This window comes from Budorcas taxicolor, chromosome 16 (genome assembly GCF_023091745.1).
Source record: "Budorcas taxicolor isolate Tak-1 chromosome 16, Takin1.1, whole genome shotgun sequence".
Lineage (NCBI taxonomy): Eukaryota > Metazoa > Chordata > Mammalia > Artiodactyla > Bovidae > Budorcas > Budorcas taxicolor.
In genome coordinates, this window is record NC_068925.1 from 48,116,540 (window position 1) to 48,187,175 (window position 70,636).

The following is a 70,636-nucleotide window of genomic DNA, read 5'->3' on the forward strand; positions in this document are numbered from 1 at the left end:
GGACCATGGGGGCTGGGCCTTCTGGCTGAGGGCCCCTCCCCTCCTCTACCCCTGTAGCCCCAGGCTTGGCTGTAAAGGGGCTGACCCTTCTGAAGGTCCTGCCTTCTGTCCCTGTCCCCAGCCTGTTCCAGGCTGGGGTGTGGGGTGTGGAAAGGAATGATGAACCCCAGACATCCCTCCCTCTTCAGAGGCTGTGTGAGGGTGTCCTAGGGGTAGAACTGCTGCCTAGCTGCCCTGGCAACAAGCTCTGACCACCCCACCTGACCTGGTCTGAGCCCTTGTTGGGGATACTGCTCCAGGGAGAGGCTACGGGGGTCTTCTCCTGGACTGTGGGGGTTGCTGCCCAGGCCCTGGGCATGAAGCACAGAACACCCCAGGGACCTTCCCTCACTGAAGGGTCCCAGAATGTCCTCTCTGCAGACCCCAAGGCCACCACCCTGGGCAGAGCAGAGGCTGGCCACCCCATGTGTGGTCAGCAGCCACAGTCCAGCTAAGCAAGCACGACCTTGGGGCCTTCCAGGGCAAGGACAAAGGGGCAATGGACTGGGCACCAGGTGGGGAGGGACCTGGGCTGGAGTCTGGGCACTGGGGCTCATCAGTTGTGTACGAGGAGGAAGTCAGTGGAGCGATGAGCTTGAAGTCAGACCCCTGACTTCCTGTGGGTCCCCCCTGGAGCAATCGAACCCCCTTGGATCCTTGCCTCTGCCAGCAAGGGTAGGGGTGGGGGTCAGAGGACAGCTCGGAAGGCCCCTCGGAGACCCAGTGGGGCAGGTGGTGTGGAGAACGGGGTGTAGGAGAATCTGATGTCAGGCCCAATGACAGTACCAGGAGCCCTTGGCAAGAGGGGGGATGAGGGAGACCCCAGTGGGAGGCCCACCCCAACCAGGGCCCAGCCGAGGGGCCACAGGAAGAGCCAGACCTGGCTTCCTCTTCCCCTCCCCAGTACCAGGCGGGCTTCTTGGCAGAGGAGAGGCCAGCTCTGCCTGCTCCCAGGCCTCAATGGGTCTCAGCCCGGCCTGGACTTGAATTTCTGAGATGGGGCGTGGCTGGGAGAAACGTCGTTTCTTGGTGGAAGATGAGCAGAGGCGCAGGCTTGGGCGGGACGGCTCGAATGCCTTTGAATTGATGCCAACCCTCTGGCATGAATGTGACGTTAGTCCTGTGAAGCAGCAGGTGCTGCGTGGCAGCGACTTTTGAGATCTTCTCCTGATGACATGTTGGTGCGTTGTTTTGTTTTTGATGCAAACCACACTCTTGGCTTCAAAATAGCTTAAGCGAGCAAACAAAGAGGCTAGGAGGGAGATGAAACTGTCCAGGCAAATGGGTGGGGGCTTCTTAGGATCTGTAGTCCTTTTTGCTGTAGGGTTTATTGCCCAAAATACTATCGATCTCGTGGATGATGGAAGACGACAGTTTTGGAAGGACCTATGTGAAAGATGGGAGCTAGTCAGAATCAACCTGCAGACGAGGTGATGTGTAATGGAGCAGGACCTTATGGGGCCTTCCTGGTACAGACCCCACCCCTCCCATGTCCTCCATACCTGCCTCTTGTCTGTAGAAAGACTTTAACCAAAGAATAAATTCAACTGGAGAAGTGAGAAAATGCAAAAACAAAGAAAAGCAGTGAAAGAAGGCAAAATAATAATAGTGTAGCCATTAAGCAAAGTCAGGGACCTTTTAGTTCCTCAAGGGCTGTAGATTGTATTTTGAACCATGTACTTTGAGCTCTTCTGTAGATACTGAAACTCCCATCATGTGGAAGAAGTTAACAACATTATTACCAGACTCTAGCCATGACATGAACTGCTCCATCATGCACAATTCTGAGAACCAGCCTCAGGGAAATGGGAACAAACTGACCCTAGAACTGAAGATGGTGTGTATGTGTGTGTGAGTCGCTCAGTCATGTTCAACTCTTTGCGATCCCATCGACTGTGGGTCAGGGGATCAGGAAGATCCCCTGGAGAAGGAAATGGCTACCCACTCCAGTATTCTTGCCTGGAGAATCTCATGGACAGAACTAAAGATTAATTGTGCTTAAAACAAGATGACCCTGATCAATTCATGTTGATGTATGGCAGAAACTAACAATATTGAAAAGCAATTATCCTCCAATTAAAAAAAAAGATGACCCTGATCAGATGATCGCATGATCAATTTCAAGATGACTGTTGGAGCTGACTGCTGTTCTAGCCACTCCTCAACCTGTGTACCCCTGAAACTCCCCTTTGAAATCTCTTGCTCCCTGATTGACAAGGGGAAGTCTGTTTGGGGACAGGAGTCCACCTTCTCCCCGGGACTGCTGGCTTCCTCAATAAAGATGTCTTTCCTTTTACCCAACACTTATCTCTCAGTATTGATTCTTGAATGATGAGCAGTCAAACCTCACTTCGGTAACAGGGAGACATTCTTCCAGCTGTCCGCTGGCCCTGGCCTGTCCCACCCTCATTGCATGCAGCTTGTGGAGCAGAGGGGGCCTTGCTGCTTCTGTATTCCAGGTTTGGGCAGCTCTGTCCCTTGAATGGATGGACAGTGGCGGCATAAGATGCAGACTTCAGGACCATAACATCTGATAATCCACACCCCCAAACTGCTTTTTCCAGCCCTCCTAACTGCAACACCCCCCTTCCAGGTGACAAACCCATGGTTTGTCCCCAGGATCTGGCGCACTGTCCCACACCCTTACATCCAGTCTTCAGCCAGTCCTGTTGGTCTACCTTCCAGAAATCCAGGACCCAACCAGCTGTCCATCTGTACCAAGGCCATCCCTCACCCCCAGACAGTCGTCAGTTCCCAGCGATCTCCCTGCTCCCCTTCCTGCTCCCCAGCTCTTTCCTCCACTCATCAGCCAGAGAGTGAGAGGCAGCCTTTTAAAATCTAAGTCAGACTGCTCCTCCTCTGCGCCCATCTCACTTGACCGTTGCCGAAGTCCTTAGAGGGCGTGCGGTGCCCGGGGGACCTTTCCCTGCCCTTCTGCTCTGGGCCTCTGGCCTTACTGCTGTCCTGGGCTTGTGCCTACCTTGCACCTTCGCGTCAGCCTGGATTGTATTTGCACCGCCCACTCCTCATCCTTCAAGCCTTTGCTCACAAGTCACTCTATCAACAAGGCTACCCTGTAGCCCCCTTTAACTTGGGTCCATGGCTCCCCCCTTCCATGCCCCTACTGGATACCCCTGACCTTGCTCTAGGTTTCCTTTTCCAGAGTGCTTATCACCCTCCGACACACATCCTAATCTTACTCCTTGCATTTTCTATTTTTTTAAAATCCAGATAAAAAGCCAGCCCTTCAAGAGCAAGGCTTTTATTGGTTCACTGCTGTAGCCCAGGTGCCTCAAACAGTGCCTGGTATGTAGTAGGTGCTCAATAAGTACATGCTGGACAGATGCCTGGCTGAGACCCTGAACTCTGTCCACAAGAGAACTCAGGGCCCGCAAGGCTGGCAGGTGCCACTCACCTGTATTGCTCCAATGTTCTCCATCAGCTGGTCTGCGCTGGAAGCACCCAGGAGCACGGAGCTGACCCCTTCGTTCCTCAGGCACCAGGCTGGGGGTGGGCAGCAAGAGCAGAGGTGAGGAAGGCACCCCCACCCAGGGCCCTCCCTGGTTCTACCCTACCCATGATGGGGCCAGAGACCCAGCCTCTCGGGCATAGGACTGAGGGTATCCCAGGAGGGCCCTGGCAAGCCAGGGGCTCAGCAGCGCTGGCACCAGCTGCCCCCAGTGGAGAGATGGCCCAAGTGCTCAGGGACCCCCTCATCCCCTCCCCATGAATATGGGAGCCTATTGCCCATGGCTGGCTGATGAAAGGGGGTGGCCCAGGCACTCAGGGACTCTTGATTTCTTTCTGGGGACTCTTGGTCCCTCCCTGCGCCTCAGCCCTCTTACCGATGGCCAGCTGGGGGAGTGTGCAGCCCAGGCGCTCGGCGATGGCCTGCAGTTCCTTCAGCTTGGCCTGCTGGCGCCGGCCCTCCTCACTCAGGATCTTGTCCTTCAGCCACTGGTAGCCCTGGTTGTGGGATGTGGGGAGAGCACAGCCCATGCGTGAGGGCAGGTCACCTGGGCCACTGCATGCATGACACAAATGACGATCTGTGCCAGGGCGGCACCCCGACCCTGATGCTGTGGTCCAGACCCAGGCAGGTGGAAGGATGGGAACCACTGCATTTGAAGGCTGTGGGAAGCTGACGCTGGGCCCATGAGCTTGGACAAGGAGGTGGACAAACCGACCTTCCCTTCTTCTGGGAGGCTGGGTGGCCCAGGAGGTGTGCCCACAGCAAGGTCAGGGAACCCTCTGGGAGGCTTCTGTGGTTTGGGGAGAAATGGGGGAGGCAGGCCATCCTGATCCCTAGGGCTGGGGGGCTCCAGTGTTCGCTCTGTCCTGGCCTGGTCAGGCCTTTCTCTGCCTGCTCCTTGTCCCCCAAACCCTTCAGTCTGGGACCCTCTGAGTCCCCACTCTGAAGTGTATGTGTTGGGTGTTCACTTGTCCCAGGGGCACCTCTGAGGGATACTGAAGAAATTACGCAGCCCTCCACCCAGAGGTTCAGTGATGGGCCAGAGAGAGTGTAGGCGTGTCTATACGGGAGGAGGCACCTAAAACGGAAACACGTAGTTCCCCGGGTTGTGAGTGTTGAACTTGGAGCGAGGGCATGGGGGCGGGGGAGTGAGGGGCTTCTTCAGCTGGCGGACGTCCCACAGATGGGCAGCCTTTCTAGACATGGGGTCAGGCCAGCGGGGGTTCCAAGTTCCCACGCCTGGAACCGCCCCGCAGACAGTGGCCCAGGGAAAGTGTCCAGCACCAAGGTGTCCACCCAAAAGCTCCATCCCTCCAAAATGCCTGTCCCTGCATATCCCCTCCCCCAGCCCCCCGCCGCCGCTTCACCTTCAAAGAGGCTCTAGAGTAGGGCGGGATGCCACTGTCGTACTTTCCGGAAACGATGCCGCAGGCCAGAGGGGACCAGGTCATGGCGCCCACTCCTGGGAGAGGAGAGCAGGGAGAGGTCAAGCCCAGGGCCCGGAGAAGGAGCAGGGAGACGGGAAAGGGGCGTGGCAGAAGAGAGTGGTGAAGGCCGAGCAGCAGGGCGTGAGAGGGGCGGGGCCGGGGCGGAAGCGGGAGGGGCTGGGGAGGGAGAGGGGGAATCTGGGGATAAGATTGGGACAGGGCTGGGGAGGGGCGGGGAACCCACCTATCTTGTGGAAGAGCTCCGGCAGCTGCACCTCTACCTTCTCCCGCTGGAACATGTGGTACTCCGCCTGCTCGCAGATGGGCGGGATCAGGTTGAACTGCCTGGCCACGGAGTAGGCCTCCTGTGGAAGCAAAGAGAGGCACCGATGGTTCCTGCGGGCCAGCGATCTGGGGGCCCTCTTGAGCAGCAGGGAGAAGACACAAAGGCATCTCCAGGAAGCTGGCTGGCCCAACTGCCCCCTGCCCGCTCCTCTCAGCTTCCTTGGAAGACTGTTAGGCTCCCCCTCCATGAGCTAACACCGGGTGGGCTGTGGAACCCCAAGAACAAAGGCATTTGGGGGGAAAGCATGACTCTGTAGTGAGGCTTAGGTTCTGGCACTTACTGGTGGGTGGCCTTGGGCAAGGGGCTCACCCCTCTGTGACTCAGCTTCCCCATCTGTCATGTGTTGCCCGTCCTCAGGACAGTACCTGCTTGTTACTGATCTTATCATTATTGTCAGTCTAGGGCCTGGACCCAGAATGACAGCAGGGGCAGGAAACACGAGGTCAGGACAGGGGAGTGGCTGGCATCAGCGCATTTCTGGGACTCGGCAGACTGGATGGGCATGAGCTCCTGGGGAAGCCCGTCTGTCAGCCTGAGAGGCCCTTTCCCCTTTAGCTTGAGACTCAGCTTTCACATCTGTAAAGTGGGGACGAGATCCTGGCACCTCAGTGAGTTCTGCGCTGCGTCCAGGCAGCTTCAGAAAAATGCCAAATGATACGAAAGTCACAGAGGCCAAAGGCTGATTGATACCACAGGATTCTTGAGTTGTATTCAAGTTGAAGATCCTGCTTAATTTTTTTTTTTAATGAACCAGAAATTTGGTACTCACTAGAGGAGAAACCGCCCTCTGAGGCATGCCAAGATGGGGGAAATTCTGGGAGGTGGGGCATGGAAAGGGCTGGGATGGGGAGGAGGCCTGGAGCTGAGGGTAAGGGAGTCAGCCTGAGAGCTAGTCTGAGCAGACGCAGTCCCCAGGCCTCTGCCCTTCCCCCACCAACCAGCTGTCTGCCTCTGGGGAGCTGTTCTGCCAACCATCCTGGGATACCCCAGGAATATTATAAAACGTCTTTCACCCTCAGCTTCTGATGGCTCCTGTGGAGGGAAACAAGGAAGGGGATGCCCTCCTGAAAGTGCAGGTGAGGGAGAAACCTCATGGATTATGAGATGGAAGCTCAGGCTCTGCGCTGCACGGCCTGGGGAAGCCATCATTTGGCGTGAGCCTGGGTGTGTTACTTCAGCTCTCTGTGTCTCAGTGGCCACATCTGAGAAGCAGGGTGCCAGCAGCGCTTGCCTCATAGGCTGTGAGGATGAATGGGAGTCAGTCCACACGAAGCCCTCAAATCCAATGGCACCTGGAACTCTGCGGGAGCTACCACTTCTGGGCGCTGGCTGAGGCTCCAGGATCCCTGCTAAGAGCTTCACCTCTGATTTCTCAGATAATCCTCACATAGCTTCATGACAGTAGGTCGTCCTAGCAGTCTTGTTCTACAGGTGGGGAAACTGAGGCTCAGAGAGCCGAAGCCATCGGTCCAGGGCCACACAGTGCTGGGATTCAAGCCCAGAGCCCTGTCTGCAAAGTCTGCAGACGTTACTGCCACAAGTCACCATACTGTCCCTCCCCTTAGTACCCAGCAGTCTATGCGTTAGGGACCAACAGCACCGAACCTGCCAGAGCCTCAGGGTTGTCACCCATGGAGCGGGGCCGGGAGCCCAGCCCCTAGACGCACACACACCAAGAGGTCACATTACCATGATCTCCATGGAGCTCCAGCGCGATGTGCCCCAGTACATGGCCATCCCCTGGTTAATGACGTGAGTCATGGCACGCACAGTCTCTGTCACGAGAGAAGGGGACACCACAGGTTGGGGGGATGGCCAAGGGCACAGGGCCCCGCCTGGGGACATTCTGCAAAAAAAAAAAAAAAGGCCAGGAGCAGGGAGAGGATGCTGCCAGGACAGCTTGTAAGCAGTGTGCTTCCTGGCTCCAGAGGTGTGGGTGGCCGGGGTTTTCTGGGATGACAGAAAAAAGTGAGCTGCTGTCCAAGAAGCTGATCTTGAAAACAGTGTCCCCAGATAGTTACAGGCCTTATGGAATGTTTGAAAATATGGGTTATGGATGGATTGAGATGTTTCTATGGCAGATTAGAGGGATGAAGGAAAAGTGAGGTCAAAGAATGTGACTCTAGACTCTAGAATGGGGGGCATTCTCTAGTTTGGGAAAGATTTGGGGACCCTTATTGCTCAGGAAGAACCAGATAAACAGACTAAGGTTATGATCAGATTGACAGGCGGCAACAGGAAATAAACTCATTTTTTGCCTTCTCTAGTATTCTGAAAGCGTTAGTCGCTCAGTCATGTCCAACGCTTTGCGACTCTATTCACTGTAGCCTGCCAAGCTCCTCCATCCATGGGATTCTCCAGGCAAGAATACTGGAGTATGTTGCCATTCCCTTCTCCAGGGGATCTTCCCAGCTCAGGGATCGAAGCTGGGTCTCCTGCATTGCAGGCAGATTCTTTACTGTCTGAGGCACCTATTGCGGCTACTCCAGACTATCACTGGGATCTGGAGAACTGAATGTAGAGGTAACAACAGTGTCTGTCCCAACCAAGGTCAGGGTGCGGGCCCTGGCTGGCCCCAGAGGGTGGGGCAGTAGGGCGGAATTCCTCTCATGTCCAGGACAGCCAGCAGGAAACATGGAAAGCCCCCTGTGGACCATGCCCCGGACTCTCAAACCAGTCAGTATCCAGCAAGGGACCCTCTCCCCATCTCCACTGCGACAGATTTTTTCTTCGGTTCAAAAGAAGTTTTTCTGAGAAATAAAAATCTGCCACAGTCGCCCCTAGGCTGCTTCAGCCTCAGGGGGATACTGTGGTCCTTACAACTGAACTTGGCCTCAAATTTTAAAATTTCAGATGTCTCTCAGCTTTGCTAAGGGTGGCAGGCTACCCCATCAGGCTTTTCTCAGATCCCACACAGTGCTTGCATGTAAGATTGCCCAGGGCAGCCCTAGAAGTTCAGCTGAAGAATGAATGTTTCCCAAAACGGACACTGCTCCTTGAAAATCCCACCTCTCCTGAAGTGGCCACTGATGTCGGGAAGCACAGGCCCCTCAAGACGGCACGGGTGGAAGGAAGGAAGACAGGATGATACAGGTCCTTTCTGAGCTCCACCTTGGAAGGCCCCAGGCCATGGGGACAGTCTCTGGCAGAGTAGTACCTCTCTTTTGGGGTGTCTCTTTCACCCATTCTCAGTCCCTGAGTGCCTTTTGCCAAGGTCCCCTTTTTCAGTAGAAAACTAATGTAGCTGGGACTTCTGGAGTGGTGGTCTTGGTGGCCTCGCCAGGACCCCTGAAAAATTATACCTCAGCTTCCAGGTCTGTACGTCAAGTCCTGCCCTCCCCTTCCTTCCAAGGTCGGGGGCTGGGTTCCTCTCCACCCATCCCAGGGAGGGAGTCTGGCAGGGAAGCCCCGTACCCGTGGGCTATGAGCAGGCCACCACTTTAATGGCCAACACTATTCGACATGAAGAGCAGCACTTGGTTGTAAGGTTGAGGGTCCCAGGAAGGCACCTGCCCACATTTGAGCCCTGCACCCAGGCTGCCAGCCCGGCCGTCCTCATTGGATTCTTTAGAAACAGCCTTGGGGGGACCTGTGACCATGCAGCGTGACCACCCGAGTCTTCAGCCAAGGCTCAGGCCCACATGCTGGAGTAGGGGAAGCAGACGATACCCCGTTTGCCAGCCTGGCTTCCTCGAGCACAGCTCTCTCCCTTCCATGCAGAGAGGAGGGTCCAGCGGGAGCCTGGGGGCCAGGTGGTGTGCGAGCCTGCGGCTGGCCTGGGAGGGAAGGGGTCCTGGGCAAACGCTGCTGGGTACCTTGAGGGTCCAGGGCCTTGGCACGCTGGGCATGGAGCCCGTGCACAGGAGCATCGCCCTTGTGCTTCTACCAAAGCTGGGTGTCATGACACCAGAAACAGGGACAATTAGGGATGACTCTCTACCTCAATATTTAATGCTGTTGAATAAAAGCGGGAGGACCAAATCCTTCCAGCTGCTGCCAAAACCCAGGGCATCTCCCGCTGTGTCACAAATAATACATGGGAGGGGTCAGGTGGCAGTGCCAGCTGGCAGGCAGGAGCCCTTCCATCGTGGAATGCAGCCCAGCTTCCAGCGAGACCAAGATCCGCCCTTGGTGTGGGGGCACCCAGGGTCCTTTAGTTTAGGGCAGGGCAGAGACCACCGCCTGGCCAGAGGCTGCCCCAGGTCTCAGAGTTTCCCCAGCTCATGTAGGAATTCTTCAAGAGAAAAATGATCGCATTTCAATGGCGAGCTCTGACCGCATAGCATGGGGTGAGAGTGACAGGTGGCCCAGCCTGCCCAGGGTGGAAATGGGGCAGCTGGTGGCTGGTCCTTTTGCTTTTGATTGAGGTGGGGGCTTAGCAAAGTAGACTATGGAGAAGATACAGCCTGCTGGGGGCCAATGGTCTGGGGTCCCCGATGTGTTCACTCCTGTGGAAACCCAGTCTCCCCAGCCCTCTCCCAGACCATCCGGGGTCACGGTGTCAGGCACTGATCACAGCATCCCCAAATCAAGAGGAAGCCCCCTTGGGTCATGGATCATGGCGATGCAAGGCGGGGCGAGGAGGGGGCGTGCATGCATGGGAGGGAGGACAGGAGGAAAGAGGTGACAGCATGGGGGGATAGGGGGGTGGCGGGGGTCTGCTCTGCTTTGCTTTTCTTCACTTGCAAGATGTTCCCATAAGGCACTTATTTCTCCTTTGTGCATTTTATGGAGAAGTTTTATCATGGGGGCGGGAAGAGAGTTGTGTAAATAAAAACACTGTCTCATAAAATGCAACTCGGACACAGAGGTCAGTGGTCAGGCCGAGGGTACTGTGTACCTTCTATGATGAAAGTCCTTGACTTGGAGGAACTAAATGGATCCCCTGGTGATAAAAGAAAGATCGAAAGAGACCAGAGTTCACAGCTGTGGGAATGCTGAGGGGCGCAGTCTGACAAAGGGCATGGGGACACAGGCTCAAATCACTTTTTGCAGACTACTGGTTTGGATAACACATACACACACACACACATATATATACACATGCATGGTTGCATGGTATATATACAAACAAATGAAGAAAAAGTAACTTGAATGTAACTGAATTTTCCAAGACCCTGAAGCAGCAAAGCACAAATGAGAAGATGCCCAAAGCAGAGAGTTGGAGGAGATAGGAGGGGCTGAGACTACACGAGTCAAAGAATAAATGAGCGTCAGAGAAACCAAAACTGCTTTTCAAAGCATTGCACGTTTCTTTTCCTCCTCTAAGTAATGGTTTATTTCCCAGAGCAAAAGGCCCCTAAAACCTCCCAACAGAATGGGGATGGTGACTGAAAGAATTGAAAAGAATGCAGCAAGGAGTCATGGGATCATGACTTTAGCTAACACAGCATGCGTTCAAGCCCAGGACGGGGCGGGGACCTGGAGCAAGGATGGGACTCAGCTCGGAGGTGCGGAGGGCACCTGAGGGAATGATCAAAGGCTGAGTTCCCCACACTGGGTAGGCCCCACCTGCCACCCCACTAGGCTTGGGTGCCCAGCGGGCCCTGGGATGGTGCCATCAGAGCCTCAGGTTCAGAACCTTCTGCCCTTTTTGGAACCACGATGTCTGGCCAAGTGCTTCGAAGGAGAACATACCTTCCATGGGTGTGTTGGGGTCTGGGCGGTTGGCAAATACCACATCCACATACTCCAATTGCAGCCGCTCCAAGGAAGCTTTCAGACCTGGGTGGGGGAGGGGTAGGGGGTGGGAAGGGGTGCATTACAATCTTCACAGACATTCCTGGGCCCTCACCCATGAGCAAGAGATGAAAGGGACAAGGCACCTGGCCCCAGGAGCTGCAGATAGCAGGGCACACGTGTGGGCACAGGCCATTGAGATTGCAAACAGCCATGAGAGAAGAGGTGGCACACCCCAAAAAGAGGGGGTGGGGTCCACAGGCCATGTCCTGTGACTGAATGGAGGGGACCCCCCCCAGAGCGGCCTGGGAGGGACCTGGGAGGAGCTAGGCCACCCAACATGGAGTGGATCGTCCACGGCATGGAAGGCCAGTGGGGCCTGATGAGCACTGGCAGCAGCTCAGAACGGAGCTGCAGAGCTGGAGTGCAGGGCCGGGCGCCGGGCAGGGCAGGGCAGGCAGCAAGGCCTCCTAATCACTTTATTTTTAATGGAGTGACTGTATTACTTTGACAAAATGAACATGGGCAAAAAGGCACTGAGACAATAACAACTGGGACATGCAAGGCATTCCAGCCCACTCCCACCCCCGTGCGGGACTCCTATGTGCAGAGCCCCAGGCTGAGTCCAACACGCAGGACCTCGTTGGGGTCCTTCCAGATTCCTGTAACCCCAGAGGTGGGCGTTATTCCCCAGCATATAACAGATGCTGCCACAGATGCCTGGGGAAATAATGTCCCTTGCTCAAGGTTGCCCAGTGGGCACAGGGCCCAGCCTGGGTCGAAACCCAGGCCTGTCTGTATCTTCCCAGGGTCACGTGAGCCCCACCCACTCATACCCCTGCCCCTCTCTCGTGACCCAGAGGGACCACCCCGTGTGAGCCTGGGGGGACCAGGGTTCAGGCTGTCCCTAGAGCTCCAGGCCTGTAGCATGGATGGGGCCGGGGCACAGTGGTTTCTTCACTTTTGCATCCACAGCAGGATGCCGAGGGTTTGGGGGCATCCTAAGGCCTGCCCCGTCCTCACCTTCTATTATGTGCTTCCTGGAAAGGCCCCTCTCCGTCTCGGCTCTGAAAAACAGGCGACAGTGTGTGCAATGTTTCAAGCGGTTTTCGGGGAAAATGTTTATGACGCAATGTTAGGTGAAAAAAGTAGGTCAGTGCGTGCCACTTGTAGTCTGATTCCACTTTGGGGATAAAACCACAAGGCTATGAGGATCTGCTTGTGTGGAGAAGCTGTGGCAGAGCCAGGCTGCCCTCTACCCCAGCTGCCCTGGGTGTGGTGGGGCTCAGTGGGGGGTGGGGGTGTCTGCTTTTCAATTTGCCCTCTCTCTGACTTGGATTTTTCAAAGCTTAAAATGAATCATATTTCTAATTCCTATGAAGCCCATTTTGTCCAGTCTTGGAGAAGCTATGGGGCCAGATTCCCGGAAGACAGCAAGGGTGGTCTGTGGCCCAGGGTAAGTGGAGCGAACAGGACAGTTCAGGAATTTTCTGCTTTTATCACAATTTTTAGGATGTTACCTCGGGAATCACAAACAAACAAAACCACAAAAGTAAAAATAAAAGGGAAGCAAGGATTGAGCACCAGGCAACTCAGCCACAGCTGCTTTTCTGGAACTTGGGGTCCCTCAACAGGGAGGGCACGAGCCAGGGAAGGTGGCCACACACACACCACCCTGTCCCCTGCTTCCTGCCCCAGGAGATAGGAAAGCGTGCTGCCCCGGTGCTGAGGCTGGTGTGTCCAGGATGGACCCCAGGCAGCCTCCGTTCCTCCAGGATGACTGCCCCCTGCCCACCCACAGGGGTCTCTGCAGACCTGGCCCCCCACCAGGGGGTCGCTTGTGGCTGTACCTACTTTCCTCCCCAGAAGATCTTGGTGGTGATGACGAGGCTGGATCGTCTGCGGAACAAGAGAAGGAGGGCTGTTCCTGGGTGCGACCCCTTGGGGTCTTCCCTCCCCGACCCTCCCCACTGTCTTCAGCCCTTACCCAGGAGTCCTAAACCCTCTCACCTGGGGGCACAGGGTGTGAAACAGGGTGCTTCTCTATCACTCAATGTTTGGGGTGTTCCTAGCCCAGGGCCCTGGATCGAGCCAGGAGAAAACCTACAGACATAATTAACTATGGGGATGCAACTAACTAACCGTGGAACTAGGGCTGGACAGTGAGGGCCCAGGTGGAGATGGAGTCCAGTGTGACTGGAGCCTGGAGCCTAGAGGAGGGGGCACATTTGGGAGTGGGGGACGTGGTCCAGGGAACAGAAGGCTGCCACTTTGTGGGGACTCGGAGGAGGTCAAGTGTCAGGACTGGCCGGGGGTTGGAGGGCTCTGGTGAGGATGGAGTGAAATAAGGGACCACCCGGTATGGCTGTTTTCTACTAGCTGAGGCAGCATTTCAGAAAAGCTGTGTGGGACAGCCTTGGGGAGCATCCTGGGTACCAGGTTGGGGGAAAGGCTGGGGTGGGACTGATCCGAGAGACAGGCAGGTGACGCTCCTGGGGGCTCAGACTTGGGTGGCTGAAAGCCTGGGGGAAAGGAATGGATTCATGTCTCCCGCCGCAAATCCACAGGAGGCAATGCTGACATCTGTGACTTTGTCTTGGAGGGACAGGTGGGTGGGGTGATGATGGCTCCTCCTGTCCACATTTGACCTTGACCATTCCCAGGGGATGGGGGGCAATGCCCCTGTGGTTGTGCTTTCTTCTCATGAGGGTGGAGGCGGGTGGTTTACTGCTCAGGAAACAGCTCCTCAAAGCCAGGGGCTCTGGCTGCTGTCAGTATCACCTTCGGGCAGGTGGGATGACCTGGTAGGCATCTCCTCGTGTGTTTACCTAAGATACCATCGGGACTCACTCATACCTGCAGTTTCTTTTACTTACAGAGTGAGCAGGTATTTATTTGGGGATCAGTTAGAGCCATGAAGAAACAACCTGGGTTGGGTCAAGAGGAGGGTGTCAGTCATCCAGGCCCCAGGGGCTGGGGGAGACTCTGAGTGTGTGTACTAGGGGAGGGCGTGGGGGACACTTGAGTGTGTGCACCAGGGGAGGGCGTGGGGGAGACTCTGAGTGTGTGCACCAGGGGAGGGCGTGGGGGACACCTGAGTGTGTGTACCAGGGGAGGGCGCTGGGGGAGACTCTGAGTGTGTGCACCAGGGGAGGGCGTGGGGGACACCTGAGTGTGTGCACCAGGGGAGGGCGTGGGGGACACCTGAGTGTGTGCACCAGGGGAGGGCGTGGGGGACACCTGAGTGTGTGCACCAGGGGAGGGCGTGGGGGACACCTGAGTGTGTGTACCAGGGGAGGGCGCTGGGGGAGACTCTGAGTGTGTGCACCAGGGGAGGGCGTGGAGGACACCTGAGTGTGTGCACCAGGGGATGGGATAGGGGACACTTGAGTGTGTGTACCAGGGGAGGGCGCTGGGGGAGACTCTGAGTGTGTGCACAAGGGGAGGGCGTGGGGGACACCTGAGTGTGTGTACCAGGGGAGGGCGTGGGGGACACCTGAGTGTGTGCACCAAGGGAGGGGATGGGGGAGACTGAGTGTGTGCTCCAGGGGAGGGGATGGGGGGTTTGGTGGAGGTAGGGGAGCCTCTAACTGCTCTGACTTTGCTGAAAATGAAGACACACAGGTCACAAGTGGCCCCAAAGTGCAGTCAAGTGCTTAGCCTGGCCTGACCCCAGGTGGGCGGGAAACTCTGCATCAAGCCAGATGGAGGCTCCTGACCCCTGGGCTCAGGCCCTGGCTCCCTGGGGGTGGCCACCCATACTGTGAACGCTGGCTCCCCTTGCAGGAGGGGACACAGGGACTGCCTCTATTCTGGGACATTCTCCTCATCCCAGGAAGAACAATTCTGGGACCACCAGGTCTTAGAAAGCCAGGCTGGCTGCACAGGGCCATGAGGCCAACAGTGGGCACTCTGTCAGCAAACAGGAAGAAACAGCCATGGGATCCAAGCCTGCCCACCCCACCCGGGGCCCCAGAGCAGGCCTCTTCCCTTCCTGCAGCCTTCTCCAACCTTCTCCCTGTGCATGTGTGCAAGTATGTGCCCTGGAGCTGGAGCATGTGAGCAGTGGAATTAATTACCTCCATCCCTTCTTCTTGATGATGTTTCCTAACACCACTTCAGCTCTGCAGAAAAGACCGAGACGTGGGGACTTCATTACTGGGCAACAGAAACCCCAAGCCGCACCCCACCTTGCTCATCAGCCACAGGGTCCCCTGGGTGAAAACACCACGCGGCCCAGGCTGCTCATTCCAGAGCTAGGAGAGCACCTGGGAGCAGCGGGGGCCGCTCCCCGTGGAGGTGACCACGGCTGTGTGCCACTGTCCCAGCACAGCGGCTCCAGCTCCCACAGAGGAGGGAGGAGTGACGTCCTGCTCGGAAAGACCAGCAGCGCCGCTTCCCTGGCCCCTCAGAAATTCACCGGGGAAGATGCTTGGCAACGTTACACGGGCGAAGTTTCCAGACAAGTGTGTTTTTTAAAAAAATAAAAAAAGATTATTCACCAAGCACATTCTCTGTTTGCGGAGACAATCAACAAGTACTCAGGGCTGACTTTTCAGTGGAGTGTGTTCGTGTTTGTGTGTGTCCATGAGTGTGTGTGCGTGTCCATGAGTGTGTTTGTGTGCATCCACAAGTGTGGATGTGTCCACAAGTGTGGGTGTGTGTGCCCACGAATGTGAGTGTGTTGAGTGTGGGCGTGTGTCCATGTGTGCACTGAGTGTGGGTGTGTGTGTCCCTCTTGTTTCTTGCTTTTTTAACAATAGAGAGATGGATGCCATGCTGACCGCTGTCTGGTCTGCTTGGTGTCACTCTGGGCCCTGCACCAAATTCGTGTCAGCCAGGGTCATGCACTGACCATTCCAGCCGTGTTTGGCACTGCAGCACTGGATTAACTTTGAAGAACTTTCTGCTCGTGGCAAAATGTTTCTGAGCAAAAAACAACAGACGGAGAATGATCTATACCCAGTGCTCCATTCCAATTATAACAGCGCCTGAGTCATCTACTCAGAAATCATGGGCTCTAATTTGCAAGCTGTTTAGCATCCATTCTGAAGGCTCTTCATTTATGGTCAAGATGCACAGAAAGTCACTCAGCCCCGAGACTCTTTCCTTTCATTACTGGGTCTCTCCTTGATGGGACAAAAGATTAGGAAAGAAGGAAGGAGATGGGGAGCAGGCAGCGGTCCTGGGGCTATAGGAGCTTTAGGCAGTGACAACTGAAGCCTGTTGCTTTCAGCTTTGAATTCTGCTGGCCGTGAATTTGGTAAGGCTGGCCTCTGTCCAGCGGGGGTGCAGAAATCCTGCAGCTCTCTGGGAAACACCCAGAGCATGAGAAACAGGAGGACTCAGTAAGATGGGCGCTTGGCACTCTGGTTAGAAGAGGGACTCAGTGTGCTGGCCTGCGATGCCACCCTGGGTGTCCAGTCAGGCTGAGGGGAGTGAAGGCAATGCCTCGAGGAGTGTGGCTGCCATGAAAGGGGGTGTGCGGAACTTGGACACAGGGCCATCTGGAGCTGGGGGAGGCTGTGGGGAGCTGTCGCTCGCACGCTCTCGTGGGCAGCAAAGCCAAGGCAGGCGCAGGGCCAGGGAGCAAGCTGGGGTGCTTGGGATGGGGGACGCCTCTGGGCTTGGCATCTGCATCTGGCTTTTCCACTCTGACCCTTCGGCTTAGCTCATCTGTCTGGAAAGCGTTTCACTCTGATCGAAAGCAGTTGCCAGTGCAGAGGGATTGGGGGGTGGCGGCAACAGGGGACAGAAGGCCACTGATAGGGACTGGAGGAGACTCAGGAAGGGGGTCCCAGCAGAGGCCCTTGGGGACGTGAGACCCTCGGCCCCTGCGCTAGGACTTGAGCAAAGGCCGAGCTGGGGTCCTGATTCTTGGTCCTCTGGACTCTATCCTGGGCTGCAGGTAATAACCCGGAGCCCAGGAGACAGGTGCTGGCCCCGAGGCCATGGCACACGGTGGGCCAGGCTGAGTGGCTCAGCTGATGGGAACTTGGCTCACCCTAGGCAGCAGGGGGCCAGAGAGAGGACGGAGAGCTAGCCAACAAATGATTTCACAAACAAAAGCTGACTTTTGGAAACCCAATGCAGGAGAGTGGATGATTTGATTACAGGCCAGTCTTTAAAACTGAAGCCAGCGGCCTTGGCTGAAGAGCGCTTTTACATAATTGAGTAGGAAAGTTCATTGCCAAGATGGAAAAGCGCTTCCTACAGCGCTGGGCTCGGCTCAGCAGACCCCGCTCTCCCTGGTTCCTGAGGGGCCCTGTGTTCCCTGCAGCCCTAATTGCACCATTAAGATGTGAGAGTGCCAGGCATGCGGGGCTGGCTCCAGGTTGCGGGCGCAGCAGGAGAGCCGGAACTACAGCTTAATCATGCTCTCGCCCAGTGTGGCATCTTGGGCACCAGAGGGGCTGCGGTCAGATCGCTGCTTGAACACATGTGAGTTTGGCAAGTCACTGAGTGCTCTGTGATTCCGACCCCATAAAAACAACACCTCCTCCAGCCATTCAGAGTTTGGAAGAGCACGCGGGGAGTGGGAAGTGCAAACCGTCTTGGGAACGAACGAGAGCCCGGGAGCAACAGAAGCTCCAGCTCTTCCCCAGGAAGCCATGGTTGGCCTGCACCACTTTTTCCCATGAGAAAAGGAACGTACTTGCCCGCCGCATAGACTTCTGCGGTATCGAAGAGGTTGATGCCATTGTCGTAGGCCAAGGTCATTAGCTGCTCTGCCATCTGAAATGAGAAACTCTGGGTTACTCACAGGCAGCACTGTCTTGCCAACCCAGGCGGAGTGGGGCCTGGAGGCTCAGAGCTCAACCCTGGGGTCTGGGGAGGTCCTCTGAGTGCCCAGGCCCTGTCCCTGTGTTACTACGTCCTCTCCTGCCGCAGGGCGAATGTGGAAGCAGCTCAGCCACAGACCCATAGAGAAGACAGAAGCCAGGATGCGTGAAGAAACAGCCTCTGGACTGTGAATTTCTTTTTCTTTTTTTTCAGCTGCACTAGTAGGCTTCCCACAGAGAAGGCAATGGCAACCCACTCCAGTACTCTTGCCTGGAAAATCTCATGGACGGAGGAGCCTGGTAGGCTGCAGTCTATGGGGTCACTAAGAGTTGGACACGACTGAGCGACTTCACTTTCACTTTTCACTTTTATGCATTGGAGGAGGAAATGGCAACCCACTCCAGTGTTCTTGCCTGGAGAATCCCAGGGACGGGGGAGCCTGGTGGGCTGCCGTCTGTGGGGTCGCACAGAGTCGGACATGACTGAAGCGACTTAGCAGCAGCAGCAGGCTTCCCAGGTGGCACTAGCGGTAAAGAAACCATCTGCCTATGCAGGAGACATAGAGATGCGGGTTCGATTCCTGGGTAGGGAAGGTCCCCCGGAGGAGGGCATGCCAACCTACTCCAGTATTCTTGCTTGGAGAATCCCATGGACAGAGGAGCCTGGAGGGCTGCAGTCCATAGGGTTGCAAACAGCTGGACACGCCTGAAACAACTTGGCAAGCACATGACAAGTGAGATCTCAGTTCCTTGACCAGGAATTGAACCCGTGCTCTTTGCAGTGGAAGTGTGGAGTCTTAACTACTGGACCACCAGGGAAATCCCATGGGTTGTGAATTTCTTGTGAGCAGGGACCCTGCCTGTTGGGTTATCACAGGGCTTAGCACCTGTACTGAGTTGAATCCTGTCCCCCAAATTCACATCCACATGGACTCTCAGAATGTGACTTTGTTTGCCTGTGGGGTTTTTGCACATGTGATCAGTTCGGATGAGGTCACACTGCATTACGGTGAGTCCTACATCCAACATGAGTGGTGTCTTTATATGAACAGATGCAGACACACAGGGAAGAGGCCGTGTGAAGATGGAGGCAGAGGTTAGGGTAAAGGGTCTACAGTTCAAGGAACGCCAAGAATGGCCAACCTCCAGCAGGTCTGGGGGACATGAATGGAATTCCTTCACAGCCTTGGAGGCAGTGCGGCCCTGCGGACACCTTGACTTTGGACTTCTGGCCTCCAGAACTGTGAAGAAATTTCTGCTGTTTTACACCACCCAGTCTGTGGGACTTTGTTCTGACTGTCCTGGGAAATGAACACAGACCACAACAGGGGCATGATAAAACTTGGCAGGATCAACTCAGTTCAGTTGCTCAGTCGTATCTGACTCTTTATGACCCCAGGGACTACAGCATGCCAGGCTTACCTGGCATCACCAACTCCCGGAGCTTGCTCGAACTCATGCCCACTGAGTCAGTGATGCCATCCAACCATCTCATCCTCTGTTGTCCCCTTCTCCTCCCACCTTCAATCTTCCCCAGCATCAGGGTCTTTCCTAAAGAGTCAGTTCTTTGCATCATGTGGCCAAAGTACTGGAGCTTCCGCTTCAGCATCAGTCCTTCCAATGAATATTCAGGGTTGATTTCCTTTAGGATTGACTGGTTTGATCTTTTTGTAGTCCAAGGGACTCTCAAGAGTCTTCTCCAACACCACAGTTCAAAAGCATCAGTTCTCCAGTGCTCAGCTTTCTTTATGGTCCAACTCTCCCATCCATACATGACCATGACTACTGGAAAAACCATAGCCCTGGTAGCTCAGCTGGTAAAGAATCTTCCTGCAATGTGGGAGACCCTGGTTCGATTCCTGGGTCAGGAAGATGCACTGGAGAAGGGACAGGCTACCCACTTCAGTATTCTTGGATTTCCCTGGCAGCTCAGCTGGTAAAGAATCTGCCTGCAATGCAGGAGACCTGGGTTAGATCCCTGGGTTGGGAAGATCCCCTGATGAAGGAAACAGCTATCCACTCCAATATTCTGGCCTGGAGAATTCCATGGACTGTACAAAACATGGGGTTGCAAAGAGTCGGACATGACTGAGTGGCTTTCATTTGATGAGACCGACCTTTGTCAGCAAATTAATGTCTCTGATTTTTAATATGCTGTCTAGGCTGGTCATAGCTTTTACTTCAAGATGCAAGCATCTTTTAATTTCATGGCTGCAGTCATCATCTGCAGTGATTTTGGAACCCAAGAAAATAAAGCCTGTTAACTGTTTACATTGTTTCCCCATCTATTTGCCATGAAGTGATGGGACCGGAAGCAAACTACAGCTAGAATGTTTCTGTGAGGTCAAATCCCTCGAATTCTTCCCAGCAACTGCAGCGGGTGAAGTGATTGTTTGCAGATGGAGAAACTGTCCTCCTCAGTTAACTCTCTGGCCTTGGCTTGTGCTTCTCCAGGCAAGGAGCCGAGGAAATCTGCCTGCAATTGACAGCTCCCTCCAAGATGCAGTGGAGAACTCTCTGGCTTTCTGGACAGAGCAGGCATCCTTCTGAGCGGGGGTCATGGATCCAAACTCCTCCACTAGCCATTTCTCAAAGCTCAACTCAGAGCGCCAATCTTCCCTCTCAGGCCAGCCCAGGGTACAGTGAGTAATACTGGGTGGGCCAAAAAGTTCATTTGAGTTTTTCCATAAGATCTTTTAAAAATAAATTTTGTTCTTGGCCATGCTGTACAGCATATGGGATCTTAGTTCCCCGACCAGGGATCAAACCCATGCGCCTTGCATTGGACGCATGGAGTCTTAACCACTGGACCACCAGGGAAGTCCCTAGATCCTATGGAAAAACCTGAATGAACTTTTTTGGCTAATCACATTTAGCCCTCAAAAACTGTAGGACAGAAAGTCAGCCAGTTGTGGTTTCTAGGAGCTTCTCGTAACACCAAATGCAGAAGCCCCACTGGCCAGGAAGGTATGGAGAGAGAGGCTGGTGCTCAGTGGGTATCAGTGGGGTGAAGGGAGGCTCAATCACTGCCTATGGGCAGGTGACTGGTGTGACCAAATCCCTTTATTTTTCAAGAGAAGCCAGAAATCCAGGATATTGGGGTTGTGTTCAGTTGCCAAGTCATGTTAGACTCTTTGGCGTCCCAATCTTTCACTATCTCCTGGAGTTTGCTCAAACTCATGTGCATTGAGTCGGTGATGCCATCCAACCATCTCATCCTCTGTTGTCCCCTTCTCCTCCTTCCCTCAATCTTTCCTAGAATCTGGGTCATTTCCAATGAGTTAGTTCTTCGCATCAGATAGCCAAAGTACTGGGGGTTCAGCTTCAGCCCCAGTCCTTCCAACGTATATTCAGGGTTGATTTCCTTTAGGATTGACTGGTTTGAACTCTTTGCTCTCCAAGGGACTCCCAAGAGTCTTCTCCAACACCAGCATTTGAAAGCATTGATTCTTCGGCACTTAGCCTTCTTTATGGTCCAACTTTCACATCCGTACATGACTACTGGAAAAACCATAGCTTTGACAATACGGACCTTTGTCGGCAAAGCGACGTCTCTGCTTTTTTAATACTCTGTCTAGGTTTGTCATAGCTTTTCTTCCAAGGAGCAAGCGTCTTTGAATTTCATGGCTGCAGTCACGGTCCACAGTGATTTTGGAGTCCAAGGGAAGAAAATCTGCCACTGTTTCCATTGTTTCTCCATCTATTTGCCATGAAGTGATGAGACCAGATGCCATGATCTTAGTTTTCTGAATGTTGAGTTTTAAGCCAGCTTTTTAACTTTCCTCTTTCACCTTCATCTAGCGGCTCGTTGGTTCCTCTTTGCTTTCTGCCAGGAAGGTGGTGTCATCTACCTATCTGAGGGTGTTGATATTGGGGAGAGGGTGTAAAATCTGTTTCAAATATTGGCAGCGAATCCCAAAGGTTTCAGAGGCTGAGCAGATCAAAGCTACCCCCATCAGTCAGCTGCTGTCATCAGAGTAGGAAGGCTCCTTGGTGGGGGAGTTTTCTGGATTCCCGCCCCCCACCAGAGTAGCCTGGCTCCTCTCCTCCCTCCTGGGGCTCAAGTGTAACAACATTTCCAAAACAATTGCCTTCTCCAGGAGCCCTCCCTTCCTCCTCCTCCTGTTTCACCTCCTTTCTTCCTCTCTGTCCCCTGGGCTGGAATGCTCTGGGTCATCAAGTGGCTTACTCTCTCATGTCTGCCTCCCAGTCCTCCTTTCTCTGTTTTCCTGTTCTCTGTAGTCGGCTAAATAATGGCTCCCAAAGATATCAGGTCCCAGAATCTGTGAATGTCACCTTAGGTAACATTCGTGTTACATTTACAGGTGTGATTAAATTGAGGGAGATTCTCCTGAATGAGTTATGTGTGCTTAGTCGCTCAGTTGTGTCTGTCACTCCGTCATGTCTGACTCTTCGCGACCTCCTGAATGAGTTATGTGTGCTTAGTCGCTCAGTTGTGTCTGTCACTCCGTCATGTCTGACTCTTCGCGACCCCATGGACTGTAGACCACCAGGCTCCTCTGTCCATGGGATTCTCCAGGCAAGAACACAGGAGTGTGTTGCCATTCCCTTCCTTCTCCAGGGGATCTTCCTGACCCAGGGATTGAACTCAAGTCTCTTGCATTGCCCGCACTGGCAGGTGGATTCTTAACCACTGTGCTACCTGGGAGGCACTGGAATGAGCTACGTGAGTCCTAAATGCCACCACAAGTGTCTTCATAAGAGGGAGGTTGCAGGAGACTTGACACAGACAGGAGAAGAGGATGTGACCACAGAGGCAGAGGCTGGGGTGGTGTGGCCATAAGCCGAGGACTGCAGGCAGCCCCCGGAGACTGCAAGAGTCAGGAAGGATTTTCCCCTGAAGCCTCCATTGGAAGCGTGGCCCTGCTGACCTTAATTTCAGCCTAGTGATACCAATTTTGGATTTTGGCCTCCAAAACCATGACAGAATAAATGTCTATTGTTCTAAACCATGCGGTTAGTGGTTAATTTCTTACAGCAGCCACAGGAAAAGAATGCATTCTTCATGGTTCATTTAACATATTCTTATCGGGACTAAGATGTGCTCATGAGGTTTCCCTGAGGGCTCAGTGGTAAGGAATCCGACTGCCAGTGCAGGAGACATGGCTTCGATGCCTGACAAGGGTTCGATCCCTGATCCAGGAAGACACCGCATGCTGCGGAGCACGAAGCCTGTGCTATACAGCCTGGGAGCTGCCACTGCTGAGACCACACGCTGCAACTACTGAAGTCTGCACACTCTAGAGCCCATGCTCCACAACAAGAAAAACCACCGCAATGAGGCGCCCGCGTGCACAGCAACCAAGAGCCAGCACAGCCAAAAACAAATATATAAATAAATACAATTAAAAAACAGATTACTCTGATTATTCAGTCTTTTTTTTTTTTTTTAAAGATATGCTTAGGATCTGTGATCTGTCCTATTCTCCAGACAGAGAGCAGCCCAAGCGCAGGGACCTGGCCCTTGGCAGGTGCTCAGACAGCATGAGCTGACAGAGGAAGAAAGAAAGACTTGAAGATAATCCTAATTACACCCAGGACAGTGCCTGGGTGACTGTGAACAGAAAGAGAATGGGGGAATCTGGGAATTTCCAGGGCTGATTTTTGGTCTGCTATGATTTTGCTGTAATTTCTTTTCCAGATTTTTCTAAGTAAATGCTTTCCAGTGGTATTGGAGAAGACTCTTCAGAGTCCCTTGGGTTGCAAGGAGATTAAACCAGTCAATCTTAAAGGAAATCAACCCTGAATATTCACTGGAAGGACTGATGCTGAAGCTGAAGCTCCGATACTTTGGCCACGTGATGCGAAGAGCCAATTCTTGGAAAAGACTGCGATGCTGGGAAAGATTGAGGGCAGGAGGAGAAGGGGGCGATAGAGGATGAGATGATTGGATGGCATCACTGACTCAATGGATATGAGTTTGAGCAAACTCTAGCAGATGGTGAACGACAGGGAAGCCTGGTGTGTGCAGTCCATGGGATTGCAAAGAGTCAGACATGACTTAGCGACTGAACAGCATCATATGGTTTTTCCCTGCAACACTGCAACTGTGGCATACAGACGGCTGTCTCTGCTGTCTTCTGTGCTGTTTCATCATGGTCCTGTCTCCATGTCAGTCATCAAAACGTGGCTTCTAAAGACTTTCTCTCCATGGGTGCATCCTGCTTTGTGTAATGGAGTTTCTGTTTTGTGACTTTTCAGTTATTTCCAATGTCAGAGTCTCAGAGGCTGGAGGCAGAAGGAACTTTGGAAGACACGTGGGCCACCTCCCTGTCACCCCTACTAGGGGACAGCGTCCTGCCCCAGATCTGGGAGGGGCTGCCGGTTCTGAGGCAAGGAGCCCAGGTGGGGTCCCCTTGCATCGCTCTCCAGGTGTGACCTCGGGCACCTGCTCAGTCTGGAGGTTCTGCTTCTTCAGGGATAACAGCACCCACCTCTCTGAGTTGATGGAGGATTGAGAGCCATAATAAATATAAAGTTCTCAGCCACTATTTGTGTTAAATTTTTATTGCCCAGGCTGCTTGGGACACGGGCCCGAGGGGGCATTTTCTACCTGAGCAGCTGTGTGAGATCACAGAAAGGGCACTGAACTAGAGTTTGGAAACCTGATTCTGTCCAGGGCAGTTCTGGCACTTTGCCATGTGATGTGAGGTCTACTAACACTGAGTGCTTCCTGCCTCCCTGCCTGACCCATGGAAGTCCCCTTCCCTGGGACAACAACCCACAGATATTTGCAGATGCTGCTGTGACCCCAAAGGATGGCTGACAGCAATCCTTTTCTGTAAAGAGGCTGAGGGTAAATATTTCAGGCTTTTCAGACCAGATGGTCTCTGCGGCAACTATTCCACTCTGCCCTCATAGCCTGAAAGCAGCCACAGATGATATGTAAATGAACTGACGTGGCTGCCTGCTGAAAAAACTTTATTTACAAAAATGACTGTGGAACCCATAGAGGTAGAGAGTGGATGAGAGGTGACCAGGGACTGGAGGCTTTTGGCTTACTGGGTACAGAGTTTCTGTTTGGGGTGATGAAAAATGCTGGAATAGAACATAGTGATGGTTGCGCGGCAAAGTGAATGTACTTAATACCTGTTTACTTCAAGACAACTGTATACTTCAAAAATGGTTAACAGGGCACATTTTACATTACGCTTATTTTAACTACAAGAAAAGTGATTAAAATGGCAAATTTTATGTTTCATATATTTAAGAAGAAAGAAAAAAAAATAAAAAGAATACAGGCTGGGGACCAGCTTTGGCCCTGGGGCCATCACTTACTGATATTTTCCAAGTCCAGCCAGGAAACACCCCTCTGCCACAGTAAATCCACTGGTTTCTCATTTCTGGGTCTCCCTGGCATCTGGGCACAGTGTCTTGTACACAGGAAGTAACTCTAAAAACAGAACTCTGTTTCTGAATTCCACAGCATGCTGAATGCCTTCCTTTGGACATGAACGTACTAAGGGACACAGTGTTCCAGGTGGGGTCACCCAGCTGGAGTGCTCAGTGGGCCTGGGGCCGCACATGTGTTTCTCTGCAGCCCAGATGGTCTTTGCTTTGCCTCCTTGCGGCACTGACCCCGCTGGCTCAGACCAGGCAGTCAGCTAACGAATAAAATCCAGGCATTCTTCATCTGAACCATAGCAAAATGGGCCCTTAGTCTTGATGGATTGATTTTTTGGGACACTAACTGTAGAACTTAATACAAAAATTCTGCTTGCTCTTTCGTTCAATCATTTTCACCTGTCAGGGCCTTTTAGAACCCTGAATCTGTCATCTGTTGTATTCACCGTCCTTCCAGCTTTGTGTCATTTGCAAATGACTTCCAATGTCTTCATACGTGTCACTATGTCCCTGATGGGGACACGGGGTAGGCCGGAGCCAGCTGTGGTTGTCATCAGATCATTAATCAATACTCTTTGGCTGCGATGGATCTGTTGCTGAAAAAGTCACCTAATTGGATGGTTACCATTCGACCACTTCTTTGTATCTTTCCCACAAGGACATCACACACAGTGTAGCTAATAATGCCATTCGGAAATGAAGCCACATCCTTGACGGAATTCTTCCACATCGAAAGGGAAGCAGGAGAATCAGACTCAATTTATTTGGGGTAAAGCACGTGGACTCCAGGGCTCCGACCTTCTAAGTACTTGGAACCAATCTGGTGGCTGAAGTGAAACAATTGCCTGGACCTTAAAAACTGCCAACTTTACTCTGAGATAGCTCAGACCTAGAACCTCAGAGCAGGGGCAAATATCAACAGTTCTGTAATAGCCACGGTCAGAAGGAACCAGAATGCAAATGAAATGATCTAGATGGTGACAGAAGCCAAGCTTTCCCTTCGAAAAGTAACTGAGCAATCATAGCTGAAGGTCTCAGATGAACTAATTTATATTTTTAAGGGCTTCTCAGGTGGCACAGTGGTAAAAAACCCGCCTGCCAATGCAGGAGACGCCAGAGACACGGGTTCGATCCCTGGGTTGGGAAGATCCCCTGGAGGAGGGCCTGGCAACCCACTCCAGTATTCCTGCCTGGAGAATTCCATGGACAGAGGAGAGTGGTGGGCTACAGTCTATGGGGTCTCAGAGAGTTGGACATGACTGAGTGCCCATTCATTTTTTAAATGCAACCTTCCCAACAGTAAGCAGGGCGGATGTGAAGGCAGACAGCATCTCATGCAGAGATTCTGAGCTCTCTGAGGAAATACCGCTGTTCTCACTTCCAAGATACTCACTTCTTGCCCAGAAGTGCATACCAGCCTGGGAATCATCATCCTCTTCAGGACAGGCACTGGCCAGGCTGCATCCCAGGGTGGGGAGAGAAGCCCCAGCAGGTCCATCCCATGGCAGTGGGCGCCACGGATGCTGACTCTGGGACATGCGCAGTTAGCAGCTCAGTCAAACATTCATCTGCTTGGTCTTCAGTTCGCAGCAAATTTGCAAATCTACATTCTAATTTTTTAAAATTTGGCTGTGCTGGGTCTTAGTTACAGCAGGCAGGACCTTGATCTTCATGGCAGCATGCAAGATCTTTAGTTGTGGTGTGTGGGGTCTAGTTTTCTGACCAGGGATCAAACCCAGGCCCTCTGCATTGGGAACAGGGAGTCTTAGCCATTGGACCACCAGGGAAGTCCCGCAATCTGCATTCTAAATGCTTTTGACAGACATTTACTGAAGTTTCAAAGCCACGTGGGCGTCCTCTGTAGCAGCAGCAGAGATTGCTTAGGGCTTGATGATTCGGAAAGTGAGCTCTCTTGGAATTCCCCTAACTGTGGGGCGGGTGTCACATAGATGAGAAACCTGAGTTTCTGGGACTTTAAAGGATCTGCTGAAGCCTCAAGGCACCCAGCTGCTAGGTGTTGGCACCACTGCCTGGCTCACCCTTTCTGCTGTCCCCCAGGGCACCCTGGAGAAACAGAAGGAGGGAGCCATGGAGGCCGCCCTGAGCGCAGGCCACCTGGTACATTTGGAAGACTTTACCACGTGCTCAGGGCGCTGGTGGCCCTCCCCAGGGCCTGGGGGAACGAGGGAGCCCCATCTCACCTCATCAGTGATCTGGCCTCCGAAGGTCACCCATGTTCCTGGAAGGAGAGACACAAGCTGAAGTCAGAGAATGCCCCCAGGGATGCTAGTTCTCCCAAGGGTGCTTAGATCTCAGGTAGCAGGACACGGCAGTTGGGGGAGAAGGCAGCCATGGGGCACCTTGCTGCTCTGCGAGAGCGTGTGCTGGGCACGTGTGGACATCTGGCCTTTGGGGCAAGTCTCTGACTCTTGGGGCCAAGGAACCAAGGGGACAGTAAGTGCCCAGAGCAGGCAGCTGGCTGGCGGGCTGTGACGGGTTTGTTGGGGCTCTTGCCACTGCAACTCCTATTCCAGGGACACCCTGTGGGCAGCGAGGCCAGGGCTGTCTCTTTGAAGATGCGCTGGTCTGACAGCCATGTCCTCACGCTTGCTGGGTGGTGTGTATGTGTATATATGTGTGTGTGTGTGTGTGTGGGTGTACGTGTGCACTGTGAGGTAGAGAGACAGCATGTTCTCGGAACAGAGATCATATCTGGCAAAAGGAAAAAAGGCAAAATCCAACTGCTCTTCATGAGAAACCCTGTTATGTAAGGAAAGAAGGTGCTGGCTTCAGGGACAGGGGGCTTTCTTGGTTCTCTGCTGCTGGGAAGGGGCTGTGTGTGCAGAGGCCCTGGTGTTCACAAAGGCTGCATCTCTGTCCCCTCCCTGTCCCAGGCCTCTGCACCATGGCCTCCTGGTTGCCATGGCAACCAAGCCTCGCCTTCTCCCCAATCCTGGCTCCAGATGTAGCTCCCTCCCCTCATCCCCAGAGGTGACCCCTTCAGCCTTCCCACCACCCCTGCTTCCGTGGGCACCATGGCACCAAGAGGCCTCCATACTCACCGAGCCCCAGGCAGGAGACCCGCAGGCCCGACTTGCCCAGGTTCCTGGAAGACAAACGTGGTATGAGTTCTCAGCAGCTCAGGGCAGGACCCATTGTTTCCATTGCCCAGTCTCCCGAACCCCCCATGCATGTCATTTAAGGCTCTGAAGGCCAGGGGTCCTTTGGAGAGAAGCTTGCTGCTCACCCACCCTGGGGTAAAGGGCCAACTGTCCCCCACCCCACATGCCAGGGCAGGGCCATATTGCTGGGCCAGGCCGTGCTGTGACCACTGCAGGGCCCTGGAAGCCACCGTGGGGAGAAAACATGGAATGGGCCCAGAGTTGTTTCATGGGCTGAAATAAGACTGGTTCAGGCCTTGTGGCCCCGCTCTCGTGAGAAGCTTCTCTTTGCATTTCTTTAGTGTCACGTCTGTGTTTTGTGTATCTTCACTTCCCCTCTTCGTGGAGTACAGGACAAGTTAGTCCCACATTCCTTGGGCCATGTGGCCCCCGGCCCTGTCTCTCTGCAGGAGGAATGGGGGGAGATGAGAGCTCCACTGAGGGGTGCCCATGCCCACAGCACGCCTGACCCCCAGCCAGAGACACAGAGGAGGGTGAGAGCTAGACTGACCCCTGGCGGCACACGTCCTGGTCAGGATCAGTGGCCACAGCTGCGCGGACTGCCCGGGGCCCCACCACAGGCCTACTTAGCACCTGCCAGGTGGGGCCTGTCCCAGGTCCATGGGGACCAGCTGCAGGCTGTCATTAATGCCCTCAGGGGGTCACGGAGGGCAGCAGCACCCTGCTGAAGCCTGGGCTTCCTGTCCAGCCTGGCCTGTCCCTCCTGCCAAGGCTGGCTGGGCTGGAGCCTGCCAGATAGCAGCGGGCAGGGTGGCCCTGTCACTGATTCCCCAAAAGCTCAGTGAGGCAGGCAATCCCCTTTTTCTGATATTCTGTTTTACAGAAGAGCACCCTGGGGAGAAAGTTGGATTCCACCCAGACTTTGAGAACACGCTCCCCACCCCAGTGGTGGCCCCCACTCGAGCCCTTTTTGGAAGTTGCCAGATGGTGAGGTTGACAAGTGGCAGGGTGTGAGTCCACCTCCCTCCTGAGACATCCCGGTCCTGGGACCAGCCCGAGCTGTGATACCCCAAGGGTGGGAAGCGAGAGAGCTGTGAGAGATGCACAGGGTGGACCCCAGCCTCCTTTCCCAGGGCCCTTGGATGTTTCTAACTTCAGTGGGTGCTATGTCCTGTTTTTCTACCCCACGTGGGTGGGCCCCTGGGAAGAAGGTATGGGTCTAGCCTGACCCTCCCCTCTCTGACCTTCTGCAGCCTCAGTTTCCCCGGTTACAAGATCCCTGGACCCTGCCCACATCACAGCTGGTTGTTGATCAGGGGTGGATAGAATAAACTCATAAGCAGTTTGATAACAGTTTGTCACCAAATTTAAGTAGTTCTAAATTGCCCAGCTTTCTCGTTACATTTCCATTAAAATCAGCCCAGCCACTGGCCCACTGTTTCTACAGGATATGCTGGTAGTTTTCCTAAATGAGGACATAATAGCAGCTGTTTTCTTTTCCAAAGAGGGGAGTGGATCGGCAGTGGCTACAGGCAGAGCCTCAGAAGCTGTAAGTCAAACCCTGCTTGGATCTTCCTGGCTGTATGCCTGCCCCTGGGTGTATCATGTAACCACCTGAAGCCTCAGTGAGCTCATCTACAGAATGGGCTTGAGATGCTGCCTCTCTCAGGGGGTTGCTGTGAGGATGAAATGGGATAACGTGCGCCTGGGTAAAGGGACACAGAACACTGACTGTGCAGGGGTCTCCTTTTTGAGAGAGCACAGAACTGGGGTAGGGAGGGGTTGGGGGTGGGGGTGGATGCAGCCTTTTCCTTATTCGAGAAATAATGTATAAGTCAAATAGGCTTTAAATGTTACTATGTTAAAAAGGGAACTCAAGTTTCCCCCATACCCTTTTTTTCCCCTATAAATCAATGAAATAATCTACTAATGCCCTCAGCATCGCTTGTGCATTCCAACCCAGAGCCACTTGGTTTATGACCCTAGAAAGAGGCGCGATTCATAACTCCGTGAGGTGACAGACGTTAATTAAACCGATGGTGGTGATCAGGTCACAACAGGTAAATGTATCAAATCATCACATTGTAACTTAAACTTATACAACCTTATGGGTCAATTATATCTCCAAAAACAGGGAAAAAATCCTTGGAATATTCTTGATTTAGCTTTAGACTTAGGAGAGATCTGAAATACAGTATGTATGAAATTCAAGAGCTGATGAGTCGAACACATTCTTTAAACGTTTTCTTATATAGTTTAAATCATGCTTGAATTGATGTAGAAAGTGAAGTTGTGTTTTGTTATGTATAAACAAATAGGAACTAAAAAGCAATTAAAGAAAGAAAAGCACAATGACATCACTTATAGACCCTGCATCAGGCCAGTTCTTTTTAGTAGGTTAGCTAGTTTATCTCACACAAGTGAGAAAATACTTGTGGTGAGAAATTAGAACACTGCTTAGGAGTGGTCTGATAACAAAGCATCAGGGACTAAAAGTTCTAATCAGCGGTCTTAACCATTTTGGGTCATAAACTCCTTTGAGAAGCCCCTCCCCTGGAAATGAGCACAGTCATGAAAACCTTTAGAACCTTGTTTGTGATGCCTGGGTGTTTGAAGACTTGGGTACCTGGTCTGGATAAATCCAGGTGCTGGGAGGGAGACTGAGCCCCCCGCCTCTCTAAAACCACCCCCAGGCATGATGGTGGAGGAGCAATTTCCCGGCCAGGCTCTGCAGAAGGTGAAGTTTTAGGCCTGTCCTCCTGCGACTGCCCTTCATCAGTGTGCAACTAGCTTGTTCAGGGGCTGGGCGGCTTTAGCAGCAGACAGGTGAGGACACAGGATAGCAGGCTGAGCCCACCTGTGTCTGTGGTTGAAGAGAGGCGACCGCCCTTGCCCATCAGAAGGGGCTCCGAGTTTCCTCGGACGGATGTAGGGTGCTCGGTGATGCAGCTGTGGCTCCACCCACCGCCCACAGGAATAATTTAGCAAAACTAGGACACCGCGCCATGCTGCAATTACCCCGCTCAAGTTGTTTCCCTGTTAAAATGATGGTATTAGTTCTGCCATCCGCTGCCAGGCCTCCAGAGGAGGAATGAGAAAGGACAGGGTATCTCCGGGCTGGAAGCTTTATAAATACGGCAGCTTGGTGGGGGTGGGGGCAGCCTAACAGAGCATAGCCTCGTGTGGACCTGGGCGGGAGACACGCTGCCACTCAAAACTTTCTACATGGGGAAATCATTTCCTACAGGTTTCCTTCCCCTAATTAAAACTCGCCACAGTGATAAAATAGTTGGCTAAATCCCTAAACCCCGATAATGTTAGTCTTTATTAATTTGTCTCCTGTCCCTCCTGTGGTCTGGAAAAATGGCTAATGAGGACTCAGGGATATAACCTTTGCTGGAGGAAAACTGATGTTTATCATGCAGCACCCCCGACCCCCACCCCGATGGGCCGCACCCTTAAACACTGCATTTCACTTCTAGGCAATTACACATCCTTTAAAAATAGCTGTTCAGGGCCTTTCACTTCAGCCATCTGGGTGGAGGACAAAAATGTGGTCAGGTGACGGAAAGCAACTTGGCCTTGGAGATGGTTTGATGGACAGGGATGCTGGGGTTTCCTGTCGGCTGTCACCCTGTGGAGCATTATCTGTTTACAGCTCTGCCCGCCCCCAGACTCCAAGCTCCCTATGAAGGACCTGGGCTACCAGACCTTTGCCATCAGATTGCATCTGGCAGCCACAGGTCCTGGGGGTGCTTGTTGGTGTAACGTGGGGCTGAGAAGCCCAGACCTTGGGGCCAGACCCTCAGGACCCAATGCAGGACCCTCTTTTTACTCACAGGTCTTGGTATCTCCTCTCCTCCACACTGAGCACCTCTATTGCTCAGTGCCAAAGGGGCCCTTTGGCAAGATTGTGGCACCCTGGTGGTACAGGCCACATCACCCTCAGTGCCACTGTGAACGGCCAGCTCCTTAAGGAGGTGGTCAGTAGAGGGTGGTCCTGGATCAGGCCCCCTGTAGCTCCCACCTGCATGTACCCTGGCTGTGATCCTGGGAGAGTCATCATGGAACAACCCCGTCAGGCAGGGACCCCATACTCAGCAGAAGTGTCTGGTGGTTTCGGTTCTGACTTCCATTTCAGCTCTGAGACTACACACCTACAAGGAAATGAGCCCACCTTCTTCCTCTTACTGCCAAGGCAAGCTCCCCAGGCCCTGCCACCTGTAAGGACAGGTGGGGTCCCACAGGGTGGAAAGCTGGGGCTGGGGTCTCAGATTCTGAACCCTCTGGCCCAGCGAGCACCTTCCTATGCTGCCTGTCTCGCCTTCAGTGCCTCCAGCATGTCACACACACATACACAGGCACGCACACACATAGATACCCATACACACAGGTACACACACACTGGTGCACACACACAGAGATGCATACACAGCTGCAGAAATACAGAGATCCACACACACAGATGCACACACACAGATTGACACACACAGGTGCACACATACAGATGCACACATATATGCACATACACCAATGTACACACAGATCCACATACACTGGTGCACATACACAGATGCACTTACATAGATGTACACACAAGTGCACACACACAAAGATCCACACACACAGATGCACATAAACAGATGCACACATAGGTGCACACACAGACAGACAGACAGACACACACGGATGTACACACAGAAGTGCATACAGCAATCTTAAGCATTCAGGCTCTTTGATGTCCAATCTTCAATGGATCTTAAGATCTTGGCAGGCAAATCCTGTCAATAGCCACACTTCCTGTGTACATTGTCCTTCGTACTTTTAGAAACGGTCTCACACTTTTGATCTTAGGGTTGACTTAAAAGTCTCGGCAGGTAACATGTATCTAAACTAAAAAATAGATTCTGTTTACTCTTAGTTTTCAGTTCTCACTTAACAAAAGATAAACCACCAGAGTTTCTAGAAAAGAATTCTGCTCTGGATTGTCCTTACTGAGTTGAGACGATGGGAACAAAAGCTCTGTGCCCCAGAGACCCATGAAAGCATGTCAAATGTCCCCAAAGATCCGGGGCAGGAGGGTCACAGATGGAGATGCAAAAGGCCTTGTTATCCCAGAATTCGTCTCGAGGAGGCCTGGGACTTACGACACGGGTCCTTCACATGAGGTCCATCTTCTGCGCATCGGTCTAAGGTTTAAGCTAGAGGTTTAAGCCACACAGCTCATTTCTTAGGATCCTCTCTTTAGTACTTTTCGAGTTGGTACCAACCAATACCAGCTAGAAACCCATTCTCCTCAAATACAACCAGATTCTTCTGCAGCTTTTTCTGAGGTTGGTGGCCCATGTGATTTGAGTCTCAGAGAGCAGAGTTGGGAACCAGGGACCTAACTTAGCTTTTCTGGTTCATGAAGATGGTTTGTGGTAAGAACTACCCTTCCCCTGGAACATCATTCTAAAAGTGCTCAAGGCTCTAAGTGCAGAAAACTCGTGAGTAAGAAAGGCCAGGTTCCACATGCACTAATACAAGATTGTTTTGGGCTTCCTGACTCACTTCACTCTGTGTGACACTCTCTAGGTCCATCCACGTCTCTATAAATGACCCAATTTCATTTGTTTTTATGGCTGAATAATATTCCATTGTTATTTGCAAAGCAGAAATAGAGACACAGATGTGGAGAACAAATGTATGGGTATCAAGGGAGAAAGAGGGGGTAGAGAATGGGATTGACATATATACACTATTGATACTATGTATAAAATAGATAACTAATGAGACCCGAACGTATAGCACAGAGAACTCTATTTAACGTGCTGCGGTGACCTAAATGGGAAGGACATCCAGAAAGGAGGGGACATATGTACATATAAACTTGATTCACTTTGCTGTAAACAGAAGAAACTAATACAGCATTGTAAAGCAACCAGCCTTCAATAAAAATTAATAAAACAATTAAAGGATGGCCAGATCTCTAGCCGGGTGACCCAGGGGTCCAGGGTTCAGACCCCGCCCTCCTTTTGCACCTGGGCACATCCCATTGGGCATCTGAGCAAGACCCTGGGTAGGGAAAGGGGGGATGCAAGGAATGTCAGCAAGGGCCGCCTCCCCTCCCCGACACTGGCCCTTTGCATGCTCTCTACATATAGAGTCAGGGCGAGTGCACCCAGAGCACGTCGGGGGCTGGGCCCAAGCAGAGGGACACACAGAAGCCAAGCCTGAGCCCTTAGCAGAGAACTCTAGCTGCTGCCTGTGCCCTGCAGAGCCTGAATCCTGCTGTAGAGGAACTTGGGTCTGGGGTTCGGCTCAGGTCAAGGAGTGGGGGAAGGTTAACTCTATCACGTGGTTCACCCTATATCCCTGACTCTTAAACTGAGGTTTGTCAAGGTGGCTTAGCTGCAAAGACATCAGACCACTCAGGGGGCATTCCTGAGGCCTGTGTGCCCTGGGGGAGGGCAGGGCACCTGTGGTCATTGCCCTGGGGCTGCCAGGAAGAGGAAGTATCACACAGCATCGGACATGGGGGGCTCAGCTCTAGTGACAAACCCCACCCCCCGCCCCCAGGAAGGGAAACAAACAGGCAGAAGGAGAGAAGAGGCATCATCATCCCCCCCCAATGATCGGGAGGAGATTGGGGCCTGACCCTGACTTCGATTTTATTTTTCCCCCACATCTGCCAAGCACCACCCCCCAACCCCCCAAGGATACCGTGGGGAGGGCACCCCTGCCCCGCACAGCCCCTCTCACTGCATACCTATACTTCATCCCGGGCTGCTTCACGCTGGCATCGCCCGCGCTCGGGAGGCTCTGCACCGACAGCTGTCCCAGACTCCGGGCCACCATGGCCACTGCACGGAAGCGGCCTCGGGTGCCCAGGCTGGGGCTGCTGGCTGCTGGCCGGCCCAGCCGCTCCTCGGGGCCCCGGCCCTTGAGGCCGTGCTCCGAGCATACGAAGGACACCTGCATGTCGCCGGTACTCAGCTCCTGACCACGTCCCCTCTCCTTCTGGGGTCCAAGGTCATCTGCGCCTGGAAGCCCCGCTCCGCCTGGGACAAGACTTTATCCCAGAAGCTGAAGGAGCTGCCAGGAGTGAAGATTTCCAAAGGCAATGATGTAGAAAAAGCCCGTGTGGTCTCAGACAGAAGGGAGTCAAATTTCCAGAAATGTGCTAGAAAAGATCTGATCAGATAGAACTCAGAAATCCAGGGGAGGGGGGCGATGCCATTTTCTCTCCCTTCTCTGCGGGTCCGTCCTCTGCCCCACCCTGGTCTGGCTCTGCCTGCCTGAGCCCCCAGCCCAGCTGTGTCCAGCAGGGCTGGGCTGCCAGTAACTCGCGACCAATGAGCGACACTGCCGGCCTCTGACAGCAGGAGGGGGAGGGAGTGTGCCTCCCATCAGGGTGGCAGCCTGGGGGTTCGGGGAGCAGCTGCTTCTCCAGGCTTCCCCGGGTCTCTCAGAGGGAGCCTGGCTCTGCGCGCCGTGGCTGTTGAGACTCCCACCAAGTCAATGAGGTGACTGGCGAGAGGCGCGGGAGGTACGGGAGGCGTCTGGCGATTCATTATTAATGAAGTGGATGCACAAGCCGCCCGACTGCCCTGGCTGATCCCCGGGAGGCCGGCACCGGTGTTCCAGTCTGACAGCCGCTCAGCCGGGTCTGGACGAGGCAGGCACTGCAGCCGGGTGGATGGCTGAGCATGCAGGCAGTCGGCCTGGCCAGCTCTGTCCTGTAGCGGTTCTCACCCAAGAAAACAAGGCTGCCATCAGGTTTTGGCACAGGAAGTCAAATCACCAGAGATCTGGAGGAGAGAGCGCCACTCTTTCTGGCTGGTAATGACCCAGGTGAAGTGAGGAAAGAACCCTGCGGTCTCAGAGACCTGAGATGCTCCAGCACTCTGCATAGTACTTAGCTTGCAGCTGATGCTCAATAAACACTTTGAGTGAATGAATGAATGAGCTAAGGAATGAATGAATGGATGGAAGGATGGATGGATGAATGGATGAGTGAATGGATGAATGAAGATTCTCTGCTTTACCCCAGCCTCTTTTCCCACATTAAGGGGATCAGGATGAAGATGGGAACAAGCTCTTCTGGAGCAAGGTTAAGGGGTTCCCTGAAACCCAGAGAGATGCCCCCATTGGCAGGAAGGGCTGGCTTTGCTTGCTGACCCCAAGCATGCCACTCTCACCCTGCAGGGTGGCCCTTGCCATAGCTGACTTTTAGGTCCCTTTCTGCCCTATGACTGAGAAGGAGAGGGTAGATGGGAGGCAGGTGGTCAGGCTCTGCTGCTAATTTGCTGTATGATCCCAGGCGAGTGTCCTGCTGTCTCTGAGCTTCTGAGCTTCCATTGACAGAATGAGGTGGCTGGCCCGAGGACCGCTCTGTCTCTCAGGACCTGGCTCTGCAGGAACCTTGCACGCCTTCTGGCTATCTATCCTGTGCTCTGACACAACTCAGAGAAGAAGCCACCCCAAGATGTTTACAGAGGATGGCTGCACTTGCTTTCAGATCTGGCCCTGCCTTTTTGAGAAGTTAATAATAAAACCTTGCTCCATCCAGTCCCAGCCTCCCTGCTCCTGAGCTGGGCAGCCAGGGGCAAGTGACTCCCTCTCCAAGCCTCAGTGATCTTGTGTCCAGCGCAGGTCACCAAGGTGTTCAGATAATAAAAGTGCTCATACTGGGGTCCGGTCCTCAGGAATCACTCCCACTATCCCTCAGCAGAGAGGAAGGGCTTTCTGGCCATGGAGTTAGGAGAGGCCCTTATGAGAGACTCTCCCTACCCCCACTGGTAAGTGCATCCTGTTTGTCCTCCCCATGGCCTGACTTGGCAGCAGGAACCACTCCCCAGGGGGGGAACTGGTCCTGGGGAGAGAGGGAAGGCAGAGCTGGTACCTTTGCCAAGGGGGCCCTGGCAGGTCACAGACGCCACCTGTGGAGGGCAGTAGGGGCCCCTCAGGATCCACAGGGCAGCGCTGCCTTCCTCTTCCACCTGCCTGTGAAAGTTCCACCTGCCTGGCGTGGGTCCCTGAGCCCCTTTGGTGATGGGCGATGGGAAGGAGGAAGGGCAGGCTGCAGTGCTGGCCCCTCTACCAGCTGGGCTCTCCACCAACTGGGCCCTGCACTTGAAGACAATAGACCCTGGCACTCAGGAAGCCCACACCCCTGCTGAAGAGGCTGCAGGTGGCAAAGACCCTGCCTCTGGCTCCTCCCCAGGCTCATGGAGCTTATAGTCCACCGCAGGGATGCTCAACACCTGAGCAGGATGCTAGACGGAATCAGCAGCTCTGGGGCTGGGCCTGGGAAAATGCAATTCTTTTTCTGAAGTGGACTATTTTTAAAGTCTTTATCGAATTTGTTACAATATTGCTTCCATTTTATGTTTTGATTTTTTGGTCCTGAGGCATGTGGGATCTTAGCTCCCTGACCAGGGATCAAACCTGCACCTCCTGCATTGGAAGGTGAAGTCTTAACCACTGGGCCGCCAGGGCGGTCCTGGGAAGCTGTGTTTTTATCAAGAGATTTGAATGGTGCTATGCACTGGCCTGGAGGGTGTGGAGATCCCCTACTTCATTCCACCTCACTTGGTTCTCTGTGCATTGGCAAATCATTGGATCCCACAAGGGACGGCATCTCACTATGGATTCCGTAAGGGACAGCATCTCACTATGAATTCCTCAGGTTGCTCTTAACCAGATGGTATGCTCTGAGCTTCAAGTGAGATTCACAAAGACTTAGTCACTACAGTGTGTAAAAGGTCACCCATCTCACCTCCCAATCCAGCAATTCCACTCCTAGGTATGTGCCCAGAGAACTGAAAACATAACGCCCACACCGAAACTTGAACACAAATGTCCACAGCAGTATTACTCATCACAGCCCCAAAGTTGTAGCAATCCAAATGTCTAACAACAGATAAAATAATGAACGAATAAACAAAATGTAGTCTATAGCCACACAGTAGAATGTTATTCAGCCATACAAAGGATGAAGTACTGACACACGTCCCAACATGGATGATCCTGGAAAACGTCATGCTAAGAGAAAGAAATGAGTCATGTGCACGCTAAGTCGCTTCAGTCGTGTCTGACTCTTTGAGACCCTATGGACAGTAGCCCACCAGGCTCCCCTGTCCATGGCATTCTCCAGGCAGGAATACTGGAGTGGGTTGCAGTTTCCTCCTCCAGGGGATCTTCCCAACCCAGGGATCGAACCTGTGTCTCTTAGGTCTCCTGCATTGGCAGGCGGGTTCTTTAAGGCCATGTACTGTGTGATTTGATTCCATTCATATGAAATGTTCAGGGGACTTCCCTGGTGGTGCCATGGTTGGGAATCTGCTTGCCAATGCAGGGCATACGAGTTTGACCCCTGGTCCGGGAAGATCCCACCTGCCTCGGAGCAGCTAGGCCTGTGTGCCACAACTACTGAGCCTGCACAGTTAACTGCTGAGTCAGTCCCATGTGCCTAGAGCCCGAGGTCCGCTCGGCCGCGAGAGAAGCCACCGCAGTGAGAAAACCGCGCTCCACAACTAGAGGGCAGCCTCCGTTCGCCACAACTAGAGAGAGCCCGCACAAAGCACTGAAGACCCAGTGCAGCCCAAATAAATAAAATAAATGTTCAGAATAGGCAAATCCATAGGGTCAGAAAGCAGACTAGTGACTCTAGGGGGTGAGGGGAGTGGAGAATCAGGGAACGACAGCTAATGTGGGTATGGGATTTCCTTATTGGGGTGACAAAAATGTTCAAAAATGGATGATTTTTGCACAATTATATGAATATACTAAAACCATTAAATTGTAAGAGTTGGACATGAATGAGTGACAGAATAACAAATGTGTATATGGTATGTGAATTATATCTCAATATAACTGTTACTGAAAAAAAATGTCAATGCTTTCAAAAGACTCTGGGCCTTCACTCTTGCTGCTCCCTATGGGAGTGCCCTTCCTGTTTCTCTGCCTTTGAACTCCCTGTCATCCCCTGGCATCAGCTGAGATAGTACATGCTGTGTGAAGCAGTCTCCCCCGCTTCTCAAGCACCAATAAACCTTCCTTCCTCTGGGTGTCAGACCTCAGCCTCCCCAGTGATACCAGAGGCCTGGGGGCCACACAGGAGGCACTCTCCCAGGACTCTTGAACCTGGCCCGGTGCGGAGTCCCCAGTCTCCGCTCAACACTCTGTAACATGTTGTGGGGACAGTGGGACACCTGGCCCAGTGTAGAGTCCCCAGTCCCCGCTCATCCTTCTGTAATGCATTGTGGGGATGGTGGGAATGGGCGTCTGACCTCAGAACCAGCTTGGGGAACCCAGGACAAATGTGGCGGGTCCAGCAGAGAACTGCTGAGTGGGAGTTGGGCAGGTGGGTTTGCGCAGTTGGAACTTTCCATGTGCTTCACACAGAGGTCACAAACTCTTAAAGTACTTAGAAAATCACAAGAAAAGACAAGAGTGGAAAACCAAAAGCGTAAGACCTCAACCTGAACTTGCCACAGTTAAATGTCACCCCAAAGGGTCTCTCCTTTCAAATGCGTGTTGGTGGAGAAGTGAGTCCCAGACAAAGGCTTCGCGCAGAAACATTGAGTGTGGATGGTTTTGAGCCACAGCAGATTTGGGGTTTTTCTGCCTCTCCAGTACCTGCTGTCGTTAAAGCAGCTGTTTCCTGCCATGATGAATCAGAGGGGAAGCCACCCCGAGTAAAAGCCCTGCCGTGTCTGTAGAACGCTACCAAAGAGAGCTTCTTTCAACAGGAGCTTCTGGTGTGGTGCCTGGGATCCAACCTCAACCTGCCCCAGGGGGCTGGGGAGACCCCTGGATCGTGGCACGGCAGCTCTTCCAGAGTGACTGGCTCGTCTCACCACCTCTCTCCCTCCCTCCCTTCCTTTCCATCTGCTTGATGGCCACACAGAACACAAGCTGCTTCTCCAGGTGCTTCTGTTGGCACCCATGGTATTTATTCCCAGATAGTTTCTCTCTCACCAGGAGCCAAGCCTGGAGCTTTGGTTTCCATCACTACCTTATTTAGTCCTCAGGACAATTCTATGAGGAAGTGACTATATATAGTCTCTGCTTTCCAGATGGGGACACTGAGACCGGGGGAGACCGCATGACTTGTCCAGAGCTGGGTTCCCCCCAGGACACTCAGTGACATTCCTGCAGGCTTGGGAGTTGAGTCAGCCCTGGTGACCCAGCGTGGGTTGAAACACGTCCCCCAAAGGGATATATCCATGTCCTAACTCCTAGCACCCATGAATGTGACCATCTTCAGAAAAGATGTCATCACATAAAGAGGAGGTGATTGGGGTGAGCCCTAAATTCAATGATTGCTGTATTTATAAGGAGAGGAGGACTTGGAGACTGACAGAGACACACAGAGGGAAAATAGTCATGTGAAGACAGAGGCAGAGATTGGAGTGATGTGTCTATAGACAAAATCAAGGAAGCACAGACATATTACAGAAAGCAAGCTTATGGTTGCCGAAGGGGAAGGGCTATTGTTCAGTTGCTAAGTCGTGCCTGACTCTGTGACCCCACGGACTGCAGCACACCAGGCTTCTCACTATCTCCCAGAATTTGCTCAAACTCATGTCCATTGAGTCAGTGACATCACACAACCATTTCATCCTTTGTCACCCTCTTCTCCCCCTGACTTCAATCTTTCCAAGCATCAGGGCCTTTTCCAATGAGCTGGCTCTTCTTATCAGGTGGCCGAAGTATTGGCGCTTTGTCTTCAGCATCAGTTCTTCCAATGAATATTCAGGGTTGATTTCATTTAGGATTGACTGGTTTGATCTCCTTGCAGTCCAGGGGACTTTCAAGAGTCTTCTCCAGCATCACAGTTCAAAAGCATCACATCAATTCTTCGGCGCTCAGCTTTCTTTATCATCCAACTCTCACATCCAGACATGACTACTGGAAAAACCATAGCTTTGACTATATGGACCTTTGTTGGCAAAGTAATGTCTCTGCTTTTTAATATGCTGTCTATGTTTGTCACAGCTTTTCTTCCAAAGAGCAAATGTCTTTTAATTTCATAGCTGCAGTCACCATTTGCAGTGATTTTGTGAAAATAAAATCTGCCACTGTTTCCACTCCCAACTGGGAGATTGGGATTGACATATACACACGACTATATACAAAAATAGGAAATTAATAAGGACCTATTAGACAGCATAGGGAAGCTACTCAGTACTCTGTAATGACCTATACGGGGAAAGAATCTAAAAGAGACTGGATATGTGTGTGTGTATAACTGACGCACTTTGCTGTAAACCTGAAACTAACACAACATTGTGAAGCAACTATTCTCCAATTAAAATTACTTAAAAAGACAAGGTTGGATCTTTCCCGAGAGCCTTCAGAGGGAGTGTGGCCCTGCTGACCCCTGGCTTTTGGACTTCTCGGCTCCAGATCATGAGAGAATAAGAAGCTGCTGTTCTGAGCTTCTGCGTGTGTGCTGTGTTAGGGCAACCCCAGAACACTGGTAGAGAACCGGCTCAAGGTAGACCTGCCCCACCCATCACCCCAGACTGGTCCTCTCACCAACCCTCACCTGTGTTTTCTCCTGCCCCTCTTCCTTCTTCCTACCCATCCTTTAAGACACACTGGCTTCCCAGATTTTTCAAGGAAGTCTTTCCTGACTGACCCAGCTTGAAGTGACCACTGTGAATAAATGAGCAAGTCTATTTGATGAGCTTGACCACAAATCAAATACTGTCTGTGATTCCTGTAAGAGGCCAGTGGTAAGAGGCCACACTCTAGAGTCAAAAATTGCAGGCAGGCAGGACCCTGTACCCTGCCAGAAGCTCATGGCCAAGGCTCATTGCCCAGGGCTCCCTGCCCTCCGGGCCATATCAGAGAGTCTCAGACACAGCTTCCAGTCCTGCTGCTGAGGAAGCAGCAGGAGAGACATTTCCAGAAAGAGAATGTTCTGGAAAGTGGGTTAAGACCAAGACTGGGAAACACCATCCAGCCAGTACTTATAGAGGTTTGGACTGCTCTAGGAGCTGAGAACAGACAAAGGTCATGCTGTCAGCGGGATGCAGACGCGCAAAAACAAGGTGAGAGGATAGTGGGCTTGAGGGTGATGTACTGGGCATCTGTTTAGACCAGGTGGTGGGGAAAGTCTCTTTGAAGCCGAAGTTGCGCTGATGGGAGGGAGCCAGCCCTGTGAAAACCTGGAGGATGCACCCTCTGGGGGACACAGGATGTGCAAGGACTGCGGGATGCAGTGAGCTCCTCTGAGATAGGGATTAAAGGCAGGCGCACCCTGAGCGGGAGGAAAAGGAGTACAGGCCAAAATCAGAGACAGCATGTGCGGGATCCAGTGCGGGGGTTGGGTTCCTTCCCAGGGCCGTGTGTGGCAGAAGAGGAGCATCCTTGAACCAGGTCTGGTGTCCACCTGGCACCATGTGGGCCCGTGACCACAGCTGCTGCTCTGTCTCAGGCCACACATCTGGACCCTCTATCATGCAGCCAGGTGGACGTGGGAAGGGGGAGCTGACACAGGGACTGTGGAGATTTTAAAATTCAGTGCCTTTGTTTTTTTTTTTTTAAACAGCAAGAGTTGAGGACAGTTTTAAAAAAAAATGGGTGAAGTTAACAAGAAGTCTTTTCCCAGCTGTAGGCTCAGTTCAACTGATAATGTGTTGGGCTGGTGGCATGGTGTTTGCCTTGCTCCACCAGGCAGCACTTATCTGGAGGCATTATCTTTTTTATATGAATATTTAAGACCAGGTTTAACAGAGTCCCAGCCCAGCTGCTGCCAGAAGCATTAACCTTGGAAGGGCATTTATCTGGGATCTTTCATAACTGGTAGCCATGGTTCCGGAGGCTCTCTTCCCAGTTAACTGAAATTCCCAGGTGCAGCCATATGAAATCCACCAGATGAAGAAAGGGCCCCACAGTGCGACCACCTCAGATGCTAAAGCCTCAAGCAGTTTTCTTGTCAACCCTTGCTTGGGAAGCAAGGTTCCCAGGGTGTTTCAGCCCCACGGTTAGTCCATCAAGCTTCAGATGCAACACAGACCTTTTCCTTGGAGTGTCAGGCAAATAGGACATTTTCCCAGTATCCACAACCGCAAGCTGTGTTCGGGTCCTAGGGCTGTTGCAAGAGAGTTCATCGAACGGGGGGGCTTTGAGCAACGGAACGTGGTTCTATCACATCAATGGGGGCCAGAAGGCTGAAATCTGGGTGTGGGCAGGGCAGGGCTCTCTCTGTAGGCTCCAGGGGAGGGTCTGTCCTGGCCTTGGCCAGCTTCTGGTGACCACAGTCCTTGGCTTGTGGCCACATCACTCTAATTTCTGCCTCCGCCATTACAAAGCCTGTTCCCTGTGCAGCTTCACTGGGCCTCTTATTAGGACACCAGGCAGTGGATTTAGGGCCCACCCAACTCCAGTGTAAGCTCATCTAATTACGTCTGTACGACCCTATTTCCAAGTAGCCTCTAGGAATCCGGATGGATGCAATTTGGAGGGACATAATTCACCCCAGGGCACCCTTCTATAAATCGTATCTATACTTGAGGGAGCTGGGGTCTCCCAGGAGGAGGACAACCCCCTGGCCTCTTCCCTTGGCCTCCCCGCTACTGCTCTTGTCTTCCTCACTCTGCCCCAGGGCTTCTCTTCTCAAATGTTCCCCTGTCCCCTTGAACTGGAAGGTTCTTCCCCACCACTTCCAGTGGTCCTCCTTTCAGATGGTTGGGGTCTAAGCTGTCCCTGGCCTCCCTGACTCTCTTGGGCATTTACCTGCTTTTTCTCTGTCACCGCCCCCACCACCAGGATGGAACATCCAAGAGGGTGAGGAGGGACCCTGTCTGTCCTGATTATGCAATGTCTGCAAGTCTGTTGCCTGGAGTCAAGTAGGTCCTCAATAAATATTTCTGAATTAAAGGATGCTGAAATTCCAATAATCAGGCCACCTGATGTGAAGATCTGACTCATTGGAAAAGACCCTGAGGCTGGGAAAGAAAGACTGAGGGTAGGAGAAGAGGGTGACAGAGGATGAGATGGTTGGAAGGCATCACTGATTCAATGGACATGAACTTGGGCAGACTCTGGGAGATAGTGAGGGATATGGAGGCCTGGCGTGCTGCGGTCCATGGGGTCACAAAGAGTCAGACATGACTTAGCAACTGAACAACAACTGAAACAGCCGAACAGCAACAATCAATGACTTGGGCTTTCCAGGTGGCCCAGTGGTAAAGAATCCCCCTGCCAATGCAGGAAATGAAGGTTTGACCCCTGGGTCGGGAAGATCCCCTGGAGAAGGGAATGGCAACCCACTCCGGTATTCTTGCCTGGAGAATCCCGTGGACAGAGGAGCCTGGTGTAACACAGTCCATAGGGCTGCAGAGTCGGACATGACTTAGTGACTGAACAGCAACAACATCGACGGACAGCCCCTCCCCCCCAAAAAAAGAAGAAGAAAATTCAGACCCTCATCTCCCTCTTGAGAAATCTCCAACAGAATCAGGAGGTCCTTAGGGCCAGTCTCGCTGACCCTTTGTCCTGTTATATCTGGATTTTTAGAATGCAAAGCCTTAAGAATTCTGCCACCTAATGGACTCAGGGCAGAAGTGCTTTATATCTTTAAATGACAACCACGTGCTCATGCAATGACCCCTGAAGACCCAAACACTTGTCCGCAGGAGAAAACGTTTCAGCAACAGGGCTGGTCTCTGTTCCACTCTCTAGAGAACAGCCAGATAACCCCTGGGGCCTGTGGTAGGTGGAAACCAAATCAAATATAGGACACTCACTTAAATCTGGACTTGAGATAAACAACAAATAACTTCTGGTATAAGTATGTCTTGATTATGGCATAAACTTGTTATTTGTTTGAAATCCAGATTTAACTGGGTGCTCTGTATTCTGGAGAAGGAAATGGCAACCCATTCCAGTATTCTTGCTTGGAGAATCCCATGGATGGAGGAGCCTGGTAGGCTACAGTCCACGGGGTCTCGAAGAGTCGGACACGACTGAGCGACTTCACTTTCACTTTCTGTATTTTTATTTGCTAAATCTGGCAACTGAACACAGACTGAACAGAAGCGGGGAGGGGGCTTCTTCTGGGTGACTGGCTCTGGCCAGGGCTTGTCCCTGGAAGGCACAGGAATAAAGCTGAATATTTGTCATTTATAGACTCAGTTGCCAGCTCTGGGGCTCTCTGGCCACTTTCCGAGGCTTTCAGAGAAGAAAGGGGGAGGGTCAGTGCACTGTCACTGATTCCAATGACAAGCGAGCTAAACAGAGTGTCCTTCTGAGGTTCCAATGGAATTGAGCCCTACAAGCCCATCATCCGACAACCAGGGACACCTAAACCACAGCCTTTGCTAATCACAGCTTTAAGCATAGTCGCAGCAACCAGTTCAGAGGCCACCTGTTGAAAGACACTTCCCATGGAAAGGACAGGCCAACCCAAGCACATCTTGGTCCCTAGGACCTCGCACGTTCTGATGCTGCCATGGATTTGTGGGTAAGATGATGAATCGAGGACTTTCCCCTAATTAGTGTTTCGTGCTCGTGCTCAGTTGCTAAGTCGTGTCCGGCTCTTTGCGACCCCACGGACTGTAGCCCGCCAGGCTCCTCTGTCCATGGGATTCTCCAGGCAAGAATACTGGAGTCGGGTGTCATTCCCTCCTCCAGGGGATCTTTCTGACCTGGGGACCAAACTTGCATCTCCTGTGACTCTTGCATGGGTTGGGGGATTCTTTACCACTGAGCCACTTGGGGAGCAATTCGTGTTAGTCAACCCGTAATAATTAACACATCCCAGTGAGACAGCAAGAAGAGGGATGACATAGTAAGTGTACTCTGCTGCAGTTTTTTCAAAAAATCACCATCTCCCCACGGAGGAGATACCAAACACCGCAGTGTGTATCTCTGGAGCAGAGGACCACACAGACCCTCGTTTTCCCTGTTACACATTCCTACGCAGTCAGCATTCTGCTTTTGCTTTTGGCCTGCCACGCAGCATGTGGGGTTTCAGTTCCTTGACCAGGGATCAATCCCATGACCCCTGTATTGGAAGCTCAGAGACCTAACCACTGAACCGCCAAGGGAAGTCTTAAGGTCAGCGTTCTTAAAACCCCAAGAATTTACCCCGGTTGACAACAAAATGGTTACCCCGTTTCCTGGGCTGCACCCCTCTTGCCGCAGCCCTCGCCTCGGCCAGGGGACCTCCTGCCCCCGCCCAGCGCCCTGCCCCGCCCCTTACCGGTACTTCATGCCAGTGCGCCGGGCGGTGCAGCCGTCCAGGGAGAGGCCGTGCATGCGCAGGAAGCTTTCCATGTTCCTGGCCTGGGCGGCCGCCCGCACCTCCCGCAGCCGCTGCAGCTCCAGCGTGTCGGTCTGGCGGACGGGGTGCAGGGCCCAGTCCGAGTGACACCTGCTGCTCACGCTCCTCAGGCTCTCGCTGTACGTCATGGACAGCATGGTCCCACCCGGCCCGGGAGCCGCCGCTGTCCAGATGGTAAATGCCCAGTGGTGATGGGTTAGAGAGCCTCCCCCTGCCCCGGGTTTCCCGGGCTGGACGCTGGCCCCGGGGGCAGGGGCGGTGGCAGAGCCACATCATCCAGCTAGAGCGGCCACCCAGGGGTCCTGGCGCCGGGGGACAGGGCCTAGGATATGAGCACCTCCTGACATGAGGTTCTTGGTCCTCAAAACTGCGCTGGCAGGGAACTCTGGCTGGCCACCCCCTCTGTCCCCTGCATCCACGAGACAAGCCCGGGGGGAAGCTGCGTTCTAGGTGGGCAATGTCAAAAGAGCGCTCAGGATGAGAACAGCGCAGGAGCATGCAGAGAGCCCGGCCCCTCCGCCAGGGCGGAGGACTTCACGGCGCCCCCAGGAGTTGTTCCCTGGGTAAAACCAGCTACAGCGCCGACCCGGAAGGAGCGTAAGCACACCTGTCGCTGAAGCAAACTCTCGTGTGATTTTGCCGGGAGCAAACTCTCGCACCCCCGGGGAAGGCCCTACTCGTTCACAGACTGGTGAAGAAGGCAATGCTATCCACACCGGCATTCTCTGCTTGTAGAAAGCGCCATTGCACCAGCGCAGTTCTTTGGGCTCCATGCGCAAATGAATTATGTTACAGTTTAGTTTCTGCAACAGAAAACACTGAGCGGATGCATTTAAGGAGGCAGTGAGGCGGGGGCAGGGGGAGGGAAAAAGTTGGTAAATTGCAAACTTAAATGTTAAAACCCATTGCTAAATCATCACCTGAAGTGATGATTATACTCAGAAACTAAAAATGTAAGTGTCCATCAATAGGGAAACTCGCTATGTACCTGATGGTCAATCAGATTTCTGTGCAGCGTTCAGGAGTGAGGCGTCTCTGCATGAACTGATAGGCAATGAGCCCCAGGAGGCAGAGTCAAGAAAGACTAGGCGAGGGGAACACGTGTGTGCACAGAATGCTGCCGTGTGTCAATGCACACACACATGTGAACGGGTCAGTTGGAGGGCTTCACCATGGCTGTGCCTTAACATCCTACAGGGGCTTTGCCTGGGCAACACGGACACGGTCGCAGGGGGCAGGGGCTGTACTACAGTCCAGGGACTCCCTTCTCCCCTCACACCTGACCATGGACCTCCACCCTGGCCTGGATGCCTGCACGGTGGCCCCAGTATTGTCACCGTCACTGAGTCAGGTGAGATTCATCTTTTCAGCTGGGTCAGCTGGGCCAGCCCAGGAGGTGGAGGGGCCAGCTCTGTCCCCACCTGTGCCCCAAGGGAGAACAAGCTCCGTTATCCTGGGAAGGGCTGGGGGCTGTCCTGGGGGCTGAGGCAGCTGCACAGTCCCTGAGGGTGGAGATGGTGCTGGAGCCCCCTGGGCTGGTCCTTCCTCGTGTGAGCTCCCCACCCCTGCCTGACACTTCACATGCCTTTCTCCATGGCAGGTGTCATTACTGGACAGACCACAGGTATCTCCATCACCTTGTTTGTTGAGCTGATCCTCCTGAGAGTCAGGTCCAAGAAGAAAGGGACTCTTCTGTCCACTTTCACTGCTGTGCCTGTGCGCTCAGCACCTGGAGCAATAACTGGGCATTTCCCTGGCTGTGCTGTCAGGGATGGGCTGGGCTGACCCCTGATCAGGCCAAGCTCTCTATAGGCTGCCTTCTCCTGGCCAGGACTTGCATTACCATGGTTCAGACCCACGGGGAGGGGGCTGCAAAGGAACCTCTGGATTCCCACAGGGTTTAGACTAAAGTCTCTGATGGGTGCTTCTGCAGGCAGGCACACCCCAACACAAAAATCCCCACTTTTCCGGAGAATCACATTGCTGGCAACAGAGGGGCCCCAGGCTCGGGGTGTGGGGGGGTGGCCCAGGAAATGGCACCTTGGAAGCCCTCAGAGTGGGCAGCACCAACTCCCTCCTCCCCTCCACGTGCATGCTGCCCACAACCCGTCAAGCAGCTGCTTCAGAGGCAGCTGTGTAGCCTGTGGCTCATGGCCTGCATGAGGCAAAAGCAGACCACTCCTGGCTTCTGTGGGGGTCTGTATTCAGAGAGACCAGCTGGGTGGGGAGCAGTTGCAGGGGCACCTCCCGAAAAACAGGATTAAACTCAGACACACACGTTCCCAGCCCAGCCCAGCCAGGCTGAGATCAATAGCCATTAGCTTTCAAGACATTACCCGCAACAAGCCATCTTGGTCTGGCTCCAGAAATCTAGCCACAGCCTCAGGGTTGCAGTAACTGTGTGGCTGAGTGGCCCGGTTATGGGCAGGGGCAGCCCTGTGTGTCACCTGCTTGGTGTGACCCAGGCAGGTACCTGGACCACTCTGAGACTCAGTCTCCACATCTGTGAAATGGGACGGGCAGAGGCCTATTGTGTGGGCTGCTGTGGGTGAAACGGAACCATCCTGGACAACTGGACAGGGGCTGGCCTTGTGGTGGGAGAGTGCTGTGTATGGGAGGTGGCTGCCAACCATGAGATGTAGAACATGGTACCAGTCATGATAAGTGGTGTGGGCACAAAAATACACAAGACAGGGTGGAGGGGAGACGGCCCAGCAGGCAGGAGCCTGACCACAGGCCTGAGTGATTCTAGGGGCCGTGCAGGACTAAATGTAAACTCTACCCATTGCCCCTGGTCTTGCAGAGTCACACATTCCTAATGAGACAAACGTAGTGGGTGTCGCCAGGAATTGGAGGGAGCCCCTCTGTAGGGTTCTCGTGCATGCTAAATTGCTCTCAGTCATGTCTGACTCTTTGCAACCCCATGGACTGTAGCCCACCAGGCTCCTCTGTCCATGAGCTTCTCCAGGCAAGAGTACTGGAGTGAGTTGCCATGCTCTCCTCCAGGGAATCTTCCTGACCCAGGGATTGAACCCACGTCTCTCAGGTCTCCTGTATTAGCAGTGGGGTTCTTTACCACTAGCGCCACCTGGGAAGCATGTCCAGGAGATAGCGAAGGACAGGGAAACCTGGCATGCTGCAGTTCATGGGGTTGCAGAGTCAGATATGACTTACAGACTGAACAACAACTATCTCTGTGGGGACTGGGCTCTCCCCTGTCGGTCATCTCTCCTATCTTGTGTTATAGTGGCCTTGGGAGGGGCCCATGGGTGGGGCATGGCCGCCAACCACACAGAGGGAGCCCAGAGCCTGCCGCTGGGTGAAAAGGTCCCCACGGCACAGGGCAGGCTTGAGTCAGGGGACTCGTGGGAGGAGATGCGGGCTGTGGGTGGGCATGGTGGCCCCTGGCCTGGGGTGGAGGGCAAGGCCGCAGCGCTCACAAGGGGGCCTGTGCCCTGGGGGTGTCCCGCGGGCAGAACACAGCGAGGACGAAGCTGGGACACCTTCCTCACCCTAAGGTCCTTGAGGGAGGCAAGACACAGAGGGACTCTGGCAGTAACAGTGCTGCCCAGCGGGAGAGGACAGGGAAATAAGCTGGCTCCTCCACAGGTGAGCAGGGCTGGGTGCTTGGATGAGGGGCCCCAGGAAGACTCCCCTTATTGGAGCTCCTTCTTCGGCTGCCTGACTGCTCAGTGACCCCAACCTCTCGCTCCTCCTCTTTGCCACCCTGCCTACTCACCTCAGGAAGAATTAGCTTTCCTTAACAACCACTGCCGGAGAAGGCAATGGCACCCCACTCCAGTACTCTTGCCTGGAAAATCCCATGGACGGAGGAGCCTGGTAGGCTGCAGTCCGTGGGGTTGCTGAGAGAAGGGCACGACTGAGCGACTTCACTTTCGCTTTTCACTTTCATGCATTGGAGAAGGAAATGGCAACCCACTCCAGTATTCTTGCCTGGAGAATCCCAGAGACAGAGGAGCCTAGTGGGCTGGTGTCTATGGGGTCGCACAGAGTCGGACACGACTGAAGCAACTTAGCAGCAGCAGCAGCAGCAGCAACAACAACCATTGCTAATTACAGACTCTACAGGGTACCCCCTGCACTGGGGCCTGCCTTTTGCAAATCTATTCCTGTGGACAGGGACCTGGGGAATGCTCGTGAACGGACCGCGTGACATAGAAAAATGGAAAGAAGACATTAACCTCATTAAGCCGTGGGAATTGCAACTTTGCTGAGCAGCCTTCCACCTGGGATTCCTGAACTGAAATCAGTTTACTGGGAGCCACCAAAGCCTGAGATGTGGGATCCAGAAGGAACCCGGAAAGTCTCTTTGAAACGGCAACATGTGTCTGGACACCAGAGAAACTGGCCAGAATTCCCAAAGCGGGCGCGCATGGAGGCAGGGGCATCATTCCGGGGCACGGCTTGAAAATGCAGGGCATCGCGTCAGGGGAAAAACAAAACCAGTTTTGCTCGAGAACCATCAGTAAGCCAAGGCCCAGAGGAGCAGCCCCCAGCTCTCTCAGGCCTGTGCTTCCAAACAGACCTTTCAGACAGCACCCAGCTTTCTGCTGTCGTTATTCTTGGGGAAACTCGAAAATGCTGGGTCTTAATGGGGAACCCGACGGGGTATCAGCTGGAGCTCAGGTCCCCCGGATGGGCAGAGAGGCAGGGCCGGGAGGCAAGCAAGCTCAAGCAGCAGAACGCCCACCCTCCTTCTTCCTGTGGTTACCTAGGACTAACTTTCTTTTTGAGGTTTCCCACTTTGAAAATATATAGAGGGTCTCATTTCAGATCAGGCAAAAAGGCACCCCCAAATGCTGTCCACTCCCGGGGTGCTTGTGCCCCAGCAGCATCTCCCCCCCCCAACCAAGGAGGCGGCTGCCACTTGCCTCCTGAGCTGAAGGGACCACTCACCTGCCTCGCTGGCGTCTGCTGGTTAAAAGGGACACAGTCTGATTTACTAGGGCTCACCAGGCGTCTACGGAGCTGGTGCGGCAGCTCTTTCATTAGGGAGTGTCACTGCAGGACGTCAGAAGCAGTCGGTGAATGAGAGGTCCCACAAGGGTCGGGTTTGGAGGCAGTGAGTCCATTAGTCCTATTAGGGCGTCTGCATCTCACTGAGAGAGGCTGAATTATTCACGAGCGCGCCTCTTCCCCTAAAAGCCCGGGAAGTGCAGTTCCATAGCGCAGCCTGGCAAGGCAGCCTCCTGCGTCCCGGCTGGGAGGGGGGACCGGCTGGGGTCCTGCTATTCCCTTGGGCTCATGCCCCCCTGCCTGGAGACACTGGACGCTGGGAGGAGGCGCAGGCTGGGCTTTCTGGTCTTTGAGGAAGGGATCCAGGCTGGTTGGCTTTCTTCCCACCACGTTCTTAAATGTCTGCAAGCTGGGGAGCCCAGGGGCCCACAGCATAAGACCACCACCCACAGAGAATGGGTGGGGGCCTGGCGAGACATGCCTTCAGCATGCACAATGCACAGATGGATGCCCTGCCTCCTTCTGCTGGGACGCACCCCAGATTGTATGTCCTATGCTGCCAGGACCTATAGATGGACAGAAGGTTTCTGCAGTTCGCTGTGTAGACACAACATGGAGACCCTTCCTCATTGTCCTGAGCTGGGGTTTGGAAGACGCTTTGCGGGTGAGCCTGGGGGTGATCTATGCTGAGTCCCTGTTCTGGGCTCTTGACCACAGGGGCCCTTCATGTCATCCTGGGACCCCTGCCCCCCAGAGACTCAGTGCGACACTATCTTCCAGCTGAGAGATCATGCCAGTGGCATGGGATTCTGGACAGAGGCCGAGCTGATTGCCTCACGACACGCCTGCTAACGAGGGTGGCTCCAAGGAGTGGGGGGAGCACAGCCCCAGATCTGGAGTGGAAAGAAACGTGAGGCTGGGGGACGGCATGGAAGTGGAGGTGACTGGTAGTGGGGGATGACCTGGAAAGGCCTTCGTGATGGACCTTCTCTCTTTTCTTTAGATTTTTGTTTGTTTGGTCGTACCATGCAGCTTATGGGATCTTAGTTCCCTGACCAGGGACTGAACCCATACTCCCTGCAGTGGAAGCGCAGAGTCTTAACCACTGGCTTAATCACCAGGGAAGCCCCTGGGATGGTTCTTAAAGGCCGAAGCCCACGGTCAGTTCCATGGCCTCTGTGTCACATGTCATCCCCAGGCTGGAAGTGGCCATTGTGGCCTGGCTACTGGGTGCTGATCATGAGCCTGACCTGCTTTGAATGAGGCCCCATCTCCTTCCCCTGGGCACCATTTCCCTCGCATCACATTGTCCTTCTCCACACCTGCCCCTTGGACACCAAGCCCTGTGGACCTGGCTCCTCTTAACCTCCACTCCATCCTCCCATGGCCCCAGTGGTTCAGCCCTCCTTCACCTCTCCTGGCTCCCACATCTAGCCTTCCCATTCCCCCCATCTCATTCCCTGCTCCTAGGCTTCCTTCCTGCAGCAGAGCCCTGCTCCCTGTCCTGCTCTAACACCGTTGATGTCTCCTCAGTGCCCACCAAAGGCAGTCAGGCTCCTCTGCTTGGCATTCTTGGCCCTCCATCCTCAGATCCCCATCTGCCTCCCTAGCCTGGCCTCTGGTCACTCTCTTTCCTGTCCTGTACCTGAAGGCCCAGATGATGCGACTGCCACTTCCCATTCTCTGGGCACCTCTCTGAGCTGTGCTCAGACTGTCCCCTCTACTGGAATGCTCTTCCTGGCATCTGTGTTGAATTCTGTCTAGCCTGAATAAGGTCCAGCTCACCGGCTCTATGATGCCTTCCCTGATTCTCAGCCAGCTAACCACTCACTCCAACAGCTCTCTGTACTCTCTCAAGACCCGTTTACCTCCTAGATGCTATTAGAGTGATTTAGGTTTGGGGTAGATTGTAGTCAGCATCAGTCCTTCTAATGAATATTCAGGGCTGATTTTCTTTAGGATTGACTGGTTTGATCTCCTTGCAGTGCCACGATGTCATAAAAAGGGCAGCAGAGGATGAGAGGGCTTCCCTGGTAGCTTAGCTGGTAAAGAATCTGCCTGCAGTGCAGGAGACCCCGGTTCGATTCCTGGATCAGGAAGATCCCCTGGAGAATGAATGGATGGGCTACCCACTCCAGTATTCTTGGGCTCTCCTGGTGGCTCAGATGGTAAATAATCCACCTGTAATGCGGGAGACCTGGGTTCAGTCCCTGAGTCGGGAAGATCCTCTGGAGGAGGGCATGGCAACCCACTGCAGTATTCTTGCCTGGAGAATCCCCACGGACAGAGGAGCCTAGTGGGCTACAGCCCACGGGGTCCCAAAGAGTCGGACACGACTGAGCGACTAAGCACAGCACAGCACAGAGGATGAGATGGTTTGACAGCATCACTGAGTCAATGGACATGAGTTTGAGTAAACTCTGGGAGATAGTGGAGGACAGAAAAGCCTGGTATGCTGCAGTCCATGGGGTCTCAAAGAGTCGAACACGACTTAGCGACGGAACAACAACAGGAACAACAGGATCGCACTACTGTGGCCCATCCTTTTCCCCTTCTCTGTATCATGTGATGTGATTCTCCCCTGGGCTTTCCCCTTGACATTGGGCTTGGTCATGAGCTTGCTTTGACCCAAAGAATGAGCAGAAGTGACTGTGCCTGTTCAAACCATTGGCCTTCAGACACATTTTTCCTCCGGCACTTCTGCCACAAGAAGAGACCTGGGATGGCCCCTGGTTAGGCATGATGGAGAGAGGTTGAAACTTGCCTTCAGCCTGAAGCCCAGAGACCAATCCAGCTGAGCCCAGCCTAGATGAACTGACTTCAGTCAACCCACAGACACATAAGCCCCTGAGTCTTGGGGTAGTTTGTTATGCAGCCTCCTGTGTACGAGCTGACAGGTACACGGTCTTCCCTCTTTTACCTGTCTGTAAGTTGCTGGAGGGCAGGGCCTTGGGACGTTTTGCCCTGTTGAAGGAGGGGTGCCACCCTTCTGGCTGACTTAAATAACCATCCACCAGCCATGTCAGAGCTGGGTGATGAGGATACCCCACTGGGAGTGGCACCCAGTATGCTGAATGATCCCACCCCATTAAGGTCATCACCAGAGGCCCCGCAAGAGATGCCTGAGTGTCTGTGTGAAGTGACCACACTGGAGCCTCAAAGGGCAGGATGGCCAGAGCCTGTGGCGTTGAATGTGGAGAGGCTGAGCGGGGAGTAGGGTGGGGAGTGTCTTCAGATCTGGGGATTCAATTCCCCCACAGAGGCCCTCCTCGGAGCAAGAAGGCCTCACAGGGGTCAGCTGCTCACCCAGAGGGGTTCCCAGAGGGTGGACAAAAGGGTGGATCTGGGGGGTTCTGGGGTTAGCAAGGGGCGTGGGGCACCCTTTCATTTCCACTTGACTCACTGGGAACTTCCTATGGGCCCTTTCAGCTGCCAGCCTGGCCTGCTCTCGTCTCACCTTACTCCTTTCCTTCCGGGAGTGAGGTAGGCCTCAGAACAGCATCTGAGGATGCAGCTTAAGTGCATGTCTGGTTTCACTGGTTGAATCCTTCTGGACAGATGGCACACATTCATTCTGGCATATTATGTCATACATACATGCACACACACACATACACAATATATACATATACACACACGCATACCCACATACCCACACACAACACATGTACACACATACAAATACACACACACATACATACAACACACATACACAGACATGTGTATATGATGATAAACACTTGTATCCAGTAAGAGCATTTGCAAACCTAATAAGTTCAGCCCTAACTATTTCGAGCAAGACCTTATCTAGCCAAACATCCAGCAGAATCAGATTTGGACCTCCCTTCAGAGCTCTCTGTAAGGGGGAAGACCTCATGGGAGGCACCAAAGCAGTGGGAAAATGAGCTTGAGAACCCAGACCCACAGTCGTGTTCAGACACAGGACCAAGAAGACTGCATGAAGGAAGAATCACAGGGAAGTCTGGCGCCAACCCCCACACCCACTGCCTGAGCAGGGCCCCTGGCGCATCGGCAATAAGACGCCACGGCTCTGTCACCGCTGGGGTGCACACGCCATGGAGCTGGCTCTGGCGAGACCTCTCGGGCCTGGAGGCCACGATGCACCACAGACAGCCCTGCCCGCTGAGTGTCCAGTCCCAAAGCTGGCAGCACTGCCCTGTGAGTTCCATAAGCCTGAAGTGTTTGCCATGGAGGAAAATGTCGAAGTAAATTCCTGGAGCTAGAGATTTTCAAGAGCACGTGTGTTCGTGGTGCATGCCCTACCCTAGAGGTCAGGAAGAGGCTGCACAGAGGGAGGCAGGGACCCGTCCTGGAGGATTCTGCTGATGGCAGGTGCCTCAGGCTGGACTGCAAGCCTGTCCCATCTGCTGACAGCCTCTCCCTCTGGGGACACGGGTGTGCTGACTTCCAACAGGGAAATAATCAGAAAGAAGCCAGCGCATCCATCCCCACCCTGACCCAGGTCCCGTCGGAGCCACACACCCCAGGGAGCTCTGTAGGCTGCAAATCAGCTCAGATCCAAGGACGAGGGGAGAATGAGGGGCTGGGGGCATGTCTTTCACTTTGACCAGCCAAGAGCACAAAGCTGGGATCACAGGAAAGGACGCAATCTGCCGCCGGAGGAGCGACGTTTTAAGAGAGATCTGGCGAGTGCCCAGCTCAAATCAAAGCAAGTTTCAGATGAACCCACACGACGAGCCCGACTGCACGGTTTCATCATGATGCCGTCGCAACACGGAGAGAGGACCAGAGCCTGAATCTCATGGGGAGGATTTTCACGTGCGGAGAAATCAGCAGCGCCCCCGGCCCGGATGGCGGGATCCTCCCACCCGCTCCCGTGCTTGCTGCCGGTTTTAGGGAAAACGGAGAAGCTCGTTACCTGTAAAACTGGAGCTGTCTTTTGGGGCTCCCATACCGAGTACTGCGGACAGCAATGGAGGGGAGAGAAGGAGACAGGGAGAGAAGAGAGAGAAGCCACAGTTGTCATCAGCCACGCTCAGGGAGGTGCCAGCCCGGGAAGCATCACCGACGCCCCGCAACCCCGGCCCCGCCCCCCTCTGCTTGGGTACCGAGCGCTCGGCCGCAGCGCCACCCAGTGGCACAGGGAAGCAGAGGCCCGTTTATTTGGACATGGGGGTCTCTGCCTGGTCTGGTTCTCACGCCCGCCCGGCGGGGAAGTGAAGCCTAGAGGTTAACCTCTGGGGGAGTCGTTGGGTTTTCACGAATCATAACAACGATTGAAAACACTCAAACCAGGAAATGCCCACACCCACCTGCTGGCAAGTCTGCAGGAGACTATGGGGTTCTTTTGAGGATCTCGATGAAGGAGGGATGCCTCTGTTACCCATGGTTTTTGCAGACGCTCATTCTAGCTCAGGCCCTGACAGTGACCTGAAGATCCAGTGGCTGAAGGACTGATGAGCCCCAGGGTTCCACTCGCACCCCAGTCTTCCGTGACAGCAATGCCATCAGGGTCTGTGCTCTGACCACAGAGCCAGCTGCTCCACCCCACACCTTCCCCACAGCCTCCCTGTGGCTCAGCCTGGGCTATTTTCCAAATGGAAAGACCCAGAACTGGATCTGGAAATGGGCTTTCCAGGAGAAGTTCTCATGGGCCTAGTGAGCACCTGGACGCCCCCACTGTCCACAGGCTCCACACTGGCTATAAGGCTTTGAGCCTCATTCAGGGTGTCGGGGAAGCTGGTGGCACCACAGGAGTCATAACATGTAAAAGAGAAATAGAATCCAGGAAGGGCCTCTGTTACCTCCCACGGAATATTTCAGAAGAGTCAGAGACAAGGCAGGAGTCTAATCCTGGCTCTATCCCACCTGGTCAAACCTCTCATTTTTTTCTTCCCATTTTGGTCTTAAAGTCGTCCCTGGTGGCTCAGATGGTAAAGAATCTGCTTACAATGCAGGAGACCCAGGTTTGATCCCTGGGTCTGTAAGATCCCCTGGAGAAGGAATGGCAACCTACTCCAGTATTTTTTACCTGGAAAATCCCATGGACAGAGGAGCCTGGTGGGCTATAGTCCATGGAGAAACGGTTGGCTTGCATGCAACTTACAGCCCTGTGTGCTCACTTAGTCCCTTCCCTCTGGGTCATGGGGAGGTGGCTGGCTTGGGGACCCCTCCTCAGAGGCAGGACTGATCTTGGGAGGGCTTGGGGGATGATGCAGGGGGGTCACCTGTAGATCATGCCGGGGGAGCCCGTCTGCCGCAGGGAGAGCCGAGCTGGGGAGCCTGTGGTTGATTCCGGATACATGGAGCTGGCCTCACTTGCCCTGACGCGCTCCCTTCTTCACGGAGGCGAGGTTCTGAAGGGAGAGCAGAGAAAGAGAAGAGCTGGTTAAAAAAGACCAGTCAGGTACGGTCAAGATGCTCTGTGATCCTGAAGCCTGGTTCGTTGGGCATCTGTATGTCCTTCGTCAGATAGACAGGGCTTCCCTGTTGGCTCAGCAGTAAAGAATCCACCTGCCAATGCAGGAGACACAAGTTCAATCCCTGGGCTGGGAAGATCCCCTGGAGAAGAGAATGGCTACCCCTTCAGTATTCATGCCTGGAGATTTCCATGCACTGAGGAGCCTGGCGGGCTACAGTCTATGGGGTTGCAAAGGGTCAGACATGATTGAGCGACTGAGCACGCATGTACGCATCAGACAGACAGACAGACAAACCCACGGGGGCTCAGATGAGCCTGAGTTCCGGTTCAGTGCTGGTGAAGACTCCACTCCATCCCTTCATGCTCCCACCCTACCCCTCCCTGACTGCTTTCCTGAGGTTCTGGGAGCACTTCTCCATTGCCCAAACTCTGTAGAGATGGGAGGACCAGAGCCAATCTGTGGACTTGAGGTCTGGGCTGTCTTCCTCAGGCCAGGAGGTAACACTGCGGTCACCCAGGATCCTATTGGGTAATTCACTTTCCCTGGGGCTTCCCAGGTGGCACTAGTGGTAAAGAATTTGCCTGCCAATGCAGGAGATGCAAGAGATTGGAGTTCGATCCCTGGGTAGGGAAGATCCCCTGGAGGAGGAAATGGCTACCCGCTCCAGTATTCTTGCCTGGGAAATCCCATGGACAGAGGAGTCTGGCAGGTTACAGTCCATGGGGTTGCAAAGAGACAGAAGTGACTGAAGCGACTTAGCTTGCATGGCATGCATGCACTTTCCCTGACCCCAGCCCACTGAGGGGGGAGGGGAGCAATCATGCTACTCTGCTCAGTCCTTCCAGTGGTTTCCCCTTCTATCCAGAGTGAAAGCCTCGGTCTCAACAGTGGCCTCCGCCTGAGCCATGACCTCTCTGACATCCCACCCCGCCTCCTGACTCTTTGCTCACTGCCACAGATAATACTGGCATAGGGTCCTGTGAGCCCCACAGACACTCCAACCTCAGGGTGTCCACACCTGGTCTCCCTTCTGCCCAAGCTCTCTGACCCCAGATCCACCTGAGGGACCCTGACCTTCACCTCCTGACACAGAGGTCACATTGTCATGGAGTCATCTCTGGATGTGTGTTCATGCATGCTCAGTTGCTCAGTATTGTCCCAACTCTTTGCAACCCCATGGACTGTAGCCCACCGGGCTCCTCTGTCCATGGAATTTTCCAGGCAAGAATACTGGAATGGGTTGCCATTTCCTTCTCCAGGGGATCTTCCCAACCCAGGGATTGAACCTGCATCTGTGGAGTCTCCTGCATTGGCAGGCAGATTCTTTACCACTGAGCCACCTGGGAAGCCCCTTCTCTGGACACTATCTTAACCCTTCCTTGGCACCTGTCACCTTCTAGCACATCTTGTATTTCACTTGCTGTCTCATTTATGACCCCAATATGTCAGCTCCATGGATGCAGGGAGTTTTGTCTGCTGGGTTCACAGCTGCGCCTGGCACATCTTGGGTAGGGGGAGGGCTAGGGACTGGCGCCTGAGTCTTCTCTGGGGTTGCAATGCCCGCTCTGTCCAGTAGGGGTGATCACAGCAGCTACAGGCGGCAGTGGTCACTTAGGGAGGCGCTCTACTCCTTACCCCTAGCCCGGACTCTGGAATGTCAGCTCCCTCAGGGTCAGAAGCGAGCTTCTCAGCCCACAGCCGGGGCCTGGCCATGCTCTGATGCCCACTTATGAGGAAAAGAACCACAAGTCACGATCCGTGCTTGTCTCATTCCTCCTGGGGAGGTCAGCACCTTGGCCGCCCCAGAGAGGGAAAAGGATTGGTGAGGTTTCCCCAAGCCCCCTGCTTAGCATTCAGGACACAGTTCAGGGGCACAGCCAACGTGCCCAAAGCCCACGTCCTTGCTCTGCAGCTGCCACCACCCAATCAGGAACCACTGCATCTGCCAGGCAGCCAATCCCCGAGGACATGACGTCCTAGTGGGGATGCTGTGACTCCCAGGCTCCGCTGGGCTCCCGCACCTCTGAGGCAGGCAAGCAGGCATGCCCCCAACTCCCTGGGATTATTTAGAAGCTGTGTGACAACACACCAGTCTCAAGAGGGACGGGAGGGGCAGCTGAGAGGGTGTGGCTTGGGGTCCAGGCTGCGAGTCTGAAGGCTGGGTCCCTCCCGTCTCCTGCACACCGACTGCATCTACGTGTGACCTTGAACAAACTACCTGGTTTACACCTGGAGACACAGCATGGAGTGCTCACAAGGCCTGTTCATACTTTCTCACGGGAGCAAAGAGAAGATATGCTCTGAGCCCAAGAGGAGAGATGCTGAGTCAGCCCCAGCTCTTACCCTTTGCAGGCTGAGCTGAGTGACGACAGGGAACCTAGAGGGTCAGGAGACTCCAAGTGTGGACAGTCGTCTCTACAACTTATTGTGTTGAAAACTTGCAAACATCAGAAAAATTGTAAAAGCTCAGAACAGCAGCAAACACCTACTGCCCTTCATCCTACTTACGCATGGTCCACATCTGCCCCGTGTGCACGCACTGTCTCCCCTCCCCCTTCCTCACATCTTCTCCCCTCTTCTCACACACACTTTTTTCCTGAACCATTTGATAGTTGTGATCTCATGCACGTCACCCCTCAGCACTGCAGCAAGCATCTTCTGAGAATAAGAATTGTCTTATATAACCCAATACCAGGATCATGGCTAAGGCAATTAACTCAATACCACCCCATATAGGTGGCTCAGTGGAAAAGAATCTGTTTGTCAATGCAGGAGACATGGGTTCAATCCTTGGGTTGGGAAGATCCCCTGGAGAAGGAAAGGACAACCCACTTCAGTATTCTTGGCTGGAAAAATCCCATGGATGGTGGAGCTTGGTGGGCTGCAATCCATGAGGTTGCAAAGAGTAGGACACGACTTAGCAACAACAACAACAATCTGATATATAGCCTATATTAAAATGTTCCTCATTCTTCAAAAAAGAAGAAAAATCTCATATAAACAACCTAATCTACCACCTAATAAAAGAATTAGAAAAAGAACAAACAAAATCTGAAGTCAGCAGAAGGAAGGAATAAAGATCAAAGAAGAAATAAATAAAATGGAGATTAAAAATTTCCCAATGATTCCAAAATATCTTCTATAGCTTAAAAGATTCCAGAATCCACTCAAGGTTCACAAATGGCCTCGGTTATTTCCCTCCTGATCCAGCACCTCTCCCACTCCCACCCCCATCGCTGTTTTCATTTTTGCTTTTCATGGTATTGAGGTTTTTGCAAAGCTCAGGCCGTGAGTCCTGCAGACGGCCCCACGGTTTGCATTTGTGACTGCAGCCTGATAATTAGATCTGGCTAAACCTTTTTGGCGAGGTGTGTCCTTCTGGCACATCTAAACAGGACGCACACGTGTGTTTGCCCATGACGGGCAAGCCAGGTTCTGTCACTTGGTTAAGACGGCTTCCACCCGGCGCGGTGCACTCCTTCCTTCATAATTACCCGGTGACCACAAGGAGGCCTCTCTGAGGCTGCGTGAGGATCCAGTTCCCCTGCAATCTCTCACTGGAAGTGTTTTCCCCACTTCAGTTTTCCGAGAAAGGCCGCTATGCAACCGGTTAAGGCTCCACGCGCAGACGTGAGAGGGCTGGAGGCCGAGTTTAAATGGGAAGGAAACACAAACACGGACTCCTGTGGGTCTCAGGCTGTCATCAAAGCTGCAAACCCAGCCAGGCCCTGACGGTCAGACTCTTGCAAGGACTTGACTGAGGGCCCCAGAGCGGCGGGATGGGCCCTGAGACTTGGGCTGACAGTATTCTGGGCAAGTGGACCCATGACATGATTTTAAACACAGACATGCGCACTGACACCCACAGAGGGAAAGACCCAGAATGAACGGGGATGAACTGGGCAAAAAGTTCAGGGTCACAGCAGACCACGGTGAGGCACCCTCAACTAGGACACATGAGCTCTTTCTTCAAGCCTGTTTTCTCATCTGCAAAATGGGTGGCTGGCCTATAAGACCCTCAATTTCTCTGTTGCAGCTCAGAATAAATGACTATATTATTCTGGGGGCTGATGTCCCTGAGGGTGTCCAATTCAGAGCTGGAAGTGGCTTCCTCTCTCTCTTTCTCTGATCCTTCACCCTCAGCATTGAAGATGGAATCTGACTTCTCAGACTTGATAAGAGCTACTTGCACGAGAGGGAAGAATTCAGTGCATCCATGCGAGAGAAGAAAAAGAATTCACAGTGAAGCCAAGAAACCGTAACGTTCAGACCAAGCCAGTGAGTCGAGAGATGCTTTCTGATTGAGTCTGCTTGGCGGACCACCTGCTCTGGTTTCTCAGATGTTCTGGTTGATGAGCTGGCATCTGATTTGCATAGGAGGGAATGAGGGTCTAGGAGACTGAGTCATCAGTCTCCAAGCCTCACTCCTCCCATAAACAGGTCTTCTGCTGAGTGACTCTGCCACTTCCCCCAAACATGCACGCGTGCGCGCACACACACACACATAAACACTCAGACCAGTGGGGAATGAGCAGAACGACGAGGTGTCATCTCTAGCCTCAGCCATAGGAGACTTGTACTGGAGCCTCTGCAATTGTCATGGATGAACCTGCCCAAGACAACTCCCACCACCTCTGGTCCAAAGAGGCCAGGCTCCCATGCAAGAGCCACCTGACCTTAGCTGGGCATCGCCAGCTGCCCTGTGGAGCTGGCAGAACCAGGAATGCACTGACCTGCCACGAGGACTGTTATCCAGAAGGAGTGGACTTTTAACTTTAGCACTGCTGGCAGCATGTTCTGGGTCATTCTTGTTACACTAAATTATAACTCCACTGGGTGACTGGGAGCTACTTCCAGTTACTGGAAAAGGAGGTCAGGCTGTCTCTCTACTGTAGACTCTGGAGCCCAAAACTTGGGTGATGGGGACCTTCATTTAAGTGAGATTTTGTGATGTGAAGTTAGCCCTTTGAGCTTTGGAGAGGGTGCATGCATGCTAAGTCACTTCAGTCGTGTCTGACTCTTTGTGATCCCATGGATGGTAGTCTGCCAGGCTCCTCTGTCCATGGGATTCTCCAGGCAAGAATACTGGAGTGGGTTGGGATGCCCTCCTCCAGGGGATCTTCCCGACCCGGGGACTGAACCCACGTCTCTTATGTCTCCTGCACTGACAGGTGTGTTCTTTACCACTAGCGCCACCTGGGAAGCCCTTCTGGAGAGGGTAACTGTTTCTAAATCGAAATCTTGCTGGAGGGATTTAGTGGTGGTTTAGTGGGTAAGATTGTGTTCCCAAGGCAGGTGGTCTGGGTTCCATCCCTGGTCAGGGAACTAGATTCCACATGCTGTAACTAAGACCTGGTGCAGTCAAATAAGTAAATAAATAAAAATTAGTATTAAGAAAGAATCCTGCAGGAGCCTATTCACGCTTCCACCTTCTTTTAGGGCTGGGTGGGTGACCCTGCTCCATTCTGAATGACTCTGGGAGACCATTCCAGGTGTTGGGGAGGGAGTCGAGGCCCACTTGGGGTTCAAATCTGCCCCTTGCTTTGAGCTGTAACTGCCCTTTATTAGTATCTGCTGCTGCTAAGTCACTTCAGTCATGTCCGACTCTGTGCGACCCCACAGACGGCAGCCCATCAGGCTCCCCTGTTCCTGGGATTCTCCAGGCAAGAACACTGGAGTGGGTTACCATTTCCTTCTCCAATGCATGAAAGTGAAAAGTGAAAGTGAAGTCGTTCAGTCTGTCCAACTCTTCGTGACTCCATGGACTGCAGCCTACTGGGCTCCTCCGTCCATGGGATTTTCCAGGCAAGAGTACTGGAGTGGGGTGCCTTTGCCTTCTCCGTTATTGGTATCTGGCCTTGGGCAAATCTCTTGACCTTCCCAAGTGTCAGTTTCTCCATCTGTGAGATGGGATGGTAAGAGGGGATGGGGAGGAGCTGATGTGTTCCCAGGTGGGGAGAGCAGTGAGGGCCCCGGGGGCTGGGATCTGCTTGTGACCAGCCTGGCTGAGGGAAAGTGCTGCCCAGGGCTGGGAAAGTCTAAGATCATAGCTCTTTCCTGAACATTTGTGCTCTGAGCCAATGGCAGCTGAGGTGGTTCTTCCACAGGTGTGTCCATCCTAGAGGTAGCCTGCTCCCAGGCAGCGGTCCTGCCTTCCAGAAAAATCACTTTTCAGGGTCCTCAGACTCACTACAACTCCTTTGCTGCCTCTCTCCCTTGTTCTCGGAAGTCTTCTCATCTTTTTCACTTTTCCAGAAAAAGTCTCATTGCTTACCGAAGAGACCATGTGCAGCTGTGACTCAGTGTCATGGTGCGGGGCCATCTGGGGCTGCACCCTCATTCTGGACTATCCTGGAAGCTCAGAGGGTCCAGAAGGCTGGGCCCTAGTTCACTGAGGTCTTAAGAATGATAACACGGTATCAGTTACCTATTGCCACATGACAAGGATTAGTGGCTTACAACAACAAACGTTTCTCACACAGCTTTGGAATCAGGAGTCCGGGACTGACTTGACTGGGTGGTTCTGGCTCAGGGTTTCTCCTGAGGCTGCAGGCAGGATGTCAGCTGGGGCCACAGTCTCATCTGAAGGCTCCTCTTCTATTTTCTTGCCTCACCATGCAGCTTATGGGATCTTAATTCCCTGGTCTGGGACTGGACCCTGGCCCTCGGCAGTGAGAGGTCAGAGTCCTAACCATTGGATTGGCGGGGAATTCCCTTGAAGGCGCCTCTTCTTAGACATCTCCTGGATGAAGCTGTGCACAGGATGAGTCCTGTACTCCCTGGATCTCTCACGCAAAAGCAGTTGGCTTCCCCCAGGGCAAGGGATGGAGAGAGAGCAGCTGCTGTGTCTTACCTGACTGAGACTGAGGAGATGTGTCTATGGGACATAAAGCCCAATCCAAATATGACAGAGGGTGTGAGGACCAGAAGGTGGGGCCCCTTGAGGCCATCTTGGTGGTTCACCATGGAGACACCAGTGATGGACTCTTTCTTGCTCTTACTCAGTCCTCATTTTCCGTGCCTTTCCATACTGTTCATAGGGTTCCTGCGGCAAGAATACTGGAGTGGTTTGCCATTCCCTCCTCCAGTGGACCACGTTTTGTTGGAATTCCTCACTAAGACCTGTCTGTCTTGGGTGGCACGGCAAGACTCATAGCTTCATTGAGTTATGCAAGTCCCTTCACCATGACAAGGCTGTGATCCCAAGGCTCAAGAAGGCTGAGTGCCAAAGAATTGATGCTTTCAAATTGTGGTGCTGGAGAAGACTCTTGAGAGACCCTTGGACAGCAAGGAGATCAAACCAGTCAATCCTAAACGAAATCAACCCGAATATTCATTGGAAGACTGATGCTGAAGCTGAAGCTCCAATACTCTGAACACCTGATATGAAGACCTGACTCACTGGAAAAGACCCTGATGCTGGCAAAGATTGAGGGCAGGAAGAGAAGAGAGTGACAGAGGATGAGATGGTTGGATGGCATCACTGACTCAATGGACATGAATCTGAGCGAACTCTGGGAGACGGTGAAGGACCGAGGAGCCTGGTATGCTGCAGTCCATGGGGCTGCAGAGTCCAACATGACTGAGTGACTGAACAACAGCAACATTTCCCCTGAGACCACAGGGATGTTGGCTCCAACAGGGTAGGGGGCGTCACTTCCTGTGCTCACTGATTGTCCCAGCAGCATCAGGTACATGGAAGATGCTCTGTGAAGTACTCACTGGGGGACCAAGGAGAAGCTCATGGTGCCTGGGTGTGATGGGCGTTGGGTGATCTCCCCAGAAGCTCAGGCCTCAGGGTTAGGACTCAAGTTCCTGCTTCTCAAACTGATGTCATCTTGCATGCTGCTTCTCGAACCCTGGAAATCCTTCCTATCAAAGCCCTGAGGTATAGCTCTGACTGTGACACAGCACAAAACCACCATCCTTTACAGGCCCAGAGCCTGCGGGAGCCACGATGGCCACAGGGTGCCTCAAGAAGAGACAGGAAGAGGTGTAACTGCTTGAAACCACAAAGATCCGGAAGGGCGCTTGTGTAACTCTGCTTCCTCTCTCTCCCAGAAGCTAGGAGCCCCAAGATGGGAGACAACTCCTCCCCTACGAGCAAGATGGGCAGCAAAGGGCGAGAACTACCGAATCTGTGTGCACTTGAGGTGTCCATTGTGCTCATGGAGGCATCGTGGGGGACAAGCAGAGGGGCCTGGTTGCTAGAAGGGGCTGGAGGTCAACAACACCACTCCCAAAGAGCACCATCCAGATCTTGCTGAGTCAGATGTTCGCGGGGAGAACGGTGCAATCTTTATTAGGGGCTGGGGGTCGCAGCCAGGATGCTCTGCTGTTTGCCAATGAGAACCTCAGTCTCTTCTCTCAGCTCCAGAGGCCTGAGCCAGGGGCACGGGTGGCATGGTGACTGCCCCCCCACCAACCCAACACTTTATAGCGTGGACCACGTGTGGTCAGACAACAGTGGAGAAATCTGGGCCCATCACGGAGCCCAGGGGTAAGGCTGCCTGACGGTGTCTGTTCACATGTCTGATCAGTGCCCCATTAAGAATTCCTTATCAAGATCACAGGCTAAAAGTTTACCTTCAGATGCCATCACGGAGCCCAGGGGTAAGGCTGCCTGACGGTGTCTGTTCACATGTCTGATCAGTGCCCCATTAAGAATTCCTTATCAAGATCACAGACTAAAAGTTTACCTTCAGATGCCTGTTCCCTGATTACAAACAGGTCAGTCAGCATAGAGCCAGGGCTGGACTGTTTCAGGGAGAGTTCCTGCTCATATATAATTAGCGTCATGATAAAAAAGATTACAGTCCCCAAACCCACCTCTCCCGAAGCAACGATGACAGGCCTTTCCCCTAGTGCAGACCACCCAGGTCCACACCCACTGCTCATGCACCTGCTGGCTGGGTGCTTTCCACTTGAGGTGAAGCCTCACTGTGGTTCCTGGGTACGTCCCAGCTGCACGTAGTGATGGCGGGTTGGGGGTCAGCAGCCAAAGGCCCCCAGTCTTGGGGACACCCTGGGAGGGGATGGAGGCTTGGCTCATGGGGTGGGGGGGCTCATCTCTCGGCCATGGCTTCCCCAGCACCATCCAGATCCTGGTGACCACAGGTGGAAGGGTGTGGTCACTTGATCCTGGGAAGAGGGGCCTTGGCACTCTACAGACCATGTGAGCTGCAGCAGGTCAGGGCAAGACGCAGGAAACAAACCCCCACACATGCTCTGGAATCTCCATAACCTTGCCCGAGTGCCCAGGCCAAGGCCTCCCCATGGTCATTTATTCAGCGACCATCAGAGCCTTCCTGTCCCAGCCCAGGAAGCTCAGGGTCTCCTTCCCACCTGCCACCCTGGCCTCCCACAGTGACCACAGACTGCACCGATATCCTGCTGGGGCCCAGAGTGGAGAGAAGAGCGAGGTGGGGGAGGGAGGTACCAAGAGACTGTGCTTTTCCGGGCCTGGAGGAGGCGCCTTAGGCACCAGGGAGCTTGCCTTGTGCTCCCTCCACGTGGTGACCACGGGTGCTCTGCCAGGACAGAACTGAAGGGCGGGGAAGGGATCCGAGGGATCCCCCTGCCACCCACTCTTGCCCTGAACTCTGCCCTCCAGGAGAGGGGAGGGATGGGGCCCCTTTCATCATTTTTAAGGCAGGACCCCCCTCCTTCTGACTGTAAAACTACTCTCTACTCAGAGATGGGAACCCAGGTCTGGGGTGGTGGTCAAGGGGGTTTCTGGAGACAGCAGACCGGTAGGCTCCTCTCCAGGAGCTGCTGGGGCTGCTCAGCAGCTGCCCCCTCACCCCCCAGGCCCCACGGAGGAGGCCCCGCTGCACCCTTGATCTCCGGCAGCAACTTGACTGGCCGATGACAGCAGAAGCCAGCCACCCGGGAAGTAGAGCTGTCAGACACCTCCACTGTGTGCCACACGCCGCGCCCTGCCAGCCCGCCCGCCGCCCAGCAGTCACTGGGTCAGAGGAAGCTTGCCAGTGTCTCCGGGGTGGGTAGGGGGGACACCTGCAGCTGCTGTGACAGCTGGCCATGTGGGCTCCACCTGGGTCTAGCAGGGAGTCCACAGGGGCAGCTCCCACCCTGGCTGCAGCCAGTCCTGTGGGGGCCCAGGGCCCAGGGAGCTGCTGGGCCGAGGAACCCTGGCAGTCAAGGGAGCACCCCAACCCTGCAGAGGGAGCTGGGGTGCTGTCCCCTCAAGCACAGACCCCATCCTGGGAAGCAGAGTCCCCACAACGTCCCGAGTACCTGCTCTCGGGTCAGAATGGCCGGAGACAAGAACATCTTGGTGTGTACGAGGTGGAAGGTGAACACGGCGGGACCACGGGCCAACCAGGAAGCTGGTGGCGTGAGCGACAATGAGGAGGATGCTTGGCGAGACAGGGTGTGGCTTCTAGTCCCAGGCGTGTCCTGAGGAGGGCCCCAGACAGCCCGGGGGGCCCCTCTCTGCCAGGGGGTGGGGACAGATATATGCCAGGCAGCCATGAAGCTAGCTCTGGGGCTGTTAAAAAGAGTTCCTGCTTACTGGCTCCAGCTTTCCCAGGGCTGGGCTACACACCTTCTACCCTCGCCTCTTCATTTGACTGTCCCCAGAGCCCTGGGTGGGGGGGTTACTGCTGCATGGATGATGACCCTGAGGGTCAGAGGTCAGGCCTATGGCTGGGATTCAAACCCAGGACTGGGCTGATTGCAGAGTTGCGCTCTGAGTCAGGTACTGCTAGGACGCCCCCCCGGGGGGACAGTGAATCTGGGCAGGAATCTGCCTCTCACTCGCATCGCAGTCCTGGTCCCAGCACTGTGCCAGGACACAGCAGGTGCCTGAAGGTGATGTGGGGGTGGGGCAGCCTGGGAGGACAGGTGAGGGGGATGCCCCTTCCTGGGGGGGCGGGGAGGGGAGAGCCAGAGGGAGGGTGTGGATGGAATGTTCCATCTGTGCTGTGCTGCACCTGCAGCCCCAGACACGGCCCATCACCCGGCCAACCACGGATTCTCCCCCCTCACCTCCCGGGTGGGCCCCCCTCTGCCTCAGGGGTGGGCACATGGCTCTGAGGCTGCTGAGGGAGTTGGCTACTGCAGTCCCGGCAGGATGAAGACACACAAGGGGTGATGGAAAACAAAGGGGAAAGAGAAGGGAGAAGTAAACAGCCTGGCGGGGGAGGTGGTGTTGGGGGGAGAACAGGAGGGAGAGGAGTCAGGAGGGAGAGCAAAGAGAAAAAAAGAGAAGCCCTGGGGAGGGGTTTGGGAGGAGAGCCCCCTGGCTGAGTATCCCCAGTCACACACAGCCCTTGCCGCCTTTAACCCTCAAAGGTGGGGATGCCTTTACAGTCAGGACTCTAGGCCCATGAATATTAAATGCTACTCAAGGCCACCATAGCCTGCCAGGCTCCTCTGTCCATGGGATTCTCCAGGCAAGAATACTGGAGTGGGTAGCTACTCCCTTCTCCAGGGGATCTTCCCGACTCAGGAATCAAACCCAAGTCTCCTGCATTGCAGGTGGATTCTTTACCGTCTGAGCCACCAGGGAAGCCACAGTGAGTCAGGCCTCAAACTGCAGCTTCTTTCACGGCCCCTGAGAGTAAACCGTTTTTCTGCAAGCATCTGCCAACGCTTCTTCAAGACATTCCTTTGGAAGTGGGAGGGCAGGCGACTGCTAAACGCTGGGCTTCAAAGTTCAGGATACTTCATTTAGTCTCAGGGGCTTCTCTGTGGACGTGTTTGAGCCATAGATTTGAGCTGGATCAATAAACATGACAGAGTTGCTGAGTGGTCCATTGGCCACCTATGGGCCTCACTTCCCTGAGTCATCTTCCAGCTGGTGAGGCTGGGACACAGTCTATCAGCAGAATCCTGGTTGAGGTTCCAGGAAATGTTGCTTTCCTTGTGGCAAGGGAATCTTCTGGAATTTTTCTTCCTCATGAGGGGCTGCCTCCTGAGTTCTGCCTCTGTTTTTTCTTTTTGGCCGTGCCTTGTGGCGTGTGGGATCTTAGCTCCCTGAGCAGGGATCTAGCCTGTGCCCCCTGCGTCAGGAGCACATGGAGTCTTATCCATGGACCACAGGGAAGTCCTCTGCCTCCATTTTCAGCACAAGGAGTGATGCAGGGTGCAGGGTGTCTCAAGCTGGGGCAGGGGGCAGGAGGTGGCCTGCATGGGGTAACCTGCAGCAAATCATCTTGTTCTGTGCCCCTAGTCTGACCACAGACCAAGGTGGAGTGCCAGGCGGGTCTTGAGAGTGTCTCAAGTATGCTCCTGTTAAGGGCAGGCCTCACAGGGGTTCCAGCTGTGTTCACAACTTAAGGAGCAAGCACCGGATAGATCTGTCCATGGAGATTCAGGTTTCTTTGGGTCAGGACCCTGGGTGGCAGGCACATCCCCCAAGTGTAGCGGGAGAACTGGGTTCACGTGTACTGTTTGCTCCCAAGGTTGAGAAGGACAGAGTCAGTCCAGGGCTCTGGAGACACACAAGTTCCTCTGCAAACCCCCCATGTTGCTGAGCCACACATACCTCAACCTGTGGGGAACTCTAAGCAGATTAGTCCTCTGGGGACAACTGAAATGATGAAAAAGGTCCTTTTTTTTTTTTTTTTAATGAGGAGTTGAAATCTCCATCCTTGTAACTTCCACCCATGACGTCCACTTCCGCTCTCCAGCCTCTGAGCTAAGAATAGTTCTCACGTGTTTTAAGTGGTTGGAAGAAAAACAAGAGGAGAATATTTCATGGGACATGAACA

At 53.6% G+C, this 70,636-nt stretch overlaps 1 protein-coding gene across 1 annotated transcript; it reads right to left on the minus strand.

Moving 5' to 3' along the window:
• Positions 1–1,329: 1,329 nt before the first annotated feature.
• Positions 1,330–46,655, minus strand: KCNAB2 (potassium voltage-gated channel subfamily A regulatory beta subunit 2). Its single transcript, XM_052653892.1, has 15 exons — positions 46,438–46,655; positions 28,173–28,216; positions 27,312–27,349; positions 17,619–17,698; positions 15,043–15,087; positions 12,818–12,862; positions 11,987–12,030; positions 10,922–11,008; positions 10,125–10,169; positions 6,974–7,059; positions 5,183–5,303; positions 4,879–4,973; positions 3,885–4,005; positions 3,455–3,543; positions 1,330–1,425 (listed from the first exon to the last, which is right to left on the minus strand). The coding sequence occupies exons 1-15, from the start codon at positions 46,653–46,655 to the stop codon at positions 1,336–1,338; spliced, it is 1,248 nt and encodes a 415-aa protein (XP_052509852.1). The 3' UTR covers positions 1,330–1,335.
• Between the last annotated feature and the right edge of the window lie 23,981 nt (positions 46,656–70,636).

Excerpts from the sequence above, each read along its gene's own strand:
- KCNAB2 (XM_052653892.1), bottom strand. The coding sequence starts at position 46,655 with ATGCTGTCCATGACGTACAGCGAGAGCCTGAGGAGCGTGAGCAGCAGG. Across the intron at positions 11,009-11,986 it reads CAGGAAGCACATAATAGAAG|GTCTGAAAGCTTCCTTGGAG; the intron begins GTGAGGACGGGG and ends TCCCCCACCCAG. Across the intron at positions 4,974-5,182 it reads GGAGCTCTTCCACAAGATAG|GAGTGGGCGCCATGACCTGG; the intron begins GTGGGTTCCCCG and ends CTCCTCTCCCAG.